Source organism: Cervus canadensis, chromosome 21, assembly GCF_019320065.1.
Source record: "Cervus canadensis isolate Bull #8, Minnesota chromosome 21, ASM1932006v1, whole genome shotgun sequence".
Lineage (NCBI taxonomy): Eukaryota > Metazoa > Chordata > Mammalia > Artiodactyla > Cervidae > Cervus > Cervus canadensis.
The window spans coordinates 821,900-892,269 of record NC_057406.1 but is presented as its reverse complement, the minus strand read 5'-3'; the positions used below and the strand labels follow the sequence as shown (position 1 = coordinate 892,269).

The 70,370-nt window shown below is 57.7% G+C and overlaps 1 protein-coding gene across 6 annotated transcripts; it reads right to left on the bottom strand.

The window, feature by feature from the left end:
- Positions 1 to 14,754: 14,754 nt before the first annotated feature.
- BRD1 (bromodomain containing 1) lies at positions 14,755 to 49,122 on the bottom strand. Of its 6 annotated transcripts, none has more exons than XM_043440662.1 (13): positions 48,992 to 49,121; positions 44,654 to 46,031; positions 34,863 to 35,019; positions 30,410 to 30,541; positions 29,935 to 30,063; positions 29,388 to 29,700; positions 27,732 to 27,992; positions 22,918 to 23,397; positions 18,062 to 18,203; positions 17,582 to 17,709; positions 17,217 to 17,326; positions 16,746 to 16,900; positions 14,755 to 16,145 (listed from the first exon to the last, which is right to left on the bottom strand). In XM_043440662.1, the coding sequence occupies exons 2-13, from the start codon at positions 46,015 to 46,017 to the stop codon at positions 15,962 to 15,964; spliced, it is 3,555 nt and encodes a 1,184-aa protein (XP_043296597.1). In that variant the 5' UTR covers positions 46,018 to 46,031; positions 48,992 to 49,121; the 3' UTR covers positions 14,755 to 15,961. The 6 variants fall into 6 exon arrangements, 5 of the variants coding, with proteins under 5 accessions (XP_043296597.1, XP_043296598.1, XP_043296599.1 ...); XM_043440663.1 differs by having other exon boundaries at positions 22,918 to 23,022; XM_043440664.1 differs by lacking the exon at positions 22,918 to 23,397.
- Positions 49,123 to 70,370: the final 21,248 nt, after the last annotated feature.

The window sequence follows — 70,370 nt, the reverse complement described above, 5'->3', positions numbered from 1 at the left end:
CCACTGTTTCCCCATCTATTTGCCATGAAGTGATGGGACTGGATGCCATGATCTTAGTTTTCCGAATGTTGAGTTTTAAGCCAACTTTTTGACTCTCCTCTTTCACCTTCATTAAGAGGGTCATTAGTTCTTCTTCACTTTCTGCCATAAGGGTGGTGTCATCTGCAGATCTGAGGTTCTCTTAGCACTCATTTTAATGTACTTGTGTCCTTTTCCACATGTGTTTGGAGTTTATCAAGCTTCTTAGATGTGTGGGTGGATAGATGGATGGATGAATGGATGGGTGGATAGATGGAAAAGTGGATGAGTGGATAGATAGATGGATGGATGGGTGGATAGATGGATGTGGATGGATCATTGGGTTGATGGCTAAGTGGATAGACAAATGGAGGGATGGATGGATGGATGGGTGGGTGATGGATGGATAGACGGATAAGTGAGTGGGTAGACGGATGGACAGATGAATGGATGGGTGGATAGATGGATGTGGATGGGTCGTCGGGTGGATGGGTAAGTGGATAAACAAACAGAAGGAGAGATGGGTGACCCCCAACATCACCAGAGAGTTCCCAGAGCTCACTGACCCTGCTCAGCCGTGAGCCTCCTCTCTCCTGGCAGGTGTGCCATGAGTACTCCCGGGCAGCTGATTAGCCACCTTTGAAGACTCAGTCCACAAGATCACCAGCTCCCTGAGACGCGGTTCCGCCCACCCACCCGTCACACACAGTCGCCTAGAGTGGAGACGGCAGTCCTGAGGACCGCGGTCAGTCACCGGCCTGGACTCCGCACGTGCCTCGTCATGGCCCCGCTCACACCCGCCCCACACCCGGGGACTGCACTCGCAATGTGGCCCCTCACTCAAATCCACCTCCTCTCTCCAAAAGCCCCTGAGGGGTGTTCTCACTGCAAAACTTACTCATCTCCTCTTGGGTTGTTTCGTCTGCCTTCAGCACACGTTTGCTCTGTGCAGCTCCTCTGCCCAGGCAGACGAGCAGCAGACACACGGACGGCAAGCTGAGACTGCCCAAGGACCCCAGAGAGGAGGTCCCTCACTCAGGAGAGGGAGGGAGCAGTCCAGAAGGCTGCCTGGAGGAGGTGCCTCCACCCATCCGTCAAAAATGAGCGGGAAAACATCTAGCTTCTCATCATTGAGTATGATGTTCCCTGTAGGTTTTTGTGGATGTACAAGCTGAGGAAGTTCCACTCAATCCCTATTTTGCTAAGAACTGTTATCAGGAAGGAGTATCATATTTTATCAAATGCTTTCTTTGTTTCTATTGATATAATTCTGTGAAACTTTTTCTCTAGCCTGTTGATGGATTACATTAATTGATCTTTAAATGCTGAAGCAAACTTGCATACCTGAAACAAATCTGACTTGTTTGTAGCCACAGTTCATTCTTTTTATACACTGTCGGATTCGATTTACTAATATTTTGTTGAGAGCTTTTGCATCCTACATTCGTGAGAAATACTAGCCTATGGTTTCCTTTTCTTGTAATTAATATCTTTGTCTTGGCACTAGAGCGATGGAGCTTAACAGAATGAGTTACGAGATAGTCCCTCCGCTGTTTCCTGGAACAGCTTGTAGAGAATTGGTATAACCGCCCCCTTAAATGTTTGGCAGAATTCACTGGTGAAGCCGTCTGGGCCGGGTGCCCTCTGTTTGGGAAGGTTGTTGTGTGCATGCTCAGCCACTCAGTCATGTCCGACTCTTGGCGACCCCATGGACTGTCCCCCACCAGGCTCCTCTGTCCATGGGACTTTTCAGGCAAGAATACTGGAGTGGGTGTCCATTTCCTCTTCCAGGGGATCTTCCCGACCCATGGTTTGAACCCATGTCTCTTGCATCTCTTGCATCGGTAGGCAGTTTCTTTACCACCAGTGCCATCTGGGAAGCCCCGCTTGGGAAGGTTACTGAAGATATGGGCCTATTCAGATCGCCTGTTCCTTGCATGAGCTTTGGCAGATTGTGTCCTTGAAGGAACTGGTCCATCTCACCTAGGTTATAAAATTGGTGGCATAGAGTTGCTCACAGTATCCTTTATTGCCCTTTCAGCATCCATGGGATCTATGGTGGTGGCCCACCTTTCTGATATTATTAATTTGTGTATTCTCTCTCTCTGTTTTTTTGGCCTAGATAGAGGTTTATCAATTTTATTGCTCTTTTCAATGAACCAGCTGTTAGCTTCAATGACCTTCAGTTTTGTTTCCCTGTTTCCCACTTCATTAACATCTACCGCTTTTTATTCCTCTTTTTCTTCTTCTTTCTTTGGATTCAAGCTGTCCTTCTTTCCCTAGTTGCCTAAAGTAAGAGCTTAATTATCAGTTCCAGATCTTTCTTCTTTTCTCATATATCCATTCTTCTGTAAATTTCTCTGTAAGCACTACTTTTGCTGCATCCAACCCATTTTGATAACAGTTTCATTTTCATTTAATTCATAATATTTTTCAGCTTCTCTTGAGCCTTTCCTTTGACCTTCGCGCTGCTTCTCCTGCAGAAAGTTGGAGGTTTTCCAGCCATCTCTCTCTCACGGATTTCCCGTGTAATTCCATTGTGTTCTGAGAGCCTGCTTTGTAAGATTACAAGGCTTTTGAACTTGTGAAGGTGCGTTTTACGGCCCAGAGTGCTGTGAGCCTGAGAAGAACGTGCGCGGCTGTGCTGCGGGAAGCCGTCAGTCACAGGCAGTCGGTGGGCGGTGCCATGAGCTCAGCTCCGCCTTAATGATCGTCCCTGCCCCTTACTAACAGGAGCCCAGGTCCACTGTCAGTGGATTTGGCATTTCTCCTCGCAGGTCTAGCGATCCTTACCCGCTATTCAGATGCTCTGTTGTCAGGGGCAGACACGTCTGCCTCTGCCAGGCGGTCGTGGGGGGCCAGGGATGAGGGGGAAGGGCAAAGGCACTGGGGGCTTGTCTGGGCAGGGAGGGGGGCCACACCAGGGGGAGGGAGCCAGGTCCAGGCCAGTTCAGGGAACCCAGCGAGGGGAGCCTAGACTCGCCTTCCCCAGAAAGCGTGTGCATCGGGTACCGGAGGCTCAGACCCCTGCATGCTAACACGGCAGACAGACACGGGGCGGTCCCAGGCCGCCCACGTCCTGGTGTCCACCCTGTATGTGGCCCCCATGAGTGTGGGCAGGACCCGTGACTTGCTTTTGAACAAGAGAGCACATCACGAGTGAAGGTGCCCAAGACCTCCTCACGTGGGAAGCGCCTCCGTGGATCGGGGCAAAGCAGCCACGTTAGGACAAACACACACCAGGATGGGGGTGCCTCTGGACAACGAACAGCAGCAGAAAGGGGAGCCTCAGTCCTACACCAAAGGAAGCTGGACTGGGCCAGCCGCCCGACTGAGTGTGAAGCACCACGGCCTGGGTCCACCCGCAGAAACCGCTGGTGCCCCGCGGCACCGGCCCACCCGCAGAAACCGCAGGCGACGCCCGTGTGAGGCCTGAGCTCCCGGCAGAGCTCGGCAGCACAGGGGCCGTCGCAGCTGTTTCCCAGGCCGGGCCCAGGAGCCCAGGGGACGTCACCAGCGGCCCCGCACCCACAGCGCTGAGAGCCGAGCTCAGTTCTGAGGCTGTGCAGGAAGGAAGCAGGGCAGAAAGTGGGGAGCAGACGCGGGTGGGCAGGGGGCCAGGGGGGCCCGAGAGGCTGAGGTGCACGGCCCCCCACCCCAGCCAGACCCCGCTCCGGGTCCTGGCTCCCGGCTCCCAGTCCAGTTCCCTGGGGACGGTCAGCGGAAGTGAGGAAGCTGATGGCATCCGTAACGAGTGTGATGCAGTGTTGACAGCGGACCTGGAGCCGTGTCGCGGGAGGGGCGGCGCCTGGCGGCCCAGTTTAATACATCATAATTCACACAGTTTGGGGAGAATTACCATATTTTTCAAATGCCTTCAAACTTATTTTCCTTCCACGGTCCCCAAGTTTCTCCAGCCCCATTGCTGATTAGTTCCAGCTAAATCTGCCTTTTCTCATCAAAAGAAAAGATCATGCATTTTATTTTCAATTAACTTGCAGGAATCCATCAGGAGTAATCCAGCCGAACCTCATCATTCACAATCCAATTTCTCAAACTGCCAGGAGCCCGGAGAGGCGAAGCAGGGTGGGCCTGGGGGTCACCCCAGGGGGGCACACGCACCCCCAAGTCTAGGTCGGGGCTGCGGCGTGCCCCGAAGAGTGGGAGGCAGGGCCCCCATCGCCAGAGCCACTCAGGGCGCCCATGAACCTCGCTGGCAGGACTTGGGCCCTGGCCGCCCACCCGGAGGGCGGCTCCCAGACCCCGGGGGGGCTGCCGGCAGGGGTCTGCCCCCCACCCCCCGGCCCCCCGGCAAGACTGGACGTAAAGTCGCCGCGAGGCTTCCCGTCCCCGTCCCGGGGGCGTCCAGTGGGGCCTGGGGGTGGGCTGTCTGCCCGCGTGGCCTGTCCTACTGTCTCTCTGGACGTGACCTCGCCTGCGTCCCGGGTCCCCTCTGACCGGGCACCTGTGCTCAGCAAGGCCGCAGAAGCCTGACCGGCCCTTTGAGGCCTCCGTGTCCACAGCCTGGGGAGCCCAGCCTAAAGGGGCGTGTCCCAGACGCAGGGGTGGGACGAGAGGGTGGGCCTGAGAGCAGGCAACCACCCCGCCCCAGCCCTGGCCCCGCCCTGGCCCCACCCCAGCCCGCCCCCGGCCCGCCCCCGGCCCCCCCCCGGGCCCCCCACCTCCCCCGTCCCCCACCGGGCCCCCCTCCTTGGCGGCTCCACCGGCCACTGGCATCGGCATCGAGACACCTCGCCAGGGCCCCAGGGGCCTCCGGCTCCCCTCCAACCCCCTCGGTCACCCTCCACCTTCTAGAAGCTTCTCCACGTGGTGTCCGGGACGCCTCCCTCCCTGGACCCTCCTGTCGCCCCTCCCTCTCCAGACCCCTCTGCTCTGAACACACCCACTCTCTGGGGACCCTCCTTCTTTCTGAGGAATTCCTTCCCCCGCTTCTCCAGCTCCCGAGGACTCCCCAGGACCCCCACCTCAGGGGTCAGCACGCTCAGGCGTTCCGCGGTTCCCCTGCCCGCAGACCCCACCATCAGCACGCCTGTCGCTGACCTGCAGGCCTCTCCGTCACCTTCCCGCAGTAGAGCCGCCCCGGGCAGCCCCAGGCCCCGCGCTCAGAGCCGCAGCCTCGAGGGCCCCACGTAGCTCGGATGGCGTCACCACCGGGCGACCCCACCAAGGAGCACAGCCCCCAGCCTCCGCCTCCACGTGGGCGCTGGCCTCGCGGCCCCTGCCATTCCCTTGCCCTCCGCCCAGGACCGGCCATGTAACGATGAGGAGAGCCTGCAGAGCACAAAGGCCCCGGCTCAGAACTGCCAGCCGGAGACCCCGCTCCCCCTGACACCTTGTGCTTCCGTGGTGTGTCCCCAGAGCCCCTCTGCCCAGAAACCCCCCGGGGGCGAGACTCTGTCCGCAGCCTCAGACCTGCCTCCTCCACAGCTCAGCCCAGCCACCTCACGACCTCCGCTTCACCCTTCAGCGTGCACAACTAGCGTGGTGGTACCCTAGCTAGCTAACCTGGTACCCCTGTCCAGGTGGTGGTCTTCCCCGCCTCCTGGGCTTCTCAGGGGTTCCTCCTTCCCAGCCCTCCCCCGCCCCCACCTTGAACTGATGCCTTCCTGCCGTGCACCCAGGAGCACCCCATCTGGAGCAACGCTGTGAGACGCCTCCTCCAGGCAACTCCACACTCGTTTTGGGCGCTGCCCAGCTCCTGCCTGGAAGGGGGCACTGGGCCCTCACCTATCTCTTGTTCTGACACAGAGCCTGACACACAGTAGGTCCCGGGAAACAGCTGTGGACCCAAGTGGACACATGCAGAAAGGTGGGGAGAACAGATGGGCCGGAGGAAGGAGGCTCAGTAACCAGGGGGCTCAAGGAAGAACCAGAGGAGGAGGCTGAAGGGAGAAGGGAGGCCAAGGAGGCCGGGCTGGGGGGCACGGCCCGAGGAGGGCCCTGCCAGGCTTGAAGCCCAGGAGACAAAGCCTTGAGGTCTGGAAAGGGGTGTGGGCTGCAGGGGGGCCGGGGAGAGGGGGTGGCTGGCAGGGGCAGACAGGGAGCTGGTGTGTGCCCAGCAGGGCTGCCCTCAGACCCAGATGTGCTGTGAGGGTTGTCTCTGGGCAGAGGACAGACACAGCCTGGGTCTGGTGGCAGCTCTGGGGGGAACCATGATGGGGCCCCAGCACACCCAAACCAGAGGCATCTCCCTCCCGGGAGGCCATCGGCTCCCCAGGGCCCCCCTCAGCAGCGCTGGCCGTGGAGTCCGGCCATCGTCCCCTGGGGACCAAGCCTCCTGCCTGGGCGCCCCTGCTGGCCGGGCGCTCACAGAGGCATGGGGAGTCCAGTGGGGGAGGCCTTGCTCGGGGCCACAGCACCGTGGGCCAGGGGCACATGGGGCTCCCAGGCCAGGGTGGGCGGCTGAGTGCAGGGAGCCAAGCTCCTGGGTCCACACCAGCCCGCAGCCCTGGGAAGCCCAGGTCCAACGGCCGCACCCACAGCTCTGAGCACCTTCTGGGCTCCAGACTGCTTAATATTCACAGAGGCCAGCAAGCAAGGCCACGATCCACTGGGTGCCCAGCAAGGTTGCAGCATCTGCTACGTATAAATTAAAACAAATCCGCTGGCTCTCTAAGGACACGCGGCCGTCACAGGCGCGGTCAGCACATGACACACGGTGATTTATGTGCAGAAAGTGCAGAATCACCAACACAACCAGGAAGCCATGCTGCGGGGGCCACGGGCCAGGCTGCCCCCCACCTGTAGCCCCACCCCAGGACCACCAGCCTCAACCCCGGCAGAGCAGAGCAGGATCGGCCTGTCCTCAGACCTTGGCACTCACCCACTGAGGCCCACCCCCACCAGGACAAGTCATAGAAGCCAGGCTCACAGAGGACGCAGAGGGGCAGAGGGAAGAGGAATGGACAGCGTCACTTTGCAACTCAGTTCAATTCAGTTAAGTCGTTCAGTCGTGTCCGACTCTCTGATCCCATGGACTGCAGCACGCCAGGCCTCCCTGTCCATAGCCAACTCGCGGAGTTTACTCAAACTCATGTCCATTGAGTTGGTGATGCCATCCAGCCATCTCATCCTCTGTTGTCCCCTTCTCCCATCTTTAATCTCTCCCAGCATCAGGGTCTTTTCAAATGAGTCAGATCTTCGCATCAGGTGGCCAAAGTATTGGAGTTGCAGCTTCAGCATCAGTCCTTCCAATGGACACCCAGGACTGATCTCCTTGAGGATGGACTGGTTGGATCTCCTTGCAGTCCAAGGGACTGTCAAGAGTCTTCTCCAATGCCACAGTTCAAAAGCATCAATTCTTCAGCGCTCAACTTTCTTTATAGTCCAACTCTCACATCCATACATGATCACTGGAAAAACCATAGCCTTCACTAGATGGACCTTTGTTGGCAAAGTAATGTCTCTGCTTTTTAATATGCTGTCTAGGTTGGTCATAGCTTTCCTTCCAAGAAGTAAGCATCTTTTAATTTCATGGCTGCAGTCACCATCTGCAGTGATTTTGGAACCCAAAAAGATAAAGTCAGCCACTGTTTCCCTATCTATTTGCCATGAAGTGGTAGGACCGGATGCCATGATCTTAGTTTTCTAAATGTTGAGCTTTAAGCCAAATTTTTCACTCTCTTCTTTCACTTTCATCAAGAGGCTCTTTAGCTCTTCACTTTCTGCCATAAGGGTAGTGTCATCTGCATATCTGAGGTTATTGATATTTCTCCCAGCAATCTTGATTCCAGCTTGTGCTTCATCCAGCCCAGCATTTCTCATGATGTACTCTGCATATAAGTTAAATAAACAGGGTGACAATATACAGCCTTGACGTATTCCTTTCCCAATTTGGAACCAGTCTGTTGTTCCATGTCCAGTTCTAACTGTTGCCTCCTGACCTGCATACAGATTTCTCAGGAGGCAGGTTAGGTTGTCTGATATTCCCATCTCTTGAAGAATTTTCCACAGATTGTTGTGATCCACACAAAGGCTTTGGCATAGTCAGTAAAATAGAAGTAGATGCTCTTTAGGAACTCTCTTGCTTTTTCAATGATCCAGCAGATGTCGGCAAATTGATCTCTGGTTCCTCTGCCTTTTCTTTTTTTTTTATTTTTCCTCTGCCTTTTCTAAATGCAGCTTGAACACCTGGAAGTTCACGGTTCACACACTGTTGAAGCCTGGCTTGGAGAATTTTGAGCATTACTTTACTAGCATGTGAAATGAGTGCAATTGTGCAGTAGTTTGAGCATTCTTTGGCATTGCCTTTCTTTGGGATTAGAACGAAAACTGACCTTTTCCAGTCCTGCGGCCACTGCTGAGTTTTCCAAATTTGCTGACATATTGAGTGCAGCACTTTCACAGCATCATCTTTTAGGATTTGAAATAGCTCAACTGGAATTCCATCACCTCCACTAGCTTTGTCTGTTGTGATGCTTCCTAAGGCCCATTTGACCTCACATTCCAGGATGTCTGGCTCTAGGTGAGTGTTCACACCATCATGGTTATCTGGGTCATGAAGATCTTTTTTTGTACAGTTCTTCTGTGTGTTCTTGCCCCCTCTTCTTAATATCTTCTGCTGGTTGCATGGCACTGGAGCGGCCGAGAGGAGATACCCCATGTCCAAGGTCAGAGAAGCCCCAGTAAGACAGTAGGCGCTGAGAGAGGGCATCAGAGGGCAGACAGACTGAAACCACAATCACAGAAAACTAACCAATCTAATCACATAGACCACAGCCTTGTCTAACTCAATGAAACTAAGCCATGCCGTGTAGGGCCTCCCAAGATGGTTGGGTCATGGTGGAGAGGTCTGACAGAATGTGGTCCACTGGATAAGGGAATGGCAAACCACTTCAGTATTCTTGCCTTGAGAACCCCATGAACAGCATGAAAAGGCAAAATGATAGGATACTGAAAGAGGAACTCCCCAGGTCAGTAGGTGCCCAATATGCTACTGGAGATCCGTGGAGAAATAACTCCAGAAAGAATGAAGGGATGGAGCCAAAGCAAAAACAATACCCAGTTGTGGATGTGACTGGTGATAGAAGCAAGATCCGATGCTGTAAAGAGCAATATTGCATAGGAACCTGGAATGTTAGATCCATGAATCAAGGCAAACTGGAAGTGGTCAAACAGGAGCTGGCAAGAGTGAACATCAACATTATAGGAATCAGTGAACTAAAATGGACTGGAATGGGTGAATTTAACTCAGATGACCATTAGATCTACTACTGTGAGCAGGAATCCCTTAGGAGAAATGGAGTAGCCATCATAGTCAACAAGAGTCTGAAATGCAGTACTTGGATACAATCTCAAAAACGACAGGATGATCTCTATTCATTTCCAAGGCAAACCATTCAATATCATGGTAATCCAAGTCTATGCCCCAACCAGTAACGCTGAAGAAGCTGAAGTTGAACGGTTCTGTGAAGACCTACAAGACCTTTTAGAACTAACACCCAAAAAAGATGTCCTTTTCATTATAGGGTACTGGAATGCCAAAGTAGGAAGTCAAGAAACACCTGGAGTAACAGGCAAATTTGGCCTTGGATACAGAATGAAGCAGGGCAAAGGCTAATAGAGTTTTGCCAAGAGAACGCACTGGTCATAGCAAACACCCTTTTCCAACAACACAAGAGAAGACTCTACACTTGGACATCACCAGATGGTCGACACCAAAATCAGATTGATTATATTCTTTGCAGCCAAAGATGGAGAAGCTCTATACAGTCAGCAAAAATAAGACTGGGAGCTGACTATGGCTCAGATCATGAATTCCTTATTGCCAAATTCAGACTTAAATTGAAGAAAGTAGGGAAAACCACTAGAGGTTCAAGGTATGACCTAAATCAAATCCCTTATGATTATACAGTGGGAGTGAGAAATAGATTTAAGGGACTAGATCTGATAGACAGAGTGCCTGATGAACTATGGATGGAGGTTTGTGACATTGTACAGGAGACAGGGATCAAGACCATCCCCAAGAAAAAGAAATGCAAAAAAGCAAAATGGCTGTCTGAGGAGGCCTTACAAAAACCTATGAAAAGAAGAGAAGCGAAAAGCAAAGGAGAAAAGGAAAGATATACCCATTTGAATGCAGAGTTCCAAAGAATAGCAAGGAGAGATAAGAAAGCCTTCCTCAGCGACCAATGCAAAGAAATAGAGGAAAACAATCATGGGAAAGACTAGAGATCTCTGCAAGAAAATCACGAGATACCAAGGGAACATTTCCAACTATGGCTGTTTTATCCGACTCGATGGACATGAGTTTGAATAAACTGCGGGAGTTGGTAAAGGACAGGGAGGCCTGGTGGGCTGCAGCCCATGGGGTTGCAAAGAATCGGACAGGCTGAGCTGAACTGGTTAACAGCAGCAGGAGGACCTAGGGCTCCTGCCCTCCCGACACCCCCTCCCAGCCCAGGTCCTGAGCACCAGGGCCACCCACCACCCCAGACACGACCACGGCCCTCAGACTCTCTGTGTCTCTGCCCTGGGGGCCTCTTCTGGTTGGGCAGGTGGAGGGACATGTGGGGTTCTGGAGGGTCTAGGCACCAGGGTGGGAGCTGGTACCACGAGAGACGCTTCTCATTTGCAACTGAAGAAGTACGTTAATGAGATAAGGCAACAGAACGCCATCAGATGGATTTCCCAAGGAGCCTCTGCCCTCCACGGTGTCTCCCCAAATCTGCAGCAAAGAGCCCGGGCCCCCCACTCCTAGCCACCTTGACAAATCACCCCCTTGTGTCTGGGTAGCCCGATGGAGTCTTGGAACACTGATGAATTTTTAATTTTCAATATCTTTGTGTATATCGCTTTTAAGACCAAATAAAATAAGTCCTCCGGGATAGCTGAGCATTTATTTTTAAACACAGTGTCATGTGTGAAGTGGGGTGATAACCATGGAACTGCGCCCACACCTAGCCTCCGCTCAGCAGTCAGCATGTGCTGTGACCACACACTGGGACTGTGCTTTTATCGACTGATGCTTTTTTTTTACGGATTTTGTTGTGGGTGCGTGTGTGTGTGTGTGTGTGTGTGTTTTAATTGGAGGATGTGTGTAAAACAGCCAGCCAGTGGAAGCTGCTGGAAGGGCGCTCTGTGACAAACTAGAGGTTGGAACGTGGGGTGGGGGGTAGGTTGGGACGGAGGGGACGTGTGTTCTTGCAGCTCATTCAGGTTCTTTATGGCAGAAGTCAACGCAACAGTGACATGAGGCATCTTAAAGTGAGAGTCTGCGTTATAAACAGCGGGGCCCCCAACGGGGGAGGAAGCACACGGAGCCCCGAGGGGCCCCCCCAGCCAGCCCAGTGTCCCCCGACCCGAGGCCGTTCCCGCAGCCCCTGTTGCCCGGCCGTGGAGCGGAGACCGACCGTCCGCTCCGCGTGCCCCACCTTTTATACGGGAACCAGGAGCGGCTGGACGCTCATTGGTCCTTGTCGGACCCCAGGCTGGACTCCCGCCCACCCGGTCTGGCCTGGAGGGAGCCCCTGGGCTGCCCGGCTCCGGGTCCGCTCCGGGGATCGGGTCTCTGCGCGTAGTCCCCGCAGATGCACGCGGGCGCCCCCTCTGACTAGCAGGGCACACAGCGTCCCCCTCCCGCGTCAGGGGGCGAGGCCGCGAGGACCCCCGTGCACTGCGTCTCCGTCCGCCCCGGCCCTCCCCTGCCGGCGGACGCCGAGGGCGCTGCCAACGGCGGCTCGTCCCAGATTCTGCCGCCTGACAGATCGCTTCTCGCGGTGGGCGCGGCTCTGCTCGGCGATCAGGCAGCGTCGGGGCCGGAAGGGCTCCGGCCAGATGACGGGCGTGGGGTCCGACCGGCTCGGCCTCGCGTCCTCCAGCCGCCAGGGGCGCTCGTCCCCGCGCCCCGTCTTGCTTCTCTGCCCTCCGACGGTTTAAAATCGCCTCTATGGCGCCACTGTAATTTGCATTTCTACTACTGTGCGTGAAATTCAGCATTTTTTCAACATGTGTAGAGCTAATTGTATTTACTTAACTGTGGAACGAGTCTAGTGTTTGCCCATTTTTTTCTGTCCTATTGGTGAACTATTGGGCTTCCCAGGTGGCGCTCGTGGTCAAGAATCCACCTGCAATGCAGGAGGAGAATACAGGGAACTCAGGTTCCATCCTTGGGTCGGGAAGATCCCCTGGAGAAGGAAATGTCAACCCACTCCAGTATTCTTGCCTGGAGAACCCCATGGACAGAGGGGCCTGGTGGGCTACAGTTGATGAGGGTGTCAAAGAATCAGACACAACTGAAGTGACTTACCACACACACATCACATAAAGTCTTCAGGGTTCATGGTGTTGATGAAAAATTAATCAGTCAAGCTACAAAAGAAATGGAACATTTTATTTGAGCCAAATTTGAGGATTATAACCCGGGAAGGATATGTCAGTAAGCTCTGAGAACTGTTCTGCCCAATATATGTCAAGGCACAGTGATACAAGGTTTTTGAGACCTTATATCTCAACCTTGAGGGTTGGACATCAAATGACTTATTGACAATTTACACAACCCAGATCTAAGTGTCATCATGGCCCCTCAGGAGATTAAGAAGGGATTTATCTTTAAGGAGTTGTCTTGCTGATGCTGGGAGAGTATCGGTTTTCATGGTTGAGCAGGTATTTCTGCCAGTGGGGAAAGTTTGGTTGATGCCTACTGCAGACACACCATACACAAGCACAGTAGGGGAAGAAAGGGCCCAAAGGGTAGAGAACATTTTTTGTACAAACTTTTGTCTTGCCATAAAATATGAATTGCATTTCACAACAGGAAAACTCTGTGCTTGCTCCATCAATCCTGTGGCTCTGCCGCTCTCCACATGACCCAGAATGGCTGCTCTGGCTCCAACCACCACATCCACATTCCAGCCAGCAAGAGGAAACTCCTCCCACCTGGAGGACATTTCCTGAAGTGGTGCTTCCAGTTACTTACCGTCTATCTGGTCCCCAGGCCTCACTGAGCTGCAAGGGAGCCTGGAGGTGTGGCCTTTATTTCAAGAGGCTTCATTACAACACACAAGCAGAGTGCAGTGGGGGAGGCTGGCTGGCATCTCAGCAGCAGATGCTGTAGCAGAGGCCACTCCCCACCCCACAGAACTGGGTTCTGGAAGCCTGGGGCTCAAGGACGAAGCTGGGGGCCTCAACTGCCCAGCGATGGTGTTCCCTGGGGGGTCCCAGGAGGGGCCGGGGTCTGAGTGAGGGTGGCAAGACCTGACCCCACAAGTTCTTGGGGTGTGGGGGGTGTGAACAGTCTCCCCAGCCTGGGGTCAGCCCATGGTTTGCAGGGAAGGGTTTGGGGGAGACTGCTGCTTCCTCCTCCGAGATGCCAGATGTACCTGGTCCAGGAGTGGGGCGTCCACCCTACCCACAGAGCAGGCCTGGAAGGGGGCCAGGAAGACACATCTGGGATGGAGGGCCCCACAGAGGGCGTGAAGGGGGGCGCAAGGATCCCTGCCCGCTTCTGTGCTGCCCACGGGACCGAGGGGGAGCCGCACCATCGGGGACCCTGTGAGGGGACAGGTCAGGAGCCCCAGCCCTGTAACGAGCACCGTCTACACTGCCTTGAACACAGAATGCCCCAGGACAGGCTGGGAGCTGGATGCCCGGGCCGCACTTGGGGGGCTCAGGCTCCACCACCTGGACCAGGAGACCCGTGTCCAGTCTCTGGCCCTGTGGCCTCAAGGTGGTGGGGCCAGGGCCCCAAGCAGGAACACACAGGGTTAACTGCAGGGCCCGAGACCAGTCCAAGGGCCCCCAGCCGCCCCTGCGGATCCCCACACGCCGGTCCCCCGAGACTCGGCCCCTCCCCACACAGCCCCTGGGAAAACCTGCTCCCCTCCACCAGCCCCCACACTGCCCACCCAAGGCCCTGTCTCCACCGGGCCCAGGACACCTCCACATGACCCAGGGCCGAGACCCCGAACACAGGTGGCCCCACTTTAAACCGCCCTGCAAAGGACAGAATTCAGAGTCTCTACGAGATGTTCCACCCTGCTAAGAGACGAAGAGCAGGACCCAGTGAGCAGCGTGCCCAAGCTGGCCAACACCCCCAGCGGGCACACACCACCCTGCACCCGCTCCAAGCTCTCATCCACCCGGCTCTGCACTCATGTCTGACACAGAGATGGGGAAGGAAGACGAGCTGGAAGCAGTGAGAGCGGCACAGCCTGGAGTCTGGCCCCCGAGACTGGACTTTGGACAAATCCTCCCAACTGTAACACATCTGCAGCCTGGAGCCCCAGGGCCCTCGGGGCGCGACCCAAGCTAAGGACACAGGTGCCCTCAGGCCCGGGCAGGGTCCGCCAGCAGCCCCACCCACCACGGCCCTGCCCAGGGTCGGGGGCCAGGCCGAGCTTCCGAGACGGGGGCTCCCTGGGGCTGCCCTCCATCAGAGGAGCCGGTGCCGGGCTGGGCACTCCTGGCAGGGTGAGGAGCGGCGATGCCAACGTCCGTGCCAATACCGAAAACCTGGGCAGATGGGCAGGCTGCACGCAGGCAGGGCCAAGCGGGCGGCCCCGGGAGGTGAGGGCCAGCCCCAGACGGGGCAGAGCAGGGGTGCGGGAGCCCCCCACCCCCCACAAGCACAGGCCCCGGGCGGGAGGGCTCTGTCCCTCTCGTCTGCCTCGGATCATGACCAAGGCCGCCCGGCGGCGAGGCAGTCCCAGCGGGCCATCCACAAGGACCCCGGATGCCAGCAGAGAGAAGGCGGCCGTCAGACACGGGACAGAGCTATCCAAGGAAGATGTTTTATTTTCAAGTTTCTATGGAAATGTTACAAACAATGGAAACTGAAAAGAAAAAAAACATTTAAAATTTCAAACTAACATTTTAAAATAAAGAATATGATTAGGTGAAATAATAAATAACGACACCCCAGAACACTATGAGGTGAAGGGGGGGCACGGGCCAAGGGCAGGCCTAGGCCGGGGGCACCCTCCCCGAGGGCTGCCGGCCCGTGCCCGCTCGGCGTTCTAGGGAGGCAGGAATGAGAGGGCCACACCATCCAAATCTTGACTTTATTTTTTTTAATATAAAAAATGCAATTTTGGAAACCCACCCTACCTTTTCCCCTAACATAATGCTTTTACTTCTTAAAAATAAAAATAAAGTACTAATTCTATATACATCACATGTACCATACAAAAATGTATCCAAAGTTTCTATTGCTACCAAAGTGTTCTAAATTAAAACAAGTTACAGAAAGCCCCTCATTGTAAACAAAAGATTACAAGTTACAAAATCAAAGCACACACAGCCAGAGTCATTTATACAATAACCAACATCCTGCTCCCAAAGCAAGTTGAATTTTTATGTGCCTGTATAAAAATGCATATCAATATACTTCTGCAAATTTATTTTTCATTATAAAGCAAATGAATACACTTTCTACAATAAATAATCCGCTGGGAGGCACACCGTGGGAGGCTGGCAGGTGGACAAGGCGGCGGGGGAGGCCCAGGGGGCCCGGCCCGGCCCTCACGGAGGCGGCGGAGTGTTTTTGGTGATTTGCGAGTGATGCACGCGGCATAAATTTATTCTCCACTTCTTTCCACAAAGTACCATTCAAAATAATGTCATTTTCTTTCTTAAAATACACATTTGTCATTGTAAATGTACATCCCGTCTATTAAATAAGTGGTACTCTGTGTAAAGAGTATGATTTACAAAATTATTAAACATTCAAAAGTCTTAAAAAAAAAAAAAAGAGCTAGAGATGGAAGAAAGGACGGCAGCAGCGCCCCCCGGCGCCCTGTGAGGGGCACGGAGCGGAGCGGCGCCCGGGACGCGCCCACGCCGTCAGGGCGCCCAGATGGGGATGGGTCATAGAAGACCGGGAAAGAAAACCTCGCCCTCCTTGGAGAAAGGACTCAACCACACCTAAGACGCAGAGTAAGTTACGTGGGGCTGTGAGCATGCGCACTGCGCACGGCGGCCGCACTCAGTCTATGTCGCTGAGGTCGCTGGCCGGCTCCCCGTGCACGCGGCTCAGGTGGCTCATGGCGCGGTCGAAGGCGACCCGCACGGCCTTGCGGATGCTCGAGTTCCTGCCCTCCATCATCTTCAGCTTGTCTATCGTCTCGTCGATACCCAGAGGGACCATCTTGGACTTCGGAAGCCACTGCCTTTAAGAAAGAAAATGGACTGTGAGGCCCGACCACGCCAACCTGCCCGCGCCGGCCCCACGCACACGCCCGGCCCCCGCCGGCCCCTCACACACCCGGCCCCCGCCGGCCACCCGGCCCCCGCCGGCCCCGCACACACCTGGCCCCGCACACACCCGGCCCCCGCCAACCCCGCACACACCCGGCCCCCGCCGGCCCCGCACACACCCGGCCCCCGCCGGCCCCTCACACACCCGGCCCCGCCGCCGCTGCCTGACCGCCAGGGGCCACCCACCGCCCCCGCCCGACCGCCAGGCACACGGCACACAACACCGCTCCCCAGCAGGCAGAGGAGGGCAGGGCTGCCCAGCGGAACCCAGCAGGGGCGGCGGCTGGGGGACGCAGGGTCAGCAGCACGCCGCCACCACCTGGGGACCGCTGGCCCCCGCGCACAGGGTGGTCTGGCCTCAGACGGGCCTCGGGGTGGGGGCTGCGGAGGAGCCTGGAGCCGGAAGGCCATGCGGCCTCGGCGGGAGCAGCCTCTGCAGAGACAGGGTCTGGGGGCCCCGCCCGCCGCAGTGGTGGCCCAGGGCCCCGCGCGCGCAGCGGGGCCGCGCTCACCAGCTCCGCTTGTTGTCGAAGAAGAGCACGAGGAAGAGCTTCTCGTCGGCCTTCGTCTGCATGTGCTCCCCGATCTTCAGCACGTCCAGCGGCGGGGCCGGGATGGTGACCCCGTTGTGGTGGCCGGGCACGCGCGGCATCTTAGGGTCGATGATCTGCAGAGGGAAGGCGCGAGGTCACGGCGCAGGCCGCAGACAGAGGAGCGCTGGGCGGGAAGGGACGCCAGCCACACCCCGACCCCGAGACCCCGACACCCCGATCCCAACTCTGAGACCCACACCCTGACTCCCTGAGGCCCCGACACCCCGACTCCCCAACAGTCTGAGACCCCGACTCTGACACCCCGACACCGCACGGGGTCTCCCGGGACACGTGTCCCAGAGGTGCTGGGGTGGCCCCAGGCCCGGCAACAGGGAGACACAGCCCCAAGGCTCAGCGCCTGCACACCGCAACCCGCCCACCCGCGCTCACCAGGGCCGGGTACGAGGGGTAGCCGCTGCACTTGGCCCACACGACCTTCAGGGGCTCGAGGACGGAGGCGGCCGCGTCGGTGGAAATCCACATGCTATTCTGACCGACCTCTGGGGAGAAAGGTGGGGAAGAGGGGAGTCACGGCAGGGCCCTCAGGACCCGCTGGGCTGCGCCTAAGATCCCCTGGGCACCAGGACCGGCCCAGCTTGAGGGCTCAGGAGCCCAGGGGACATGGATGGCCCGGGGCGGTGTCTGGATGGCGGGGGGCCTCTGCAGCTGCGCCCCTTCCCCGCTCCGCAGCCCCACCCAGGCCTCTGGGTTCCGGCACCTCCCCCTCCGCGCGGGGCTGGCAGGCGCGGACTCACCAGCGGCGATGCGCGCCGCCTTGGCATAGTTCCCGTTCTCGATGCAGGAGATCAGCTCGCTGCGGCCCTCCAGCGTGTGCCTGCGCACCAGGGCCGGCTTGCCGCGGCCGCACTTCGGAGCACTGAAGCTTCGGGGGAAGCGGACAGACTGTCAGCACCCAGAGCATGGGGGTGCAGGGCGTGGGGGTGTTTAGGGGAGGCAGTGTGGGCTATAGCCACTTTTTTTTGGCTCCACCACGTGGGATCTCAGTTTCCGAACCAAGGACCAGCCCGGGCCAGGCAGTGAGAGTGCCAGGTCCTAACCACGGGACCAGCAGGGACTCCCCGCCATCACCGTGACCGACCAGGACTGGGGGAAGAGGCCCCGCACAGACGTGGCCGATACGTTCGCAAGCTGCGCTCAACTCTCACGCCATGTCTTCCCCACGTGTGAGCTCCACAGCGCAGGTGGCGGGGAGCAGGCACACCCCGGGGGCCCACCTGGCGTCGCAGAGCGGGCTGCTGCTGGAGGAGATGCTGGACTCGGAGGCGCAGCGGCGGCGGGGCGCGGCGGTCCTCCCTGGAGCGCCGCCCAGCTCCGGCTCCTGCTCGCCCCGCGCGGCCCCAAAGCCATTGGTGAGACCTGGAAAACAGGCGTGCACGTGGCCCTGAGCTCACCAGCTCTCTAAATTGGGACAACGCAGACAAACATGCCCTGCAACCCACACCCAGCGCGCCCGGTATGTGGAGACAGACAGACGCACGGAAGAGGGGAAACCGAGTGGAAACACAGATCCCACAAAGGCAAAGAGAGACACCGGCTATTCCTTCCTGGTCGCTCCAGCCACACCAACCAAGGCCCTGAGCCTGCGAGGGGACGGCGGAGGCTTCCAGGGGATCTGCACATCCCCAGCGAAGGAAAACCTTCTTCCAAAACAAAGCACAAGCAGGGTCCCCAGCCCTTCAGAGCCTCTGAGACTCAAGATGAGCATCTGGTCCATGTGGGACCCTTGTGTCCGGAAGCCACTGAAACCGACCCTTCCACAGTACACAGGAGGCCAGGAGGCCCAACAGCAAGTGGTCCACAAGCCCACAGCATCACGCAGTAGGTCGAGGAGGCCCTGGAAGCCAACCTCAGATCCTGCCCCAGAAGTCCACGCCAGCAGGAGGGAGGGAGGGCACTGAGCCCCACCTGCTGGGTCACGACGGGCCAGGAGCCTGAGGGTGCCTGGCGCTGCCCGGCCCGGCCCAGACCCTCTGGGCGACGGCTGCAAGGGGGACGTGACTCGTCCCCCAGAAGAATCCCACTCCTCACACTTCGAAAACTTAAAAATCCATTTCTTTAAAAATGTTTTGAAGGAGTTGGCTGATTACCAGTTTTTTCATCTGCTGTACATACTTCTCTGTAAATAAAGGGAGATGAGGAGACCCTTTACCAGACAGCAGCAAAGATGCAGAAGCAGAGCACGCTTTCCACTCCCAACAGAATGAAGGCCCGCCCGCAGTGACCCAGTCAGACGGCCTGCCCCTCTGCCGGACTTACACCAAGCCTAGCACGTTCTCTTTTCAACCCAAGTCTTATTTATAAGTAGTAACCGCAAGGAGACAAGGGTGTTACACTCATTTTTGGAACCTGGACCAAACCACCCTGAGAAAGCGAGCATTCGTCTCAGCTCAGGGGCCAGGTCCCTGGGCGCAAGCTGTGCAGCGGGGGCTCCAAGACCCCACCCGCACCCCGGGAGGCCCCCGGACGGCCCCTGACGCAGGGCCAGGCCAGGGTCAAGGGTGCTCAGCCGTGGAGCTGCTGAAGCGGAGCCAGGGGGCCGCCTCCCCCCGCCCCCCGAGCTGCTCAGCTGCCTTTCCTGGCAGACAGGAGGAGGACCCCAAGTGGGTGACGGGCAGCCTCACCACCTGACAGGCACCCGGCCCCTGGGAAGGGCTTGGCAAGGGGTGAGTGGGGCCTGCCGTCCACAGCCCCAGCGCACAGCGGGAGACAGCAGCCAGGAAGGCCAGGTCTCCCGAGGGCGGGAAAGCGGGGAGACGGACCCAGCCCCAGGACACCGAGCACATCCCGGGGAGACGGCGCTGACCGCCCTGCCCGCGTGCATGCGGTGACAAGTGACACCAGAGGGGGCGGCCCCGCTGGGAGGCACGGGCACATGCACGCCTCCCCCGCCCAGGGCAGCGAGCAAGCCACACCGTCTTCCACACGCTGCCCGCTGAGCGGCAGACAAGCCCAAGGGCACGAGGCCGCGTGGCTGGAGCAGGGCCAGGCTCCGCAGGCTGCCCCACGCGGTCCAGAGACCTCGCGGGGGCGGAAGTGACACGGCAGGCGCCCACACAGGGTCCCTCTGAGACACCAGCAGTCAGGTCAGGGCCCAGTCAGAGGTGGCTTCGGGGACAGGCCAAAGCCCCCAGGGTCCCTGGGAATCAGAGCCAATGCCCCAGATGACAGGCACCCAGGATCTCAAACCCCCTTCTCCGCCCCAAAAACGGACAGGCCGAGTGGGGAGCCCTGGCCCAACTGGAGACGCCGGTCAGCGGGGGCACAGCGACCATCCTGAACCCTCGCTCCATGGGAACAGGAGGCCTCCAGGTGCTCCAGCAGGCGTGCTGGGCGCCAAGCTCCACCTGCCACGCCCGCTGCCCACACGCAGGGCGCCCCGGGCACGGGGCCGCAGCCAGCCTCTCGGAGCAGCGGTGTCAAGTGCTGGGTATTTTGGTTACAAGTTTTTATTTTTAGTGTTGGCAATGGAATTGCATTTTGGGGGTTTCTCCACCTTTCAATGAAAACACAGATGCACAGCAAGTCGGATCCTGATGCCCTGCTCGTGCCCAGACCGGCTCCAAGAAGACGCAGCAGCAGGAAGGCCGGCGGGCCCCGGCAGGGGATGCCCCCAGGCCCGGGGACAGGCCGTCCGCTCCCGGCAGCAGGCACTCGGCGTGGTGACAGAGACAGAGTCGTACCACCTGGAGACCGGGGGCTGAGCAAGGAGCCGGAGGAGAAGCAAGGGGGCAGCAGAAGCCAGGAGGCCAGCGCTAACAGCAGACAGCCAGGGCGGACGGTGCCGGCGCACGTGGGCCAGGGCGGGGTGGCCGCGCGGTCCTTCCCGAGCCCAGCCCCAGCTCCGCCCCGGTCCTCTCAGCCGGTCCGGTGCCGGCCGAGGGCAGGCCAGGTCTCTGTCCACGGCAGTCGTCTGTGGAGGCAGCGGCTCCGCGGGCACCTCGGCCCGAGCGTCTGCACAGGCAGCCCGTGCGCAGGGAGGCCACGCGACGTCCCAGCCAGCTTGAGCGCCTGCGGGCGGGCAGGGCGGGCGGCCCGGCTCCTCCAGGGCCGCGTGTGGGTTTTGTGTGGCGCTTCCAAAGCCATCCACAAGGACTGGGCGACATGCAAGGATGCGGGGTCCTTCCGCCTTCTCCAGTCCAAGGTGAGCAAGAGAGAACAACTAGGGTCCAAAGAGTGAACTACCCCGCATGTTAGTAGTTAAAATGAGAACCTGGAAGACAGCGAAAAAGCCGTTTAGTCTGACTGAAGGCCCCGCACACCAGACTCTGCCCTGAGCAGCGCGCACGCCGGGAGCCACGCAGCAGGTGTCGCGAGAGGCCGGGCGGCAACACGGAGCCCGGCCCGGGCCAAGACTCGGCGGGCAGACAGCGCGGGCCCCGGAGATGCGGCTCCGGGAGCAACAGCCAGCGCGATGACCCCCAGGGGCACCTCCAACAAGAGGCCCACATGCCCGGAAGAAGGGAGGCCTTGCCACACGCAGTGGACACCGAGGACTTCCTACGAGGCACACAGATGGCTCTCTGGGAAAAGCAGAAGGCTGGGAATGCCCACGTCCCGAGACCATGAAGTCTGTGGCTTGGGGCCACGGAGCCCGCCAGACGCCCGGGCAAGGCCACGCCGGGGCCGGGGGCCATGCCCGTCGGTGCCAAACCGCGCATGGAAGACAGAAAACGCCGCTGTCTGGAGAGGAAGAAAGGGCTCTGCCTGAGCCAGGCCGCATGGCGGGCACCTCTGACGTGCCCAGCCCACTCGCAAGGCCTCCGGAACCACCTTCCAGAGTTGCCACCACCCCTGAAAACCTACAGCATCCTTGGCTCAGGGCTGGCAGCAAAGGAGCGACGTGGTTTCTACAGAGACCTCTGCGGAGGGAGCCCAGAGGCCCCAAAAGTCCAGCAGCCAGAGACCCACAAGGTCACAGGTCCGAGGCTCGGACGCTTAGGGCACTCAGGACCTGGCAGTCCCGCCCCCAGCTTCGCCAGGGCCCCAACCACAGGGCGCTGTCTGACTCGCCTCCCGGCAGCGGGGGAACTGCAAGGAGAAGCCCAGCAACATAACACCAAGCTGAGAGTCTCCCACTAAGCCTAGCTGAGAAAGGCCCCTGCCATGAAGGGACCCATCTGAACCTGTATCCTGGACACTCACGCAGCCCACAGAACTCTAACAAGTTACCAAAAATTACCAACTTGATATCAACCCATCAAAATAAAACCACTGTACTTACTGGAAAGTGTATTATCTAATAAAACTAGTTAACGTGCACAAGTTCACTCTGGCAACAAGAAGACTGGTCTGTCCGTCAAGGTGCAGGAGACACACCTCCGTGAAAGCCGAGCGCTCGCCCACCCCGCGGACCCGCGACTCAAATCCAAGCAGCAGAGGGGAGGACGCACTTCTCCGCGTGGCTGTGACCGACGCACCGACAGCTCACGCCACGGCTCCGATCCACGGCCAGCACGCCTCCAGAGACCCCCACAGCACAGCCACCGTGGAGGGGACGCGAGGGTGACCGACGGCTAATTCACCAACACGGAAGCCCCGCGCCCCCGCCGGGAGGGCCGCAAACAGGCTGAGCGCAGGAGAGCCCAGGCGCCCGGTGTAAACACAGCCTGGGGGACCCCTGAGGAGTGCAGGCACGCGGATGTGAGTCCATCAGACAGACCTCGGCCCTGAGACCTTCGTGGTAGCCAGCAGCACGTCAGGCTGTCTCAGCAGCAGACAGCTCAGCACACGGGAATCAACCACGCCACGCAGCACAGTGACAGCAGGCGGACGGCACGCCGCGTCCACCCGGGCCCGCAGGCTTCAGAAGCGGGGCCCGCCGCCCGCACCCACACACCCACCAGTCGGGGGCCTCCCGGGAAGGGACCAGCAGGGCCCCCAGGCCAAGCCAACCCCGGCCCTCGGCCACCCTGATATGGCACCACCTCAGGCCTGCAACTGGGCGCTTTTCAAAGAGAAACAGCGTCTGTCTCCTCACGTGGACCACAAAGGCCGCACACCGGCCCTGGAGGCACCCACCCCCCCGCCCGACTCTGCCCGAGACTGGGAGCACACGGGCAGCGTGATTTACCTGTGTCCAGGCGCTTTCCCGGGGACCCCTCCTCCACCTCAGAGTCGCCGCAGGTGCTTCGCGACCTTTTTCTTGGCTGCAGAAGAGTCTCCAACCTCGGAAGGACTACAGACAAAAAGGTTTTGGTCCCTAGCTGAGGAGAAGTTGGCTGGGTTTCAGTGTTCTTGGCAGACTTTGGGGGGCTTACACTTTTCGATTTGCAGAAGAGAACAGAGGTGCGTCTGTTTACATCGCTCGATGGCTCCGCCCCCGGCGCAGCGCCACTACGGGCGAGGGTGGGCTCTGGAGAGTGTCCGCTTAGCAGCGCGCTGTGAGTGCAAGTGCTATGTGACTCATTACCAAATGTGACTCTTTTGGGCAGTTTACTCTGCTCTGGGTGGAGTTCTACTGGGTTGAGGGTTGGTGGTTCTGAGTTAGGCTCCGAGTTTGAAGGAAGAGGTAATGCATCTGATGGTTCAAGTTTAGGGGGAGATTTATCTCCTGAAAAAATTATAAATAAAGTGATTTTTGAAAGCTGATAATTATCAAAGCTATCATAAAACTTACTGTAATTGTGAAGTCCACCAAAATACTAATTCAATCAAGGAAACACAGCATCACACATAACTGTCTACAAGCAGCCGCGCTCACACTGCGCGCGTCCCTGACGCCCGGCCGGCGCCTGCACCCAGGGCCCAGAGGCTCCCTGAGACCTCCGCACATGCGCCAGCCCAAGACATCATTCGAGTTCATGACAGTCGCTGCAATCGACATTCACTTACCTTGAGGAAGAAAAATATGCCAGGTAACTAAGGGGGTCTAAGCGGGCATCCCCACAGTCCTGACCTGGTCCACAAGGTTAGCAGACAGAAGGAAACAAGCGTGTGAATCTGGTTTCTGACCAGGGCATTCTACGTCAACGTCAAGAACAGGGAGCGGTGAGTGGCTGAGAACGCTCCAGAAAACCCCCCATCGGTTCTCAGACCGTGCCACCTTCAGAAACATTATAATCCAAGTTCGTCATTTTAAATTTGACTTGAAAGATAAAAACACAATCTTTGGACAAAGACTATCTTAGCCTCGTTAGAGACACTTTTACAAATTACAAAAAAACAAGAAGCCTGAGAGCCAGTGCATTAGCCCTGGGCCCTGGGGAGCTGGAGAGACCCGTCCTTGGAGGACGGGGTGGGCACATCCTCTGGGATGAGCCACTGAGGTTTCCCTCCATCAAGGCCGAGGCTGGCGGCAAGACATGCGACACCTAACAAGTGACTAAGCAGCATGTCCGCTCACACAGCCGTCTCTGCTGGACGAGCCTGCAAACCTCCCCAGAGCTGTCTGAAACAATGCAAGGTTAACGTTTCAAACTCAAAGTCACTTGGAAAGTGAAAAACTACACAACTTCTGAGGTTCACTTATGTCTCCAAGCACATTTTGTGACTTCTCCCCACTAATGGTGAGATAGGCTAGCCAGGCTTGGCCCCAGGAGGGCGGCCGCGGTCAGGCTCCGCCCAGAGCTTTCAGACGCCACTCAAGCCTGTGAAGGCTTGTGACACGGCTCAGAAAACGAGGAGACCGCCTTTCCTTGACCAAAGCAAACGCCAGAGCAAACACGCGTGCACGTGGGAAACACGTGTGCGGCTGGCAGGGCTCACGCCCTGCTGACGGCGGGCGGCTGGCGACGGAGCGCCCACCCGCTGCCACGCGGAGCACTGACCCGTGGGGGAGCTGGGGGCAGGCAGAGTGAGCGCGGGCCACTCCCCGGAAGCGGGCCCCCCTCCTTCCCTGGAGAGGCCTCCTCGCCCCCCGACCCGGGGCCCCACAGGGGTTCTCGCGCTGACCTGACACGCGAGCTGCCACCAGCATCCCGGCATCTGCCTCGGCAGGGGACCGCGCTGCCCCGGAGCTGCCCTTCGTGAGGATGCCCCTCCCGGGCCCCACTCAGCAGCGGGCCAAGACGGCGGCCCCATCCCAGGCCTGATGCGCGCCTGCCAGGGCAGCTGCCCCCGGCACACAGGCAGTGAACCCCGTGGCCCACGGCCCTCACTGTGCCCACCCTCTGCCCGCACCAGCCACGCAGTGGGCTCGTCAGAGGGGCGCCTCACTACTCCTCCCGAAGATGACGCTACGGCTCAGGGCTCTGCATCTGCCAGGGCGGCTCACAGATGTGTCCCAGCTTCCACAGCCTCACGGATGGCAGGGGTCACAGCAGAAGGTGCTCAGGTGACCCAGTGCAAACCACCCCCCGCCACCAGCTGCAGGCCTCTCATGGGCCGCGGACTCCAAGCCTCAGTATTCTCATCCGTCAAACGGGAACAGACAGGACAGTGCCCGCCATCCAGTGGCCCACAGAGCAGGTGCCAGCCAGGGCTCCTGGGGTCTGCCCTCGGGGTGCACACACTAGACCCACAACCCCACGGTCACTGGCTCTGGGGTCTGCCCTCGGGGTCCACACATTAGACTGACCATCCCCATGGTTACTGGCTCTGGGGTCTGCCCTCGGGGACCACACACTAGACCCACATCCCCACGGTCACTGGCTCTGGGGTCTGCCCTCCGGGTCCACACGTTAGACTGACCATCCCCGCGGTCACTGGTTGCTAACACACCACCCAGCTCCTCGGGAGAAATGCTCCAGGAACGTCTGAAGTGAATGATGTGTTCGCAGCATAGACGAACGCAGAGCCTCAGGACTTGTCAGCGTGAACCCTGGCATCTGGAGTCCCACTCAAGGGAACTCACAACGCGCAGATCAGCATGGGCCCTGCCCAGACCACCCCGCACCACCACCCACGCCCCGGGCCCTGACCTCCCATGAGACGCTTCCAAACCAAAGCTACACATGGACCAGGGACCCAGCCTGGTGCCTCACTGGACACGGTGCCACCATCTCTCCGGAGTCGGGGCACCCCCCGCCCCCAACTCAGGCGTGACCTCATCATCCAGCCTCAGCTGTGCTGCGCCCGGCATCCCCTCCCCTCTGGGGAAGGAGAGGGCCCAGTCCTGAGCAGTGAAGACAGAGCCTCAACCTGAGACTGGACCGAAGTGCGGCCGCGGGAGGCAGACACCCCTCCGGACTCTCAGGCCCACAGCCACACCCTCCTGACTGTTCGGGCCCCCACTGCTCAAGGAAACCAACCTGGAAACTGAAGCCCTGCCTGCAAGGCTCACCTCTGACCACGGGGAGGTCACAGCCGCTGCCCCTCCAGCCTGCCCCGAGTCTCCTCCTCGTCAGGGTTTCCAGTGGAAACCCCGTTGAGCGTCAAATCACAACTAAGATGCTTAGAAACACTGCCCTTCAGGAGTGCTGACGACATTGCTCTCTGCCCCAAGACCACATCCCCACGCACGTTCCTGCCCTCCTCCACACACGGCCGTCTCCGCGGGCTGCACCAACCACTGTTCCCACAGACGCCCCCCAGCGCTGCCGTCTGTGGCCTCACAGGGGGCACCCCCACCCACGCTGCCGGCCAGCCACCTCCACCACACCGCTCCTCCCAAAACATCCTTCCAGCCCGCCCCGCTCAGACCACTGCGCCAGCTTCCTCTAACGTGGGCCCAGCCCCAGAAGCAGCATGAGGGGCCCGCGGGAACTCCCGCACAGCGGGAGAGCTCAGAGAAGCTGCTCTGCCGATGGAAAACCAAGCTGGTGCCCCGTTCTCCCCTCACTCACTCTTGCAAAAGGAGGGAGACACACGTCCTCACCCCAAGGGGCAGTGAGGGCAGCAGGAGTGGCTGGGAGGAGACCGTCCCCACGGGGCCCCCGCTCCAGGTCCTAATGACCAGGGCCACCCTGTGTCCTGAGAACCCCGAGGGCACAGAAGAGCAGAGCCGGGGAGCCCAGCAGGACCCAGCTGCCAAAGGTCCCCGAGAGCAAGGGCTGCTCGGAACCAAACCCACAGGCCGGGCCAGTGTGGTGATGGCGGAGGCCCCGGACTCTACAGGCCAAGCGTGAGTCCCGTCCCCGAGGAAAGACGCTCAAGCCTGCAGCGGAGCGCACGGCCACCCAGGCGAGGGCATCACGAGGGGACCCACCCCACCACACAGTCACCTACGAGCAGAGAAAGCTTGAGGATCCAGGTCCTACCCGCTGCTCCTCAGGCAGCTGGACCGCAGGACACCACGGGCCCAGCGCGGCCCACCCGCTCACGGCCACCACCGAGAGAGACGTGGCATCGCTGCCAGGACACGGCAGGCCCGCAAAGCCAGCTCTCACCCGCAGAGACCACGGTTCTGTTCAAAGGGTGAGCTGTAGAACAGCTTTCTATGTCCTTTGATTAACCGCTTTGTCGTTCTTATTGAGGGAAAGTGGTAAAAAACCAGAAAGACCACACAGCTGCCAAGAGCCGTGCAGGGAGAGCGCCTGACCCCACAGCCTGTACTGCTGCCTCTCAAGTGAGGCGAGAAGGGCAGGGACCCTCCACCCGCCCGAAGGGCACCCGAAGGGCACCTCCAGGAGCCCAGGCTGAGCCCGTGGCTGTCCCCGGGGAAGGGCCCTCACAGCACGCGTCCCACCCACAGGAGCACGGGGCCGTCGGAGGGCCCTGCCGCCGTGTACACCCTGGGAGAGGAGCTGAGACAGTCCTCCCCTGCGCAGCCTCGCCAGGTCACTGGGAACCTGCTGGGAGACTCCGCTCCACGTTTCTGCCCCGGCACACGGCCGTGCCTCCCGGCACACCAGCCCCTCACTCTCCTACCGCCCTGCAAGGCTATGGATAACCTGAACCGTGCTTGAGAAACAGATCTCACTTTACCCCCAGCGTTTTTAAGTGGCCAAATGCGGCGCAGACAGGACGACACCCCGGCCTCGGCCCGGAGCACCTCCAAGCGCTTACCTTCCTCCGCAGCCTCCTGCCCCCGCGGAGCACCGTCCTCTTCCGGGCCTGCAGTACCTGACTCCGCGGCTGGGGGCTGGCTGTGCTGCTGGCTCAGCTTGCTCCGCAGGACGGCGATCTCCTTCTTCAGCAGCTTGGCCCGCTTGCTCCGCGACCCGCTGGACTTCATGGCGCACGTGAGGTCCAGCATGTCCAGCAGCTCCCTCAGCTGCTCCTCTAGGACCATGTGGGCCCTGTTGGCCGGGTTCAGCAACCTGTCCACTGGAGACAGAGACACGGCCATCAGCCGCCACACGGGCACCGCCAACCTGAGACCACCTCACCAGGGACCCCAGGGCCCCCCCTCGCGTGGCGCCTGCTGGCCGGCCGCCGCTGGCAGACATGAGAGCCGGGGCCACGCCGAGGCCACTGAGCCCTCCCGCCGAGACCAGGCGCCCAGGCGAAGACAGGGCTGCAAGGAGGTCCTGACGCTCAGGGCCACGTGCGTCTGAGCCGGAGTCCCAGTCCCAGGTTGTTATGTGGCTCTTTTAAAACTGGACTAGAAAGTTCACAGGTAATTCACAGTTTGGAGTATATTTACAAAAAAATCCTTAACAAAATTTCAATTTCAGCCAAACAACAAAATGTATAAAGTAGACTACCTTCAATCAGTGAGGCAGCTAAGGAACTAAACGAGTCCACAGAACCCCCACAGGCTGAGCTGGGACACAAACTCGGCAGCAGGCCAGGCAAGGAGACGCCCCTCGCTCCGCAGGCAAACCTCCTCCTAAAGCACCCGCCTCATCACGAGAACAAGATGCCAGCACCGGGAATCAAGTGAGAATGCCTCCTAACAGAGGCACAGATAGGAAGGTTCACAGCAAGAAACCTCGTCTCTGAAAGCCTCGCAGTATCTGGCCTGCCCTCAGGCAGAGGACACCGCGGGGAGGGGCCGGGGGCCCCCAAACGCAGAGGGGACACAAGTGCACTTCTCACCCCAAGTCCAGGCTTCGTGAAAACCTGGGTATGGAAATGGATGCAGAGACTCATGGTGACTCGCCAGGCCATTTCCTGCAAGGCCAGCGCCCCTTCCCAACCCAGAGCACTCAGGTGGGGGAGGGGGTAAGTCCGCATCCAAGGACCCGGGAGAGCCAGCGGACAAAGGGCGTCCCTCCCGAGGCCGCCTCGTGAGGTGGGCAAACCTCAGCAGGGAGGGCCTGCCTGTTCCCTGCTCCCTTGCCAGGGGCTTCCTCCACCACAGGACGTCCTCACAGGTGCCCCCCAAGGCCCACCGGCACACACAGCCCAAGCAACACTGCTCCCCGGTCTGTATCAGGGCGACCTGGCTGTCCCACTCAGGGCCACGGCTCACGTGTCTCTCGGTGGACAGCTGAAACGTGGCTGCTCTGAGCAGAAATGTGCTGAGTGTAAGATCCACGCTACGTGGCAAACAGAGGAGAAGCCAGTGAAGGCAATCCTGTCTGCAATTCCTGTGTCACTTACACATTAAAACCACAACACTCAGGTGTACTGGGTTACAGACACGAGGCGAACACGAGTCCTCACGAGGCTACTAGGGAACCTCAAGCCAGCGTGCGGCTCGCATCCCGCCTCCCGAGCCTGCACTCCAGCGTCAGGGAAAGTGCCCCCCAGCTGCTCCCACATGGCCGTGCTCACCCTCATCCCAGGAGAAAGGCCGCCGGGGGGCCGGGGGCGGCCGCTCGGGCAGGTGCATCCCCGAGGCTTCGTCGAAGCCAACACTGTCTGCCTGGCGCCGGGCCTGCCTGAGCACCACGCCGCCCTGGTCGCGCAGCCGCACGGCGGCCCGGTAGAACACCGTGTCCTTGGCGTTGTACTTCATGCAGTTGTCCACGATGAGGTCAAAGTCCTCTTCCAGCTCCCTGAGTGTCCGGTACCCCTGTGCTTCCAGCCGCTTCCGCATTGTGGCAAAGTCCATGGGGCGTTTGATGTGATCCAGATAATCCGGGACCTGATTTCAGGGAACAAAGCAACCGTTTACAGACACAACCAGAGTCTTGCACTCCACGTAACCAGGACACGCGTCATGTACATACAGACACACACAGGCGCACTCCATGCTCACGCAGGACCACGGGGTAGCCCAGGTCCTCTGTCGGGGACACACGCACTGGGAGGGGTCCTTCCACATCCCTGGGTCACCACAGGCCCGAAGGAGGCCGGCACAGGAGGCAAGGACACCTACCTCCTTCAGGCTCACCGGCTGGGCGAATATGCGGGCCGGGTCCTTCTCCTGCAGCTGGTCCAGCACGGAGCGCAGCAGCACGGTCAGCGGCGTCAGCCGCAGCTCCAAGGCCATCTGCTCCACCTTCACCTGGGGGCCAGCGCACCAGGGCTCAGCGCCCGAGGGCACGCTCCCTGTGAGGAGCCACCTCCCACCTCGAGGGTGCAGCACCGTCCAGGGGCAGATGGAGGTCCACATTAAAGGCAAACGTGGTAGGCTCCTGCTCACCTCCTGGGACCCGGTGGACACCACAAAGACCCCACCCCAGCCAGTCTCCTTCACAGCAGAGATCAACGTCAGCCCCTAAATCCACCAGCACCCCTCACCGGAGAGGACTGCTCAGAGGAAGCAGGGGCAAGGACTGCGGGGCCCAGGGCAAGCTGCCCCTTCCCCGGACGCCCCGCCCTCCCCAGACGCCCCGCCCCCGCAGCCTCACCTGTTCCCGCTTGAGCTTCTCGCGCTTGCGCAGAAGCTCTATAAGAAGGCGCGCGCGCTCCAGGTCGTGCCGCAGCCGCTGCCAGTACTTGAGCTTCTCTTTGGCGGCCTGAATCTCCTCATCGTTCTCTCTCTGAGAAGAAGAATGGGATCGGCCTTGTCCCCCACACAGACACGCTCGGGGAGGGCTCAACGCTCAGCCCCTCGCCTCCTCCCCAGGGAGCCTCCTCCTGGCACAAGCGCACCCGCGCTGCCGGCTCACCTCCAGGCCAGCGCTGCGGCGGGGCTGGGGCCGGGCAGGGGGAGCGCAGGGCCAGGACGCCCTTACCGCAGAGGCCTGCCGCCGGGCGCAGCCTCGCCAAGGGCGCCCCCTCACCAGCCGGCCACCCAGCGCTTCCGCCTGCACCCCGCCGCCAGTGCCCGCATCCTGGCCTCGCTCCCCCAGCTCTGCCCAGGGCCTGGGGTCCTCAGCGCGCGCCTCCCGGAGGGGCTCAGGCCTGCCCGCCGCCAGCTCCAGGGGCCCACCCCCCACCGCCACCTCACAGCCCACCTGAAGGCTGTCCCGCCACAGCTCCTCCCACACTTCCCACCAGGGCTCCAGGCTGGAGTCTGGGGCCCTCCTGGTCAAGGCACCCGGAAGCTGAGTCCGACCTCACGCCCGAGGCTCCCCCTTCCCAGCCGCCGCCGCCGCAGTAGGCCTGCTCTGGCTGCGGGCACCGGCACTGCTTTCAAGAAGGCTCGGCACAAGCCTCAGGCCCTCTTCTCTCCTCAGCCTCCTCTGCCGCTTGGGGCCCACTCCCATCCAGAGCGAGCTGTAACAGTGCAGCCTTCTGGCAGAGTCCGCGGCCCCCAACCCCTATCCCAGTGCAAACCCTGCACCCTAGCAGCAGGGAGCACTGCGCTCTGAGAGGATCGACCCTGACTAAGGCTGACGCTGCGTTCCAGGACCTCAGGGTCTGAAGGCAAACAACCCGTGGCCAGAGGAACAAGGCCCTTCTCGCTCTACTGGGAAAGGCAGCAGAAGGGCCCGCCCAGGAGGCCGGGCGCAGGGCCTGAGCCTCCGCTCCGCCAGCACCCTCCAGCCCTACCGGATTCCAATCACCAGCTTGTTTTCATGTTATTTGAAATTCTCAGGCATCAAACAGGAATTAACAGTAACATCAACTGTATAAACAAGGCCAGTAAATACATTAAATGGTGGGCTCAGAAAACCAAATTCCCCAAGAGCATCTGAAATCATCTTGTTCGTCAGTTTGAAACAGACATGGAAAATATCAGCTCCAAGAACGTATAGCCTGGTGGCCGACATGAGACAGAGAAAAGCAGTAAGTCCCCAGAAACCCCTGATGCCCACCTGCTGTGCCCGCCACTGGCTGCAGGACCACAGGCCCTGCCCCCGACACAGCGCCCCCGCCAAGCAGGAACCTGCAGGGAGGACCTGACCCAGCCCCACGCCTCTTGTGTACAGACGGGCCTGGCTTTCATACTCTGCATGAGCAGTCTTAATTCCTATATGAAACCAATCCTGGAAGGTTCCACACACTGGGGGAGTACTACAGGCATTTCTGGTTTCAAACAGCTATCAAGAGAGCTCTGAGAAGACTGTCTGCAGCCCAGCCGTCATCCACCCACAGACGGAGGAGAGCACACGCAGTGCCTAGAAGTGAGACGGACAGAACCCCCCACCCCACAAGGTCAACACCAACGGGGTCAGACCAGCACTCCAGCTGGGGATAGGGCAGGCCAGCTCTGCAGCGTGAGGACCCCGTACATCAGGCCGACTCCCAGGACACAAGCAAGGGTGGGAGACCCTGAGGGACAGCCGTCTTTCCCACCACGACGCCAGCAGCAGCAGCGGTATGGACAGCAAGAGGCCCTGCCCCAGCTCAGCAGGACAACCAGCTGTCCAAAAACCCCCAGAAAGCGAATGGGGGTGCCCTCCCACCACAGGCACGTCAGGGGGAGCTGGCGGACATGAGCAATCAAGGGCAGGTGGAACAGAAGCCGCCCCCCACCCCCCAGCACACACCCGCAAGCCCCCACCCCAATCTGCAGGACGGAACCACCACGGGGACCTACACTGAGGCCAGGGCTCCATGGGCCCAGGACAGACCATCGAGGAGGCAGGGGCCAGGAGCGCCCAGCAACTGAAGCGCCTCATCCTGTCCAGCCCAGCTCATCCCATCTATCTGTCCGTCCCTGCCTGGAAGATCTGCCATGGGAAAGAAGGGCTGCACCTACCCTCTCCCAGGGCCCAGCTCAGGGCAGACGCCCAGACATTCAGACTAGTGAGTCAGGTTAAACTCTAAATACCAAGCATTTTTAAAGTTTCAGAAATCATCAAAATCACACCAAGCCTTCGACATGAACAGGTCGCCCCCAAAAGCCAACCTCCGCTAAGATGGGGTGGGAAGCAAGAGGCAGTGCCGCGTCGCACCCACCCCATGATGGGGAGCTCCCGGCCATTCCAAGGTGGCGGGGGGCAGGCAGACCCCTACCCATGGCCCTGCCCACACAGGCTGCACCACTGAGCTCACTACAACCAAGTCAGGACGGACCCCAGTCAAGGCCGGGTGCGCCTCAGTCTAAACCTCTGGTTCCTGCCAATTCCTTCGGCCAAGAGAACTGACCCTGCTGCTTCCCGTGCGTGAGTTCTCCTGTCATAACCAATTTCCCTCAAGTGTGGCAGGACGTGAGGAGAACACGACTGCTCTCAAACCCACATGCTGACCCAGGGAACACGTGCTCCCCTCAGGTGCGGGCAGGCCCCTCACACACCCCAACCTCGGCCCAGGTCCCGCTCTCCACGTGACTCCCCCTGCCAGCCCAGCCCGGAGACCAGACTCCCAGCTCTGCACTCTCTGCACCTCCCTTTGCTCCGCTGTCACCGGGCTGAGGACAAAGCCCCCATCCGGCCTCCCTGCTCCCATCTCGAGATGCCCTCTGCCTAACTCGCCACCCCTAAGGCCCAGCACCCAAAGGCCTTGCAGGCTCTGCCCTGCCCCCCTTCCTGGAGCTCCCGAGGCAGCACCAAGCCAGCCAGCCAGCCACCCTCAGTCCCCATGATTCCAGCGCTGCAGCCCCCTGGACGTTCCCCCACCCTGTGGCCAACCCTCACAGCCCACAGGCCTAGGTCCTGACACAGGCCTCACGGAGACAGAGCCCCTGTGTCCAGCGGGGGTGAGGGTGGAGCACAGGGCATCGCCAAGAAGGGCCCAGGAGGGGCGGAAGGTTTAGGATGAGCGTCCCCACCCCAGGGTGAGCAGCAGGACTGGACACAGCCGTCAGCAGTCCTCACGCTGGACAGAGCAGGCAGGAGGCTGGGAGCCGGGCTGACCCCGCCAGCCCCTCTGCACATGTCCAAGGCGGCTCCGGCCTGGTGCGCGGGGTCAGCCTCCCAAGACGGGGGCGGTGGTGAGCCTGCACAGCTGTGCCCACCTCGGGGGAGGGGACTCAGACGGCACCGCAGGCAGGAGGACCACCAGGTGGGGGGGACCTGACCCGCCCATCACAACCCAGGAGCGGCAGGTCCAAGGAGAAGCCCCGCAGCGTGTGGTGCCTCCTTCCCCGGAGACAGAGGAGGGTCAGAGGCACGGCCCACCCCACAGTCGCCCAGAAACGTCACACTGCTCTGCATTTCAAAAAGCGTTACCAAGATACCAGAATCCAAGCTTCTCTTTTTAAACAAGCATTTGCGTGTGTGCGCGATGCTAGATGACCTGCCGTCAGCGCCGCAGGCCTGAGGAGGCAAAGAGGCAGAGCTCCATTCAGGCCGGGGCGGCACGCGGCCCGGGACTCGCACGGGAACCTCGGGGAAGAAGGGACACAGAGCGGGAAAGCAGCAGCTTTCAGGAGAACGCGAGGGAACCAGCGCCGCGTCACTCCACGTGGGACCAGCGATGGGAGCCTCCGGCAGCCAGGCAGGCCTGCCCCGACCAGAACTCAGCGGGGGGCTCCCCACGCCAGGTAACCCCTGCCAGATGCAGGGCCTGGGCCCCCGTCCAGGGGCACCACGTCCCCTGGACTCACTTGGGCATCGTGGCTCACGGAGCCTTCCGGACGACGGGAACCGGCAGAAGCGGCCCACAAACAGCAACGGGAACCGGCAGAGGCGGCACTGCTGAGCACGGGCAGCAGCAGCTGACCCCCGTTTGTCTGTGACAGCTCAGGAAGCCAGCTTCTCCCTTCCCAAACCCGCCTTTCAGAAAAGCGCTCTGAACGTCAGCTGGCCTGTGAACCCGCGTCAGCTACCGAGAGGAAGGCACCCATCTCGCCCCGGCCACCCCTCCTGTGCAGGGGTCCCCGCCCCGAGGCCCCCGCACGCCCGCCCCGCAGTCAGCTGGCAGAGGCTTCCCCGCGCGCCACCAGCGGGCAGGGCCAGGAAAGGCCAGAACACCACGGGGCTGGGGCACCTCGGACGGAGGCTCCGCCTGCCACCCCAGCGGGCCGCGTACCTGCTGCGAGCTCCTGTGGGACTGCAGGCTGGACTGGAGTCTGCGCAGCAGCGGGGCTCCGTTCCTGGACAGCCGCTTGAGGAGCCAGTAGCTGTGGGCGCGCTCGACAAACTGCTTCTTCCGCTGAATGGCCACCTGATTCGCAATCCTATTTAATCTAGAACACGGAAAAACTCACAGTTTAGCTATGAAGCAGGACATGGACACATTTTTACGGAGACTAGAAATGACAGCGTTACTGTTCACAAACCGTGTGCGCCCCCCGCCGCCACCTGCCTCCCGGCTCCGCCTGCCTGTGGGCCGCGTGTCCACCACTGCCACTCAGGTCACGCGTCCAAGGACCCCGGGTGTCCCCCCCTCTCTGAGCCCTCGGGTCACGCGTCCAAGGACCCCGGGTGTCCCCCCCTCTCTGAGCCCTCGGGTCACGCGTCCAAGGACCCCGGGTGTCCCCCCTCTGAGCCGCACACGCTCACACACCGACCTCTCCAGGGGTGAGTGGCCCTGCAGGATGGCTCCTCTCAGGGGCCCCGGTCCCCACAAGACAAAAAGCAATGGCACGGCTGGAGGCAGCAGCTGCTGGGGGTGGGGTCAGCTCCTTGTCACAAAAACGAGCAAGAGGCCTCCTGGCAAGACCATCGTTTCAGAGACTGTAAAACTCGAAGGATTTGTAAGAACACACGAGGGGACACCAAGGGCTCACAGCCTCCAGGCCGGCTTCTGGCCCCTGCCATCGCCCCTCTTGGGAACCATGCCTCGGAAGACAACAAATGCAGGCTGAGGGCCAGGGGGCTTCCTCCCGGTACGCCGGACACCAGTGTTTCCGGGCGGAAATTAAGGAATTTTAAAAGGACGTCTCTTGAGGAGTGCGAGTCCCAAATCACTCATAACTGTCCTGACACCCTCGGCTCCGCCATGTCCAGACCCGCAACACTTCTTCTCACTAAGGCAGTGGCCGCATGCCACTCAGGGGGGCCCCACCCAGGGCCTCTTCCAGCGGCCGAGGAGCCGCTCCACCCAGGCCCGTAGCCCGGGCCGACACGGAGCCCCAGCCCAGCGTGTGCACAGGCCCGCCCGGTCACATGGTGCTGGCTCCAGTGGCAGCCAGAGCATCCCCACGGCCTCTCGATGGCTCCAGCAGAAGGCGCTGGGGCCCCTGGGCCCCTCATCTGCAGAGGGCTGTGTTCGTCCTGGGCACCTAGCAGGTGCCCGTCTGCTGGGGTCTGTCTTCACCCCGTGACCGCCACCTGACTCAGGGGCGGCAAAGAGCAGGCATCTTAACACGTGGCGCGCACGCAGACGTGCTCACACACGCTCAGTTCCTGCAGTGGTGAGGGGCAGCGCCGATAAAAGGCGGACTCAGCGTGCTCATGGCGACTGCAGACGTCAGGAAGGGAGGCGAGACGGGCCCGAGCCCGGGCAGGGCGGGCAGCAGCGTGGAGAGCCTCCCCACGGCCTTTCCTGCCCCCCGTCCAAGGCAACATGGACGATGGCGTATCACGCGCCAACTAAATCTCCATAAACTGGCGGAGAGGAGGAACAAGGAGCAAAACACAATGAAACAGGAAACAAGAACACGCAGGAAAACCTCAACAAAACCAGAGTGTGTTAGCTGAAGACTAGCCAAGAAACACATGGGAACAGAAACCAGCTGAAAGCGAGTCTCACGCCTTTGAAGCAGCACTATTCCCACAGCCAAGACGCAGAGATGACCTGAACGCCCCTCGCAGAGGATCGGACAGAGAAGTCGGGGTGGGGGGGGCGGTGAGTGACAGAGGGAGCTGGAATATTGCTGCTGCTAAGTCGCCTCAGTCGTGTCCGACTCTGCGACTCCACGGACGGCAGCCCACCAGGCTCCCCCGTCCCTGGGATTCTCCAGGCAAGAACACTGGAGTGGGTTGCCATTTCCTTCTCCAGCGCGTGAAAGTGAAGTCGCTCAGTCGTGTCCGACTCCTTGCGACCCCATGGACTGCAGCCTACCAGGCTCCTCCATCCATGGGATTTTCCAGGCAAGAGCACTGGAGTGGGGAGCCACTGCCTTCTCCGAGATGGAATATTACTCAGCTATAAAAAAGAAAGAAAGAACGACACAGTAGCAACACCGATGGCCTGGAGACTGTCGTGCTGAGTGAACTAAACCAAAGATAACACCATACCACTTACATGTGGAATCCAAACGACACAGGTCAACTTATTTACAAAACAGAAAGAGGCTCACAGGCTGAGACCAGACTTACAGTGACCGAAGGGGACAGGCTTGGGGAGAGATGAATTTGGAGTTTGGGATTAATATATATACAGGACTGTATGCAAAACAGATAAATAACTAGTGGCTACTATACAGCACAGGGAATTATATTCAACATCCCATAATAAATCATAACGGAAAAGAATATGAAAAAACACCGTGTACCTTTGTCACCCTGCAACACACCAGAAATTTGCCACTGTTCAGTCGCTAAGTCACGTCCAACTCTGTGCAACCCCATGAACTTGCTGCAGCAAGCCAGAACTCCCTGTCCTTCACTGCCTCCCGGCGTTTGCTCACACTCACGTCCACTGAGTCGGTGATGCCATCCAACCATCTCGTCCTGGCACCCCCTTCTCCTCCCGCCTTCAATCTTTCATAGCATCAGGGTCTTTTCCAATGAGTCAGCTCTTCGCATCAGGTGGCCAAGGTATTGAAGCTTCAGCAGGAGTCCTTCCAATGAAGCAGAAACTAACACTTTCTAAATCAATCAACCATACTTCAATTAAAAAAAAAAAAAAAAGTTATCCTGAAAACTGAGATGCAAAACAAACCTGTAGAAAAATGTAACTGGCCAAATCTGAATTATGGAAAAAAAAAAAAAGAAAACTGAAATATATTCCTTTAACAATTACTCTAGAAACTAAATGAACTGTTTAAAAGTTTTCTTACCACCCTCCAAAAAATTAAAAGGAACAAGTTTTTCAGAGGAGGTTCACTGTCAGAAAGAACGTCAGGTCAGCCCAGCCCTGCGCTGATTGCGGGGAGGCGAGGACACGTGTCCAGTCCTGGGTGAGTGTCCCGACGAGGCGGGGAGGGTGAGGTCAGGCCAGATGCCAAGTACACAGAGACACCTCAGGGCCTGGGGTCCACAAGCACATGCAGGGGCTCAGTGGTCAAGAGAGCAAAGTCCCATAAATACCACTCACACAGCCAGGAACAGACTGCAGACTGCGATCCCCACAAAAGACCAGAAAAGGGGCCCTCGCACCCTGCGACTCGCTCCTGGCTCGCTGGGAGCTGCCCCTCGAGAGCAGCCCCCTCCCAGGACCCCTGCCAGGGCTGCGCTCACCACACAAGCGGGCCCACCAACCCCAAAAGGAGACGGTCACAAGACACTCTCGAGGGACAGGAAGGCCAGAAGTGGAGACACCCCATGATAATGTCAGTGAGGAGGACAAAAAGGACACGCAGGTCACCTCCAAACTGACCCGAAATTCCAAGAGCCTGACGGACGACTGGGGGGAGCGCAGGAGGCTGGCCGCACAGACGCCCCCCAGGGCTGGGTGGGTGTGTGTCTCGGGGGGGAGGTGCTCCGTGGACAAAGCAGGCAAACGGCTCCACGGACGCCGGTGTGTGCGCGTGAGGGACGGCCCAGGAGGCCAGCAGTCCAGGCGCCAGAGGTCCCGTCAGTGCCAAGGCCGCGGGGCAGGGGGCAGGGGCGGAGGGATCGCTGCAAAGCTTTCAGAAGAAAACCTCAAGGCCCTCAGGGAGTGAACGGTTAAGCAAGACGTGACAAGTACAAGCCATAAAATAGAGCAAAAACACACATTAAAAGCAGGAGGCGATCCCTGTGACATGTGAGCCGAGGCGGGGCTGCCCGCTCTCACCCGTCAAACCCACTCGGGCTAGCGGAAAAAAGACAGGAAAACCCGAAGGATGGAAAAGCCCGCCCAAACCGTAACTTCACAGATGACGTCCAGAGAAAACCTAAGGGAACCTGCAATGCGTGACATCAACGTACAAAACCCTGGCTCTATACAAACACCCAAACATGCCAATTTGAGAAAACACTGTTTGTAATACTAAGTTTTTCATGGACATTTTTACAGAGAAAACTGTGAACTTTCAACAAACACTGGAGAGGTCGTAGTGAACACGAAGTGGGTCATGCCCAGGTCAGGCTGAAGGCTGGCAAGGAGCCGGGCTTCCAGGAGAAGACACACATCTAGGGGGTGGGGGCGCCCACAGAGCAGTCTCCAGGTCGGGGGTGCAGGAACAGGTCAGTGACGGCCCTGCCCACCAGCAGGAAAGACAAGTGTGTGAGCTGCAGGACCACAGGGTCAGACGCCGCGTCCTCAGACCAGACAGACACATGCTGTTCAGACACACCCACTCCAGGGCCGCAGGGCACAGCCCGGGCATGGCCAGGCTCTGAAGCGTGCTGTCTGTTATCTGCGCTGCCCAGGCCCCGGGGGAAGTCACGGGGCTGGGGTGTGCTTCCAAGTGACCCAAAGGAAGGAGCGGGTGAGGCGGACAGCCCAGTGCTGCCGAAGCTGGGGTACGGGGATGGCGCTTCCGACCTCACAAACATCCAGACTTTTTACAAGGTCTTTTAAAGACAGTTAAGAGCAGGGACGCCGAGGGGCAGACACTCAATGAGCAGAGCCAACTCCCTGCCACCACAAGCCAAGCCGGGGAGAGACCCAGTCCCCGGACACGGAGCCCAGCCCCAGGCGACAAGGGGCCAGACCGCGCCGTGGCCTGCGGTCAAGGCCTGCCCACACCCGCAGCAGGCGAGCAGCCGCCACGGCAGGAAGAACGAAAAAGCAGGCCTGAGAGGGACCCAGCCGTGTCCGCTACAAGGGGCTGATGGGCCTGGAGGGGTCTCAGGAACAAGTGTCAGTCAACGTTTTTTGCTACATTGGATAAATCCCTGTTAGTGTCTCTTTTCTTTTTTTTTAAACTTTCTATATTAAAGTCATGACAAACAGGGATAAAACAGCATTAAAACCATCCCCTGGGACTTCCCGGCAGTCCAGTGGCTGAGACTCCACACGCAGAGGCCGAGGTCAGGGACCGCTCAGGCCACAACCACCACGAGCCTGCAAGGCCAGATAAAACGCCACCCCTGCTCACACACACAGACGCGGGAGCAGGGCCGGGCCGCCCCAGGGAGCGGGGCCACCTTCCCCTCCAGCCGGCTGTAACTCCGAAACAGGCCCCGCGCTTTCAGAACAGCTGAGGTGGAGGTCAGGGGACACGAGAAGCCACCCTCCAGACCCAAAAAGCCCAGAGTCAGCCTCTGGAGGGGCGCAGTTCTGGGCCTTGCTGGTTCCTAGGGCGCCCCCCTGCCCGACTGCGCAGACCACGGCCGGGGAGCCCGGGGGGCCTGTGCGCACCTCCCAGCCGGACCACCCCCCGAGCCAGGCAGCTGCCTGCACCGGGCGCCGCCCCTCGGAGCCCAAGCAGGCGAGTGACAGCCAGCCGGTCCGAGCCCCCTTTCCTGAGAAACCCCACCAGCACTGACCCCCCAGATGCCCACCTCAGCACCCAGGCCTGCAGGGCCAACCCTCTGAAAACCACACCTCCCTCCACAGCACTGAGGAGAAGAGAACCCCAGGGGGTGGGCACGCCCTTCAGCCTCATGGGGAGGCACAGGTGGTCTAAGGGTGACCCCAATCCAAGGAGGCCAGGCGGGACTCCCAGCCGCAGGCAGGAAGGCGCCCGGGGAGGCTGGCCCCCCTCGGAAGGTGCATAGGGGCACATGGACCGCCCCTGGGAGGGCACACGGGTGAGCCGTGAGCGAGGGGGCCTCGGGGTCAGGGGGTGACGGGGAGATTTCCCTCCCCCTACTTCTGCGACGTTTTATAAATCTGAAGTTATTTCAGAACAAAAAACTGAAACTGATAAAAGGACAAGGCATGACAGGATGCCAAGGCCGGTCTCCACAGGCACCAGGCCCATCCCACGACCCACTGCAGGCAGCGACCTGAAGCGCAAGACAAAGAAAAACGTCCACGTGTCTGCCCCTCTCTGCAGAAGCAGACGCGGGGACCGTGAGCCAGCACGGCCAGACCCCAGGCCGGCTGCACAGACACCCCAGGGGCCGGGCCCACTCTGCGCCCCCAGGATGCCCCGGCCTGCCAGGCGTCCGCACACCCGAGGGACACGGGACGCCGCCCGTGGCTCCCCGCTCGGCGCTGGCTTCAGCCCGACACGCGGGAGTCCCTGGGGGAGGTGCTCAGAAGTGCCCGCGACGCAGCACAGCCACGGTGAGGCGCCAGGCTCCCCCGCTGGGCTGCACTGACTCAGTGCCCACGGGCCGGCCCGTGCCCAGGCCCCACCCCACCCCTGGAGGCCCTCGGGGCAGAGTCTGGAGCTGGCCGCCAGCCCTGTGCCCTGCCCCCACCCCAAACTCACGTACAGGGAGCCCAGCGAGGTCAGGGGAGGGTCAGCATGGACGCGTGGCGGCCACGTGGCGCAGGCCCCGGCGCGTGCTCCCCCGGCGGGGCAGGGGCGGGCTCGCAGCCAGCTCCCCACATCACGGCCACAGTCCAGCCCACACCCCCGACCCGGGCTCTGTCAACAGCCCCATGGGGCACCTAGAGCCGGGCTCCCACCTGTGGGGGCCAAGAGGCTTCCCCGTGTCCCCAGGCCGCAGCCCATCAGAACTTTAGAAATCATGGTAAAACTAGCTGCCAGAAACATGAAAAGCAGACAAACGAGACTCAGGCCCAGACTCCTCACTGCTACATTCAACCGAGCATTAACCGAGTGAGCCCAGCAACCCCTGAGCCCCCGCCATCCGGCCAGCCTCCCCTGGGGTTTCGGCTGCATCCTCGAAGGGAGAGAGCTGAGACGCCGTGCCCCTATCCTTGTGAGGGCCCCGTCAGAGCTTGTGAGGCAGCGTCCACAGTGAGCAGCGGCACATGAGCCGTCTAGGCGACAGGACAGCCCCTCCCCGAGGCCCCCCTCCCCACGTCCAGAGCTGCGCCCACAGCGCAGACAGCCTACAGCTTCGCAGGAGCTTCACGCAGCTAATGACCCCAGAGACCCAGAGGCTCCAACTCCACACACCCCTTCTCCGGGCCTGTGCCGTCCCGCGCCTGCCTCCACCACGCTCTGCCCTCACCCAAGAGGCAGACAAAGCGGCTGAGGAAACAGGCTCCAAGGAGAACAGCAGCCACTGAGAAAAAGGGACGCTTCACCAGGAGGAGGGCCGCACCAGCTCAGGCTGGAGCGGAGGGCGAGTGACCGCGCTCTCTCCTTCCGCCCTGACTTTGCTGACCCAACTTTAAATGCGCTGCTTCTACGTCGGGGAAAGTCACTCTTACTGAAGAACAGAGGAGGGAGGGGAGCGGCAGACAGATGTGCACGGCTCCCGGCCACCAGACAACCTCTCGGGAGCAGCCCAAGCTCGCTGAAGGCTGTGCCCTCACGGCAACAGGGCCAGGAGGCCACGAGGACCCCATCCAACCCACCCTCCCACCCAGGACAGAGCATGGCGTTCCCCAAAGTGCCAATGGCACGCCTGGCCACACGCGGAGCAGCCCGCAGGGCCGAGACCACACAGCCGGCTGGCCTGGGGCCCTCAGACAGGAGTGGGCAGAGGCTCACAGCATCCACACCTCTGTTCTGGGGTCTATTAGCAGATACAAAAAAAAGCAACCTTTGTAGCGTAAACACGCGGCAAGATTCGCAAAACTAAACCAACTATCTGCCTCTTGCTGAGAGCAGATGGCGATCTCAAGATCAGTCGGTCTGAACTACCGTCTTCAGCTGGAGACAACGTTTCAAACTACGCAAACCACAGAAGCCCTCACAGTCCCTGCCTTCTCACAGCCGACCCGTCCCTCGGCCAAGGGAGGGGGCCCCTCCTCCTCTGAGATTTCAGAGCCCCTTGTGCAGCCGGCGCCCGAGCCAGCTCCAAACACCGTACTGGCAGCGGCTCTGTCCTGCGCCAGCAGCTGTGCGGGGTTATAGCCCCACTGACCCGCACTGGGGCCTGGATCCTAAGGCCACCCTGTGGACCACAGCCTCAAGAAGAGAGCAGTGGTCGTGAGCTTGGGCCTCCCAGCCGCCCCAGCACCCCACACGCTGGTCTGATGTCAGGGTCTCCGGAGACGCTGGGCAGCACCAACGGCAAGGCCCAGGTCCGCGCGCTCTGGCCCAGGTGCACCGCTGACCTCCGCTCTGAGCAGGGAGGGCACGACGAGGGCCTGTCGCGCCTCCGTTCGGCCGCCGGGGCAGCTTCCCCATCAGGCAGCACCTCCGACCCCAGAAGCCCGCGCTTCCCAGCCGCGTGCCTGCTCCTCGGGCAGACGGGTGGATGGATGGGCGGACGGGCAACGGGCACATGGGACTGGACAGAGGGCAGCACCTTGGACTCCTGGATTCTCAATTTATAAAGTCACAACTTTTATTTACTTCAATTTTAGTAAACCTAAAAACCCTGGGGTCTTAAACAAAACCTCTTGATACAAATCCTGTACTTTCCAACCCTCAGGCAGAAATGCAAGTGAAGTCGCTCAGTCATCTCCTACTCTCTGCGACCCCATGGACTCTAGCACACCAGGCTCCTCCTTCCATTGGATTTTCCAGGCAAGGGTACTGGAGTGGGTTGCCATTTCCTTCTCCAAACGCAAGTGAAACTGTCTTTTAAAAGTCAGACCGACTTATTTGCAAAGAAACGCTGTTGGTTTTACCAGAAGTCTTCTCCAGGTGAGAGGAATGATGAGTGCTTTCTAGTCACTGTCTGAACTTACTGATCCTATGTACTTTTTTCCTCTTGGACACTTCTAACTTGTAACAAACACCCAGGAATTGCCTGCTCCTCTAGCACAAGGCGGGATCTTCAGTGGCCATGCCCACCACACCTGACACCCTGACGCATCCCCCTGAAGCGCTCTCCCTGCCTTTCCCGGGGCCCCGGGCCGGCAGCAGGCACGCCCTCAACACTCAAGCTGTGTTTTAAGTCTTCCCAAACCACATGGCACTCACAGGTCTGGTAAGAAATTCACCAAGCCACTTACTTACTTGGTATTCCCAACAAGAGCATTTTTAAATCCAATGAAATAAAGACAGAAAGTCAGTAGCAAGAGAGACAAGCAGAAGGGGAAACAGTCCAGAGACGGGGGTAGCCGGTGGGATCCTGACCCACCACCGTGGACCACTCTAGAAAGAGAACCGCACGCCGACCAGGCAACGCTCGTCTGAGAGAAACTGCTGGGAAACCAGACAGCCAGAGCCCCGAAAGGAAGGAAGCCAGTTTCCCGCCAGGGTCCCCGTCAGCCCCACTCTCGTCTCCACCATGTCGGCCTCACCCGGCCACACTGCCTAAGTCTAGCAAATTAAACATCCCACGAGGGGACTCCTTGCTGATCCGGCGGGGGATAGTCCACCTCCCAGTGCAGGGAACATGGGTTCAGTCGCTGGTCGGGGACCTGGGCCCCGATATGCTGCAGGGCAACAGAGCCCGCGTGCTCGGAGCCACACGCCACAGAGGATCCCGTGCACCGCAGTTAAGATCTGACGCAGCCAAATAAATGAATGCGTTTTTTAACATCCCACGACACCCCGAAACGTTGGTGTGAGCACAGCGAGGAAGGGCAAAGAGGGCAACGACTCCTGGGACACCTGAGTCGGGACTGCGGCCAGGGCAGGCTCGGCCCCAGGCCCCGAGGAAACCAGACACACACACGCCTCCGTCTCAGACTCGAGTCTCTGACAACATCCGTGCTCCCGCCAAGTGGAGCGGGAACAAGGCCCGGCAGACGGCACGCAGCAGGCCCGCACAGACCCTGCGCCCCCTTGCAGCGCTCACCTCTGCGGGGGGATGTAAGGCGCGCACACAGGCGGCAGGGCCGTGCAGGGCTCCCGGGGCGTCTTCTTAGCCTTCTTGGCTTTCTTCCTGACCTTGGACGTGGACCTGACCGCTTTGACCGAAGTCTCCTTCCGACAGACGCCGTTCTTCATCTCCACGTCCCCGTAAATGTTCAGAGGCCTGCGGGTGCAGCCGGGGGGCGTGTGGACGTCACAGTAAGCGGTCTTCCTGACGGAGAAGGTGGCGGCGCCGCCGGCCAGCTCCTTCACGGGCTCCATCTTCATATAGAGGCCAGCCCGCTGGGCGCACGTCACGTGGAAGGCGGTGTAGCAGTTGGCTTTGTGGCACTGGATGCAGGCGCCCACGCCCTTCTGCTTGCAGAGGTAGCACGTCAGCTTCCAGCGCGCGGGGGGGATGTTCCGCACGCCGTCGATGGGCTCGATGAAGACGGTGTTGGCGAAGCCCACCTCGGGGATCCACAGGGCGCACACCACGTGGCCCCAGCGGCCGTCGTCCGTCTTCTTGAAGGCGCCGCCCTTGTTGGGGCAGAGCACGCAGTCGGCCGGCCGGGCCCGGGACTGCAGGCAGTGGCGGCACAGCCACTGGCCCTCGGGGATGTAGGGCACGCCGTAGCACTCCTGGTGCACGGCCAGGTTGCACATGTCGCAGAAGAGGATGGCGTTGCTGTTCTGGCACTCGCCGTCCATGCACACGCAGCACACGGCGTCCTCGTCGATCAGGCACTGCTGCTCCCCCTGCTTCTGCTTCTCGCAGTGCGAGGCCTTCTCGAAGCGGTCCATGAGGAACTCGAACACGCTCTGCGACACGGCCGAGACGCAGTCGGCCCTGCGCCTCTCGTTGACGATCTCCAGCCAGGCGTAGTCCTCCTCGTCCATGTCGTACTCCACCTCCTTGTCCAGCTCCTCGGCCGACTTCTCCACGAACTTGTAGTACACCGGCGGCCGCCGCGGCGCCGACGGCGGGCTGTACTCCACCAGCCGCACCTTGGGCTCGGGCAGGGCGCTGGCGGAGGCGGGCGCGCCGTGCGTGCTGGGCGGGGCGTCGCCCTTCTTCCGGACCCGGTTGTTCTTGTGCCGCTTAGTTCTCAGGCACACGGGCGGCCGCTCGCTGTTCTCCTTGTTGCTGTTGCACTCGCTCATCTCCTGCGCGGTGAGGTCATCCTCTAGGATGATCTCCAGCGGGTCGAAGATGCTGATCCTGTGCAGGCGCCCCTCGATCTCGATCTCCACCATCCTCTGGGCTTGCGCGTAGGTCAGGGTCTCTCGCGTCGGGGAGGGCTTGGTGCTGCCGGGGGAGGAAGGGTGCCTCGCTGCAGCGCGATGACCGCGGCCTTTCCTCCTCATTTGGCACTGACTCCCTGAAACAGACAGAGAACACGTGAGCACCACACAGAAGGCGTGAGAGGCGAAAACCAGCAACACACGTGGGCAGAACTAACCAACTTGCACTAAATCAAAACAGAACTCCCAGCCAGCCTGCCTCTGAGGTTTCCAAAATCACTCATCCTGGACTCACGAAGATATCTCAACAACCATCAACGACCATTGCCACCAGGCCACTGCCCCCCCAGGGACTCCCAGGACCAGAGGAGAAGGCAGATGGTCAGGAGGGCCCCCAGAGGCACATGCAGGAACAAGTCCTCCAGAATGCTGACACCTACTGCTTACTGATCACCTTGGACCCACACCCCTCACAAGTCGGGGTCGTAGTCCCAAGCCCAGAATAGTACGTGCACAGACCTGCACTCCTGGAGGCTCTGGCCACTGCTACCCAGGAGAGAGCCCTCAGCCCGTCACTGTCTCCACGAACACACCCTCCACCACCATGTGGAGGCACAGGCCACCCAGCCGCACCCGGACCCAAGAGGGCAGCCCCATGCTGGCCTGGGCAGGCTTCACCCCTAGGAGACCCCACCCAGCCTCTCCAGGGCCTCAGAAGTGGCCACCGCACGTCCGCCACCTGCCCTGCCCCTCGGGGGCCTTCTCAGCTGCTGGCTTGACCACAGTGCTGGGCCGTAATCCTGCCACAGCGAGGGCAACCCGGAGACTCGCCACCCACAGAGTGCTCCTCCTCTGTACCAGGCGCAGCACACGCTCAGGCGCCTTAAGCCTCCGCCAAGGAGACTTTCGGGCATTTGCTCTTGTCAGACGTCTGCCATCGACCACCAGCAAGTTCTATTTCTAGTCTCCCTCTCCTGACAGTCCCTGACTCTGGTCCACCACCCGCCAATCAGAATGACACCTTAAGAACTGATGACAATGCCCTCTCCTCCCTCCAAACAACCACACACCACTGCCAGGAAGCAGAGTGATGTTGACAAGACTGGCTGACACACAAGCCAGGTGGAGCCCAAGGCCCACCGCTGGACAAGGCCCTGGGGAGTTGACCCAGGAAAAGCCGTCATACGGTGGCCTACGCTGTCACACCTGAAAGGAAATCGCAGCAGACCCGAAATGCACTCCTTAAGACAAGTCCTTCTGACTGTGGTTTTCCTTCTCTTTTGTCAAACAGAAATGTTTATCTGAAATCTGACAAGAATGCCCTACAAAAGGGAGCATGAGAGCCACCATGGGCAAACCAACCCTAACCCACCTGCATCTCCGCGTCCCAGGGGCCCACACAGCCCTGGATTCCTGGAGTGCAGTCAGCCAAGCTGCCCCCCGGCTGGCCCTGGCCCTACCATCCCTTCTGGGGGAGAGGAGGACAGTCCCCCTGCTGTCAGCACCACAGCCTGCAGGAAGGCCCCCAGTGCAGCCGGGACACAGCCGCGCGCAGCCTCAGGGGTCCTTCAGGGTGGGGCAGAAGCCACAGTTGGTTACTCAGCAGATGAAAGGCAAACGTGTAATTTTCTCCTCCAGAGCACAGTACCAACAGCACTAACCATAACCAGCTCTTCAAAACCCATATGCTCCTGAAGGGACTGAGGCTTTGTATCTGGCCACTTGCTACAAGAAGGACAGCACTTACTGGTCACGGCAGCTCTGCAATCTGAAAGCTCCACGGTGACAGGGACAGAAGGTGCTGGTCACTCTGTAGACCACCTCACCAGCCCACCATTCCCCTACACCCCAGGCTCCAAACCTTCAACCTCCCTCCACCTGGAGCTTCCGTGCAGGACAAAGGTTCCCACGTGGAGACCATCGGCAGCCCCTCCAGACCCTTTTGATAAATGCCCTTTGAAAAGCCATGCGACCACGAGAGAGGATACGCGGCACCCAGGGCCGGTTCACCTTCCCCATCACCGCCTTTCCCGCCTGGCCCTGGGACAGCCACGAACACCCTCGCGCATGGGCGGCACACGGCGCCTACCCCCGCGACCCTTCCCGGGCGGTGGGCGGCTCCTCCAGCGGGGCCCGGCCGCAGCGCGTGCCCCGTAAATTACAACCAGGTCACTTCTTCCTGGGGGCCCGGAGGCCGCCCGCTGCGGGCGCGGGAGGGGGCGGCCGCCCGAGTCCGCGCGGCCCTGGAACAGGAAGTTTCCCGTCCAGGCTCAACAAGCCCAGCGCGTCCGTTACATAACGCGACCCTCGGGCAAACGCTCGGCCGCGGAAGCCGAAACCCCGAGCCGCCCCCATCTCGCAGGGCGGCCGGGCGGGAGGCGCGGCGGGCAGGGCGGCCCCGCCGCCTCCACAGCCCGGCCTCCCTCCCCGTCCAACCTCCTGCCCGCCGGCCTCGCCTCCCTCCCTGTCGAGCTCCCAAGCCGCCCGGGCTCCCTCCCCAGCCCGACCTCCCCCCCAGGCCTCCCCGCCTCGCCAGGCCGGCCTCCCGACCGGACCTCCTGGCCTCCCCGCCTCGCCAAGGCCGGCCTCCCGACCGGACCTCCGGGCCTCCCCGTCGGCCGGCCTCCCTCCCTGCCGCCCGCTCAGCCTCTCCAACCGGCCCGCCCTCCCTCCCCGGCCTTACAGCATCCCGACCGGACCCCCAGGCCTCCCCGCCTCGCCAGGCCGTCCTCTCCGGCGGCCGGCCTCCCTCCCCGCCGGCCCCTCGGCCTCTCAACCCGGCCGGCGTTCCTCCCCGTCCAGCCTCCCGCCCGCCGGCCTCGCCTCCCTCCCTGTCGAACTCCCAAGCCACCCGGCCTCCCGACCGGGCCTCCGGGCCGCCCTCCCCGGCCTGCCGCCCGCCGGCCCCGGCCTCCCCGCCGCCGCCCCCACACCGCGGCCTCCCCCGGCCCCACCGCCCGCGGACAATGCGTCGCCGCGGCGGCCCCAAACATGGCGGCGGCCCCAGCACCGAGAGGCCGGCGGCGGCGGCGGCCCGCGGGCGAGGCGGGCGAGGCGGCGGCCCCGGCCCCAGTCCCGGCCCGCCCGGCGCACTCACCTTCGGGGCCGCGGCCGCGGGAGCCGGGCGGCGGGCGCGGGGGCCGGCGCGGCCGAGGCGGCGCTAATGGCGCCCGCGGCTCCTCCGCCAACGGCCGCGCAGGCCCGGCCCGCCGCCGCTCTGGGCGCGGGCTCCTGGCGGCGGCGGCCCGGCCCGGCTCGGCGCGGCGGCCGCGGGCTCGCGGGCGGCGGCTCGCGCGGGCGGCGGGGCCGAGCAGAGGCCCGGCGCGGGAGCCCGGCCGGCGGGCGGCGGGCGGCGGCGGCGGCAGCGGCGGCGGCGCGACGGGGCGCTGGCGCGGGGCTGCTCGGACGCCAGGGCCGGCTCGCTCGCCCGCTCGCTCCCCAGCGAAGCAAACAATGCGGCGAGCGCTCCGCCCGGCGCGCTGCGTGCAAGACGCGCCCCGCCCGCCGCCGCCATGACGCGCGACCGCCGCCGGGGGAGGGGACGGAGGGCAGGGCCGCGCGCCGACGCTCGGGCCGGGGGCATCTGAGGGGCGCGGGCTTCAGTGGAGGGGCCGTCGGGCGGGCGACGGGGACCGCACACGGGTCGGGGGCATCTGAGGGGCGCGGGCTTCAGGAGAGGGGCCGTCGGGCGGGCGACGGGGACCGCACACGGGCCGGGGGCATCTGAGGGGCGCGGGCTTCAGGAGAGGGGCCGTCGGGCGGGCGACGGGACCGCACACGGGTCGGGGGCATCTGAGGGGCGTGGGCTTCAGGAGAGGGGCCGTCGGGCCGCTGTGGGGCACCCGACATTCCCTCTGGAGGCCATCTGAGGGGCGCGGGTTTCAAGGGAGGGGGGGCGCGGACACCGGGCCTGGGGGCATCTGAGGGGGTGCTGGGTGGGGGAGCCTGGGAGGGGAGTGGGAAGGGGATGAAGGGGGCCGATCCAGGAGTCGGGAGCACTGGATGGGGTGGCCCCGCTGTGTGTTGGGGGAACCTTGGGGGGTGCCTGACGGGGGGGCCACAGGACGGAGGGAACCCAGAGTGAGCGCCCGATGGACACGGGCCCAGAGCTGCAGGCAGCCGGGAGGGCCCTGCGCTGGACGGCCGGGCCTCGGTGGAGACCAGGGGCCACGGGTACTGGCAGGGGCAAGCAGCGGGGGAGCCCTGAGGAACTGGGGTGCGGGTGTGGGGGGCCTGGGATGGGAACACCCTCCGCGGGATCCAGGTAGGACAGAAGGGGCCTGAGCAGCGCTAGTTCAGAGGCCTGAGGGTTAGCCAGTTAGTCCCCACTGGCAGCTTCCACTGTGGCCTTGGCTTGAACTCCAAAATTCAGTGGTTTCATGATAGTTTTCATCTCCAGAATGAGTCCCCAAGTGTTTGGGGAGGGGGAAGAGGCCTGGCTGTTTCCCTGAGGATTTGGCCATGAAGGAGCCCAGCCCTGCCAGGGGGTCAAGCAGCCAATAGCCCCCAGTCTGTGGCAGCCAGGGAGGCCCCTGTGTAAGAGAAGAAACATGCTCCCAGGGCAGAGCCTGGGTTCTTCAAAGCCCCAGGAGACCTTCTTCCACGTGGGCAGGCAGGGCAGGGACCACTGCTTAGGTTCTTCCGGCAAACACTTTATTGGGAGTAGGCTGGCCCTGTCCACCCACGTGTGCTGGTGGGGGCCTTTTGCTGACCAGAATTTGTGCATCCAGTGTACAGATTGAACAGTGAAAGCTTGGTGGGTGGCTAAGGACTGCAGGCAATGTCACCCAGTGATTAAGTTCCTAAGCAAACTCCAACCTCCAGACACATCCTTGGGCCAAGGTGAGGCAGACCCAGCAGTGGGCCCCCGATCACATTTGCACCAGATGCAGGAGCCGCACCCACGTCCTCCTCTCTTAGAAATGTCCGCTGTCTGGGTCCAGATGTGTGGGAGCAGCAGAGGAGAATAAGCACCCTTGTCCACCCTGGACAAGCCAGGTGCCAACAGGAAGCTGGAGACAATCTTGTGAAAGAACAGACAGGAAACAGAGAGCCCGGGAGGACGGCTTCTCCACCACCAGAGTGACGCCAGGAGTGAAGGCATGTCCTAGTGGCCTTCTGGAGTTCCAAGGATGAAGAGACTAGCTCAAAAGCCTTCAGTGGGGAAGGGTCTTCTTTAATCAGGTGGAACCTGATTGTCAGTTGGCAAAGGGGTGAACCTGTCAACATTCTCAGAGAACTGAACCTAAAATTCCGTACACAGTGAAACTAGCATTCAAGAGAGACAGCAAAATAAAGGTGTCTTCACACCTATAAGCATCCACACACCAGGTCTCTCAAAAAGGACTGAAAGATATGCCCTAGAAAATAAAAACTGAAACCAAGGGTAAGACCTTGATGCCACAAAGAAACCAGCTTAGACTGTTCAGAGAGACTCAAACAACGACTTGAGAGAAAGTCCCACGTGAGACCGGGACTATGGAAAGAGGAGGGAGGAGCAGGAAGGAAGCCCACCCGACTGCTCTTGTATCACAGCCCTGAGTGCCCACTGGAAGGACTGATGCTGAAGCTGAAGCTCTGATACTTCGGCCACCTGATTCGAAGAGGGACTCATTGGAAAAGACCCTGATGCTGGGAAAGAATGAGGGCAAAAGGATAAGGGGGTGACAGATGGTTGAAGGGCATCACTGACTCAATGGACATGAGTTTAAGCAAACTCCAGGAGACAGTGAAGGACAGGGAAGCCTGGCATGCTGCAGTCCATGGGACCAAAAACAGTCAGACATGACTTAGCAACTGAACAATAAACAACAAGAAAATTTTAGAATCAAAAGGAAAAAAGTCTAAAATTCCAAAGTTTCCATGAGAAAAATGGAAATAGGACTTGCAGATTTCAAAACAGCCAGGAGAAAACTGAAGTGAAGAAAAATTGTGCCAACAAAAAGCCGAAAAGAGAAAAAAGATGATAAATGAGGAACACAAAATTAGATGACAGGAATAAACTCAAACATCTGAGTAATCAGAGACATGATGGAATTAAAATCATCTATTAAAACACAGAGACTCTCTAATTAGAATGTTGACACAGTTAAATACTAATTATGAGAAACACACCCCAAAAACGTCACCTAGATTGAAAATAAAAGGGTGGAAAACATGTATCATGCAACTTTTGTTCCTCAGAAGACCATAAGGAGAATGAAGAACTGAAAACTAGAAGATATTTGTGACACAAACACCTTGCAAATGATTCATATCCACAATAAAGAACCCTCCAAATCCATTAGAAAAGACAAGCCAAAAGAATGATGGGCACGTCTATCATCAGTCTCAGAGAAGATCATGGAAAAACCTCCCTGGCGATTTTGGAAATACAAACTAAAACCACACCAAATGAACACAAACCCTGCTGGCCAGAACTCCAGGTGACACAATTATCTTGTAAACGATGTGGCATTCTTCAAAGAAACTGGGTGTGTGCGTCAGCAAGCCATTGCCGCATAACAAACCACCCCCAAACTAGGAAGCTTCAAACAACAACAATCACTCCTTTCACTCAGGAATCTGCTACTTGTGAGAGATTTCAGCAGCACTGCTCCTTGCTGCACCCCTGGTGCCTCCTGGAACACCCAGCACCTGTGTGCCGGACAAGCTGGCTCCCGCTGTGGGCTGCCGGCCTGGGGGAACGCCCTCAGGGGAGGGTGGCCAGGTTCCAAGAGCAAGAGTCCCGAGAGAACCAGGGGGCCCCGTATCACTTTTCAGACGTCACGTAGCATCCCTTCACAAAGCTGACCCGGTTCGGTAGATAGGGGGACAACGACCCCTACTTCCTGTGAAAATCAGTATCAGGGTCACATTTTAAGCAGAGCACGTGGCAGAGAGAAGTGACTGTGGCATTTGGGGAAATGCAAGCTGCCAGGGTGTGCACACCTGTTCCCAGCGCTAGGGTTCAGTCAACAGATACTCCTAGGGACGTCCCGTGCCTGGCCGCATGCCAGAGAAACCTGCACCAACCCATCAGGAGACCAGGCAACATTTTCAAAGCAGCACTAGTTTTAAGAGCAAAAATACTGCAAAGTGAAAGTGTTAGTCGCTCAGTCGTGTCCAGCTCCTTGCCACTCCATGGACTGTAGCCCATCAGGCTCCTCTGTCCATGAAATTCTCCAGGCAAGAGTACTGGAGTGGGTTGCCATTCTCTTCTCCAGGGGGTCTTCCCAACCCAGGGATCGAACCCAGGTCTCCTGTGTCTCCTGCATTGCAGGCACATTCCTTGCTGCTGAGCCACCACGAAAGCCCAAGCCATCAGGGAAGCTCCCCAGTAGACGCATCAAGCTCGGCTCAGCTCTGGGTACATCCCTGACCCTCCCGCTCCACAGCCCTCGCTCCCCACCCCACCCCATTCTATCTTTGCTGAAAGCTTAGGCCTGACAAAGGCAAGGAGATGGTATCCGTGTTACTCTGTAATGTTCTATCGACACTTTTTGGCAGGAGTAAGATTAAAATCCTTCTTCTTGATCTACCTCTAACCTTTCATTTAGTAGACTGTGCTTTTGCAAACAATATCCTTTAAATGATATTTTCTTACTTTGGAATTCAGGGAAAATCATTTTTACCCACAATTAAATTCTAAGAGAAATCTAGTTATTTGCATAGGTTCCATAGAAATCAGTTCTCTTTTTTACCAGGATGTAATTAGACAAATAGAGAAGGAAATGGCAACCACTCCAATGTTCTTGCCTGGAGAATCCCATGGACGGAGGAGCCTGGCGGGCTGCAGGCCATGGGGTCTCGAAGAGTCGGACCCGCCTGAGCGACCGACGCTAATTAGACAAAAGGACTGTGCCGCCATGGCCTGACACGGGTGTCACATTTGAGAACACGTCTCCTGTGATTCGGGATGACCTGTCCATCTCTGGAACCAGGGTTGTAGCCTCTGCGATGAACCAGTGCCCACAGGCCCACAGCAGGGCCTGAACGATGGTGTGCCTGGGTTCCGCTTCGGATGCAGTCAGGCAGACGGGAACTGTGCCCAACCCCTATGTCCTTGTGAAGAAAGAAACTCACCCACATACATGCACAGGTGTTGCAGGCAAGAGAAATTTGAATCTCAGGTGTACTAGAGACTCAACCCCACATTTCTGGTGAGGACATCTCCAGACAGAAGTGGATTTTCCAGCCTTGGTTGTTAGGTAACCCCGTGTGGCTTAGCTGTGCCAGCCCAGCAAGGAGGTGCAGATGTGTTAATTACCAGTCCTTTCAGCACCTGTGTAGGTGAGTCAGGTCCAAACACAAAAAGACTGGCTTTCTGTGGAGAACCACCTTTGGAGAAGATGTATCCTCATGGCGGGGGGACTACTTAAAAATTTCCAAAACATGAATGAGCGAGAGGACGGCCGTGGGTCCTTTTGGTGGGAGGCTGAGTGTGTTCCAGCAGACCCGCCAGGGTACTTTTTGATTCTCTAGGGTGTGTATCTGTTTTACTTGCTGTTTACTATTGATTATGATTTTTAATAACTCAGAAAAGGTAGATTTTAACTGGCAGAAAATGGATGGGTAGGTATTGAGATTCTTGTCTGATAGCAATGCAAATGAATTTTCCCAGCGGTGATAGAATTTATTTCTGCAGAAAAGGTTAGTTGGAAGAGGTTGCAGTTTTACAGCCCCGTAGAACATTAACCAGGTTTTAATCTAAATCAGCGTGCTTACTCAAGCAAGCTTTTTTCCAGCCACTCACTACACATCCTTCTCTCCCTCCAGGGTTTTGAACCAGCCTCAGCATCACGCTGGTCTCCTCATTAACGAGGTAACTAAATCTTGGACACACCCTCACGTCAGAGCCGGGGAGTTGTATTCTTAACTTTCGAAAGTCAGAGTTGGGCAGCTGCGTATCTCTTTGCGTCCTCGGCGTCTCCAATAAGACACGTAACAGATGCCCCTAACCAAACACGCCTGACGCCCGGCTCCTGGCCTCCGTCCCCAAACTGCTGCCCTGGTGTCCCCCCATCTGTTACGGGTTGAATTGTGTCCCCCCCACAGAGATAGACTGGCACCCTCACGCTCAGTACCTGTGGACGTGACCTTTCTTGGAAATAGGGTCCCTGCAGGCGATCGAGGCCACTGGGGGGCCCTGAGCCCATGAGTGGTGTCCCCACAAGCAGAGGGAACTGTGGACGCAGACTCCAGGGGCGAAGGCCACGAGACCACAGAGGCAGAGGCTGGAGGGATGCGGCTGCCCACCCAGGAACGCCAGGAGTGACCCCCCCCAGACAGGAAGAGGCAGGAAGGATGCTCCCGACGGGCTTCGGGGGGAGGCAGCCCCGACGTCTGACCTCAGACATCCCGCCTGCAGGGCTGGAAGACGACGCGTCTCTGGGGTCGAAGCCTCAGGGCCGCCGGGTCTGTGGCGCTTTGTCAGGGCGCCTGGCACGCTAATGCAGCTTCTCAGGTGGTGGTGACTCCACGCCTCCTGAGAGGCGCTCCTGCTGCTCACGTCTGTTGTTGTCCAGCTGCCAAGCAGTGTCTGACTCTGTGACCCCATGGACTGCAGCATGCCAGGCCTCCTGAGCCATCCCCGAATCCCGCGAGCTGCCCTCGGAGGCATCCGGAACCAGCCCAGTGTCTCCGCCCCTGCTGCGACCCGGCGCCAGGCTTTCCTCTCTCCCCTGCCATCCAGGCGTCCTGCCGGGGCTCTCCGCCGCCCCAGCATCGCTGTAGCTCTTCTCTGCACAGAGCCCACGTGATGCTATCACCCCTGCGCTTGGAACCTCCCAGTGGCTCCGCAGTCTCTCTCAGAATAAAAGCCAAAGTCCTCAACTCGACAACCAAAAAATAACCAGATGAAAGAATGGACAAACGAACTGAATAAACACTTGCCTGGAGAAGCCCTGCAAATGGCCAATGAGCAGACGAGAAGATGCCCAGCGTCCCTGGCTGCCATGGAAAGCAGACCAGATCCACAGGGAGGAGCCCTCCGCTTGTGCAGGGGTGGGGCAAGCTTCCAGTGAGGGGGCACGGGCTCCATCGCTGGTCCCGGAATATTTCACATGCCCCGCACCGCTCCCGTGCCCACGCACCTCGATCCTATGCTCACAAGAGAAGCCACGGGAGTGAGAAGCCCGTGGCCACAGTGAGGAGCAGCCCCAACTCGCCCCAACTAGAGAAAGCCCGCATGCAACAACCCAGACCCAGCACAGCCAAAGGAACAAAGTGATTAATCTGAAAAAGACGCAATGAGATACCCCCTCACACCCTCTAGGGTGCCCAGAATCAAAAAATTAGGGGACTCCCCTCACAGCCCAGTGGTTAGGACCCCAACCTTCCAGTGCTGGGGCCGGGGTTCAGTCCCTGATTGGGGAACTAGGATCCTGCAAGCCATGTGGCCAAAAAAAAAAAAAATCAGATAATAACAAGTATTGGTGAGGATGTTGGAACCCTCTTGCATTGCTGATGGGAGTGAAAAATGCTACAGCTACTTTGGAAAACAGCTGGGCAGTACCTCAGTAATTCCGCTCCTAGGTATGTGCCCAAGAAAGAGGAAGGAAAACACAGGTACACACAGAACATGTACACATACATTCACAGCAGTGTTGCTCATAATAGCCAAGAGGTGAAACAAACCAAGTGTCCATCAGGGGATCAATGTATAAATGTGTCCCCATGCATGTTGCTGCTGTTGTTCACTCAGTCGTGTCCGACTCCTTGTGACCTCGTGGACTGCAGCACGCCAGGCCTGTCCTTCACCATCTCCTGGAGCTGGCTCAGACTCCACTGAGTAGGTGATGTCATCCAACCATCTCCTCCTCTGTCATCCCCTTCTCCTGCCTTCAATCTTTCCCAGCATCAGGGTCTTTTCCAATGAGTCAGTTCTTTGCATCAGGTGGCCAAACTATTGGAGCTTCAGCTTCAGCATCAGTCCTTCCAATGAATACTCAGGACTGATCTCCTTTAGGATGGACTGGGTGGATTACCTTGCAGTCCAAGGGACTCTCAAGAGTCTTCTCCAACACCACAGTTCAAAAGCATCAATTCTTCGGCACTCAGCTTTCTTTATGGTCCAACTCACATCCATACATGACTACTGGAAAAATCATAGCTTTGACTAGACGGACCTTTGTTGGCAAAGTAATGTCTCTGCTTTTTAATATGCTATCTAGGTTTGTTGTAGCTTTTCTTCTAAGGAATAAGTGTCTTTTAATTTCATGGCTGCAGTCACCGTCCACAGTGATTTTGGAGCCCAAAAAAATAAAGTCTCTCACTGTTTCCATTATTTCCCCATCTATTTGCCATGAAGTGATGGGACTGGATGCCATCTTATTTTCTTGAATGTGGAGTTTTGAGTTTTAAGTCAGTTTTTTCACTCTTCTCTTTCACCTTCATCAAGAGGCTCTTTAGTTACTCTTCACTTTCTGCCATAAGGAGGGTGTAGTGTGCATGTCTGAGGTTATTGATATTTCTCCCAGCAGTGTTGATTCCAGCTTGTGCTTCATCCAGCTTGGCGTACATGGAGTATTAGCTTATAGTGCTCAGTTACTGAGTTGTCTCCAACTCTTTGCAACCCCATGGACTGTACCACGCAAGGCTCCTCTGTCCATGGTAGTTTTTCAAGCAGGAAATACTTGAGTGGGTTGCCATTTCCTCCTGGAGGAACCAGGGATCAAATCCACATCTCCTGCATTGGCAGGCAGGTTCTGTACCACTGAGCCCCCAGGGAAGCCTGAATGGCGTCCTCTTCAGCAATAAAAAGGAATGAGGTACTGAAATGGGCCCCAACAGGGATGGACCTTTAATAACGTTCTGCAAAGTGGAAGAGACAAAACGTCACAGATCACATGACTCCATTCACATGAAATGTCCAGAACAGTCAAACTCATGGAAACAGAGGGCAGATTAGTTGTTGCCAGGGCCTGGGTCAGGCCACGGGTGTGGGGTTTCTTGGGGGAAAGAAGTTTCTTCTAAAACTGACCGTGGTGAGGGTTGCACAACTTTGTGCATAAACTAAATACTCTTGTGTTTCACTTTTTTACCGCACCGTGTGGCTTGGAGGGTCGTAATTCCCCAGCCAGGGATGGGGCCTGGGCACAGCAGGGAAGGCACCGAGTCCCAGGCACCAGACCGCCAGGAAACGCCCTTGAACTGTACGTTTCAAATGAGTGAACTGTGGGGCATGTGAATTACATCTCAGTAAGGCTGTCTTCCCTGATGGCTCAGATGGTTAAGCATCCGTTTACAATGCAGGAGACTTGGGTTCGATCCCTGGGTCGGGAAGATCCCCTGGAGAAGGAAATGGCAACCCACTCCAGTACTCTTGCCTGGAAAATCCCATGGGTGGAGGAGCCTGGCAGGCTACAGTCCATGGGGTCACAAAGAGTCAAACACAACTGAGCAACTTCACTTTCACTTTTTTCACTTTCTTTCAAAGCTGTCTTAAAATACACTGAATAATCACATAAATTAAAAATCCTAACACTAGACAGTAGATGATGAAGACTTGTCTCTTCCTGCTCCTGAACTAAATATAACTTTAAAAATTGGGAAAAGGGCTTCCCGGGTGATTCACTGGTAAAGAATCTGTCTGCCAGTGCAGGAAACAGGTTCAATCCCCAATCCGGGAAGATCCCGCATGCCACAGTGGACTAAGTCCCCGCGCCATGACTCCTGAGCCTGTGCTCCAGAGCCTGGGAACTGAAACTACTGAGGCCCCACGCCCTAGAGCCTGTGCCCTGCAAGCGAAGCCGCCGCGGTGAGACGCCTGCGCACCACAGCGAGAGAGTGGCCCCTGCTCGCCGCAGCCAGAGGAAAGCCCAGCACAGCCAAAATAAATAAATAAAAAGATTAAACATTAAAAAAGAAAGAACTTACAGGAGAGGAAAACGATCAACAGACACCAACAGTGAAATGAATCAGATGTTGTGATCATCTGACAGAGATTGTAAAGCAGCTGCCACAAAATGCCTCTATAACCGATTACAAATTATCTTGAAACAAGTCGAAAAATGGAAAATCTTCTTGCATAGAAACAAGCTATTAAAAAGTCAAATGGAATCACAGAACTGAAAAATACACCAAAATTTAAAACTCACTGAATGGGCTCAATAACACAATGAATATGACAGTTGAGTCTATGAACTAGAGAACAGAAGAGTAGAAATTACCCAATCTGAACAACCAAAAGAAAACAGGCTGAAGGAAAACAAACAAACAAAAATAAAAATAAAAACACAACCAAAAGCCTCTTGCAAGCAAACAGAAATGATACACTGCCTATAAGGGAAGAACAACTGGAATAACATTGGCTTTTTTTATCAGCAACCACAGAGGCCAGAAGGAAGTGCCACATTTTTCAAATGCTGAAAGGAAAGGACTGTCAACCACGAATTGCATATCTCGCGAAAAGAACGAAGTGGGGCTTCCCTGGTGGCTCAGCGGTGAAGCGTCTGCCTGCGAACGCTGGAGACGCCGGTTCAGCCGCCGCTGCCGGAGACCCCACCGGCCGAAGAGCGGCCACAGTCCTTGAGCCGGTGCTCTGGAGTCATCCACAGCTGCGGAGCCGTCGGGCCCCCGAGCCCGCGCACGCGGAGCCGCTGCGGTGCGAAGCCCGCGCCCCGCAGCTGCAGCACAGCCCCGCCCACAGCGGCTGGAAAGAGCCCCCGCGGCAGCCAAGACCCAGCACAGCCAGGCAAGGAACACAGAGCGCCAAAGCCTCAGCTGGCGGAGAGGAGGAAGTTACACAAACGAACAGAAGGAAGCAGAGGGACCTGACTGGCTGCCCAGCGGGGAGGCTTTGCACTTCACTGCCAGGGGCCCAGGTTTGATCCCTGGTCGGGGACCTGGGACCTCCCTGCCACACAGCACAGCCAAAAAGAGATGGAAGGGGAGACAAAGGCATCCACAGACAAGGAAAACGAAGGGAGCTTGTCACTGGCGGGACACCCCGAAAGCATCGCTAAAGGAAGTTCTTCAAACAGAGATGAGGCCACAAGGCTCAGACCCTCAGGAAGGTGAGGAAAACCACAGAACGGGTGACACAGAGGGACGTGTAGTAACTATTCTCATCATGACCCTCTTATGTCGCGCTGCGTGGCTGAAGCAACACTTGTAACACTGTCGGGTGTGGCGCTAGGTGTACATGTAAGAAAGACTTGGGCACGTCGAGCTTTAAATGGGAATAGTAATGGGAGTTAAGTGTAAGGTTTCCACACATCACTCAAAGGGCTGAGATTATATTCGCAGACTCTGATAACTTGTGTTTGTGTCCTGTAATACCCAGAGAGTTGAGGAAAACTGTACAAAATGTTATACTCAAAAACACTCTTAAAAAACCAAAATGGAATTCTAAACAGTGTTCAGTATCCCACGAGAAGGCAAGAAAAGCGAAAGAGAGGAATGATTAGAGAGGAAGCAAATAGGAAACAAATGATAAAATGGCAGAGTTCAGCCTTAATATATCAAAATTTTATACAAAAATGCTTTAAATACACTGAATAAAACACACAGATTGTTGGAGTGAATTAAAAAAACCCACAACCTGACTCTATGCTGCCTACAGGACAGCAAATATAACTACATAGTGGGATAAAAATAAAAGAATGTAAAGAGTATTAATTCAAATATTAGCCAAAAATGTTGGGGTGACCACAGTATATTATTTATTACATATTAATGCATTATTTATCATGTTATCATTTATTATATATTAAAATCACATAAAGTAGACTGCAGAGCAAAGAAAATTTCTAGAAACAAAGAGGAATACCACATAATGATAAAAGGATCAATCCAGTTGGAAGACATAATGATTGTAAGTACACACCAAACAACAGAGTTAAAAACATATAAAGTGGGACTTCCCTGGTGGTCCAGTGGTTAAGACTTTTCCCTTCTAACGCAGGGGGTGTGGGTTCGATTCCTGGGTGGACAACTAAGATACCATTTGCAACATGGTGTGGCCAAAAAAAATACATATATACATATGTGTGTGTGTGTGTGTGTGTGTGTGTGCGCGTGTGTAGCAAAATATAATAGAGCTGAAAGAAGAAATAGCCAAATCTAAAATTATAGCTTTTACTTAGGGACCTCCACACTCCACTGTCAGCAAATGATGGAATGTCTACACAAAGTCAGCGAAGATTTAGAAGAAGGCAGAACCGTCACCAAGCAACAGGGCCTAAAGGGCGTTTACAGAGCTGTCCATCAAACAGCAGCAGAATAAACACCCTTTTCAGGCATCCAGGGAGCACTGACCAAGACAGACCACATCCTGGGTCACAGAACAGACTTCAACACACTTGAGAGGATTGAAATCACGCACAATATGTTGTTGGATCACGCGTGCGTGTGCTGCCACTCAGCTGAGTCTGACTGTTTGCGACCCCGTGGACTGTAGCCCGCAGGCTCCTCTGTCCATGAGATTTCCAAGGCGAGAATACTGGAGTGGGTTGCCATTCCCTTCTCCAGGGGATCTTCCCGCCCCAGGGATTGAACCAGAGTCACCTGTATCTTTTGCATTGGCAGGCGGATTTGTTACCACTGAGCCACCTGGAAAGCCCCTGTCCAGTCAGTAGAAGACCAAACAGAACAAAGGCTGACCTCCTCCATGCACGAGTAACTTTTCCAGAAGACTGTCTTCTGGTTTCATCTGCAGCATCAGCCCCTCCTGATTCCATGGCAGACTCTCTTTGGACTTGAACTTTGACTCTTTCCTGAGTCTCCAGCCACTCTGATCAGATCTTGGACCCACCAAGCCTCTGCAATCTCATGAGCCAATTGCTTAAAATAAACACACACACACACATTATTTGTTGTTTCTCTGGAGAACCCTCATATAAAACAGAAGGAAAAAAAGAAAGATAAATTAATAATATTAGGAAGAAAATAGGGGTGTTGCTACAAGCCCCACAGGCAGTAAAAGGATAACAAGCAAATATTACGAGCAACTCTGGGTCTTCCCTGGTGGCTCAGTGCTACAGAGTCTGCCTGCTGACACAGGAGACTCGGGTTCAGTCCCTGGTTGGGAAGATCCCCTGGAGGAGGAAATGGCAACCCACTCCAGTGTTCTTGCCTGGAGAATCCCATGGACAGAGGAGCCTGGCGGGCTACAGAGTCAGGAATGACTTAGTAGCTAAAAAACATGAGTAACTCTACAGACAAAATTTGACAACTGAGATGAAATGAACTAATCTCTTAAAAAACACAAACTACCACTATTCACTCAAAATAAAACAGATGACTTAAAGAATCATATAACTATTAATGAAGTTGAATTCATAATTTAAAACTCAAACAAGGACAGAAATCTCCAAACTTTCTGTGAAATCCCCATGGTTTCAGTGAAGACTTTTCCCAAATATTTAAACAAGAATTAAAACCAATTCTGCACAATCTCTTCCAGAAAATAGAAAAGAGGCACATCTCCAAATTCATTTTATGAAGCTAGAATCATCTAATACCAAAACCAAATAAAGACAGTATCAAAAAGAGCACTACAGACCAAAGTCCTTCATGAACATAGACACAAAAATCCTCAACAAAGTAATAGAATTCAGCAGTGTTTAAAAAGAAAAATTATACACCATGGCCAAGTGGGATTTATTCCAAGGCTGCAAGGATGGTTCAATATTCAAAAGTAATGTGATCCACCATATTAACAGTCTAGAGTAGAAAAATTACATAATTATCATTCAATTCAGAAAAGGCAGTATTCAACATCCATACATGATAAAAAAAAAAAAAACTCTCAGAAAATCAGTAGTAGAGGGGAATGATCTCAACTATAACTAACATATTTCATGGTGAAAGACTGAATGCGTTCTCCTGAGATCGGGAACAAGGGAAGCACGCTGCCCTCACCACCTTCACTCAGTCACGTTCAGGCTGGAAGCGTCAGCCAATGCAGTAACCCAAGAAGGGCCGTCTCTGGTGCTCCTGTGGTTAGAGTCTGCCTGCCAATGCAGGGGACACGGGTCCCGCCCCTGATGCAAGAAGACCCACACGCCTTGGGGCAACCATTTTTTTTAAATAAGATAAGAAAAGGGAAAAAATGCATTTATCTCTGAAATGAGGAAATAAAACCACCTGCATTTTATTTGCAGATGACATGATTATCTACGAGAAGATCCCAAGGAATCTATCAATAAAATTCCTAGAAATAATAAGTGAGTTCAGGCAGGTCTCAGAATACAATATAAGCAGTTTTTTAAAAAAAATCAGTTGTATTTCTACATATTAGCAATGAACACAAGGACACTGGAATTAAAAACATAACACTATTTACAATGTTTCAGAATGAAGTTAAAACTGTGTAAATAATATACTGCTGATTGAAAAACTCACAGATCTAAATAAATAGCGAGCCATACCATTTTCATGGTTAGAAGACTAAAAATAGTGAAAATGCTAATTCTCTCCAAATGGATATACAAGATAAAACAAATCCTATCAAAATTCCAGCAAGGTTTTTTTGTAGATACAGACAAGATTATCCTCAGATGTGTGCGGAATGGCAAAGCACTATAATAGCCGAAACAATGTTGAAAAGGAGCATAAAGTGGGGGACTCAGCCAGCCCAACGCTGACACCTGTGTGCTATGCCCGTGGACAACAGCCCCCCAGGCTCCTCTGCCCGTGGGATTCTCCAGGCACGAATACTGGAGTGGGTTGTCATGCCCTCTTCTAAGGGATCTTCCGAATCCAGGGCTCAAACCCAGGTCTCCCACATTGCAGGCGGATTCTTTACCATCTGAGCCACCAGGGAAGCCCAAGAATACTGGAGTGGGGAGCCTATCCCTTCTCCAGGGGATCTTCCCAACCCGGGAATCGAACCCTGGTCTCCTTCAATTGCAGGCAGACTCTTTCCCAGCTGAGCTACCAGGGAAGCTATGGTAATCAAGACTGCGGTGTTGGTGGAGGGAATAGACGCCCAGATCAACAGAACAAAACAGAAAACCCAGAAACAGGCCCATACAAATGTGTCCAAGTGATTTTTGACAAACGTGTAAAAGCATCTTGATGAAGGAAAGACAGACAGTCTTTTCAACCAGTTGTGCTGGAGCAATTAGATGTGCCTGGGCTTCCCAGGTGGCGAAGTGGTGAAGAATCCGCCTGGCAATGCAGGGGCTGCCGGATGTGGGTTCAGTCCCTGGGTCAGGAAGGTCCCCTGGAGGAGGGCACGGCAACCCACTCCAGTGTTCTTGCAGGAAAAATCCCATGGACAGAGGAGCCTGGAGAGCTATAATCCATGGGGTCACAAAAGAGTGGGAACAACAACAATTAGACATGCGCGGGTGGGGTAGGGGAAGGGAGGGGAGGGGAGGTGGGGGAGGGAGGAAGAAGGGAAGGAAACCCAAGGGTTTCACAATTCACACAAAACTCAGAATGGATCATGAGCTTTAACATAAAGCTAGAAAACATTTTGGAAAAGTGCAGTAGAAGATCTTTGGGATCTAGGGCAAGGCACAAAATTCTTAACTTGACACCAAAGGCAAAAACACAAAAAAGAAAGCATTGATAAAGTAGATCTCATCGAAATTTGAAACTTGCTCTGTAGGAGGAAAAGACAAGCTGCAGACTGGGAGAAAATATTTGCAAGCCGTCCATCTGACAGAGGACTAGCATACAGAACGTATAAAACCCTAAAAACTCAGCAGTAAAAAAATAAGTCATCCAACTTTAAAAATCAGCAAGAGATATGAAGAGACATTTTAAGGAAAACATACACAGATGTCAATTAAGCATCTGTAGGGGCTTCCCTGGCGGTCTCCCAGTGGTTAGGACTCCGAGCTTTCACTGCAGAGGGCAAGGGTTCAATCCCTGGTTGGGGGACCAAGATCTCGCATTAGCCTCTAAAGCACAGTGAGATATCACCCCCTATTACAGTGACAGAGGAAAAAGTTAGGACCACAGCTGATGCCGGCCAGGACGTGGAGAGAGATCACTGATGCCTGCTAGCGGGACGTGAAAAGGTAGAACTTGGCGGTTTCCTCAGAATCCAAACATGCAGGCCCATGTGACCCAGAAGGGACCCTCCGGGCATTTACCCCAGAGAACCGAAGACTTCTGTCCACACCCAAACACATACACAAACATTCCTAGGATCTTTATTTGGAACAGACCCAAACAGGAATTAACACAGATGTCCTTCAGCTGGAGATGGCTGAGCCAACCGTGGATGCCAGAACAAAGAGTGGTCCATCCACCCCAGGGAACACTGCTGAGCAACACGGGAGATGGGCAGTGACACTCAGACCCGGCGCATGAGTCTCCAGGGAATTATCATGCTAAAGTCACTTCAGCGGTGTCAGACTCTTTGCGACCCCTGTGGACTGTGTCCCACCAGGCTCCTCTGTCCGTGGAATTCCCAGACAAGAATATAGGAGGATGCCCTCCTCCAGGGGATCTTCCAGACCCGGGGATTGAACCTGTGTCTCTTACATCTCCTGCGCTGGCAGGCAGGTTCTTTACCACTAGAACCACCTCAGAAATCCCATGCTGAGCAAAACAGCCAATCCCAAAATGTTCCTCACCCTGGATTCCAACTTTGTTGTTGTTGCTCAGTCATTAAGTTGTGTCTGACTCTTTGCAACCCCATGGACTGTAGCATGCCAGGCCTCCCTGTCTATCATTATCTCCCAGAGTTTTCTCAGACTCATGCCCATTGAGTCGGTGATGCCATCCAACCATCTCATCCTCTGTCATCCCCTTTTACTCCTGCCTTCAATCTTTCCCAGCATCAGGGTCTTTTCCAATGAGTCAGTTCTTCACATCAGGTGGCCAAAGTATTGGAGTTTCAGCCTCAGCATCAGTCCTTCCAATGAATATTCAGGACTGATTTCCTTTAGGATGGACTGGTTGGATCTCCTTGCAGTCCAAGGGACTCTCAAGAGTCTTCTCCAACACCACAGTTCAAAAGCATCAGTTCTTCGGCACTCAGCTTTCTTTATGGTCCAACTCACATCCATACACGACTACTGGAAAAAACATAGCTTTGACTAGATGGACCTTTGTTGGCAAAGTAATGTCTCTGCTTTTTAATATGCTGTTAGGGTGGTCATAGCTTTTCTTCCAAGGAGCAAGCATCTTTTAATTTCATGGCTACAGTCACCATCTGCAATGATTTTGGAGCCCAAGAAAATTAAGTCTGTCACTGTTTCCATTGTTTCCCCATCTATTTGCCATGAAGTGATGGGACCGGCTACCATGATCTTAGTTTTCTGAATGTTGAGTTTTAAGCCAGCTTTTTCACCCTCCTGTTTCACCTTCATCAAGAGACTCTTTAGTTCTTTGCTTTCTGCCAGAAGGGTGGTGTCATCTGCATGTCTGAGGTTGTTATTTCTCCCAGTCATCTTGATTCCAGCTTGTGCTTCATCCAGCCTGCATTTCTCATGATGTACTCTGCATATAAGTTAAATAAGAAGGGTGACAATATATAGCCTTGATGTATTCTTTTCCCAAATTGGAATCAGTCCATTGCTCCATGTCTGGTTTAACTGTTGCTGCTTTACCTGAATACAGGTTTCTCAGGAGGCAGGTGAGGTGATCTGGTATTCTTATCTCTTTAAGAATTTTCCACAGTTTGTTGTGATCCACAGTCAAAGGTTTTAGCGTAGTCAATGAAGCAGAAGTAGATGTTCTTCTGGAATTCTCTTTCTTTTTTGATGATCCAACAGATGTTGGCAGTTTGATCTAAGGAACACTAAAATGACAAGATTTTGGAAGGGAGTTCAGATCAGCAGTTGCCTTTCCTGGGTTTTGGGACGAGGTGGGGCAGTGTGGTTATGAAAGGACAAAAGAACAATCATCGGTGGGACTCTTCAGTGTCTTGATGGAGATTTCTCAAACCAACCTGGCTGATAAAACTGTATAGAATTTACCACACACACACACACACACACACACACACAAGTAAAACAAAACTAGGGAAACCGGAACACCATCACACACACACACACACACACACACATACACACACACACACACGTAAAACAAAACTAGGGAAACCGGAACACCATCAGTGGCTGTACCAGCACCACCATCCCAGATGGGATCTTCACTTTCAGTTTATAAATGTTGCTTACTACTGGGGAGTCCTGGCTACGGCGTCCCAGGGCACCCCTGTATCATTTGTCAGAACTGCAAGTGGACCTCTAGTTATCTCAGTAACATTTTCATAAAAAATAAAACAAAACCCATTGCTAGCACTGTTTTCTGAAGAAATGACCAAAAGGCAAACAGCGTGAGCACCCCATGCTCCTCAGAGAACTCTTGCCGCCCGGGGTCAGGACGGCTGGCCTCCTCCCACACCACGCTCAGCATTAACGTGACCTGCGCAGCGATCATCCATGTGTCCATGTGGAAGAAGCTGTTCTGTTAAGTGAAAACAGTAGACTTGAGAAGAGTACATATAGTCGTAAAATTTTAATCAATAGCCTTGTATGTAAAACCTGGGCCAGATATCTGTCTAATTGTTTTCAAAGTCATCCTTTGGAGGGGGTGTGATCATACACAGTTCTCCATTTTCCTTTCAGTGTTGGCTGGGCTGTTAACAGGGACGGCCCTCCTGTTAAGATTGGGCTTCTAGATGAAATACAGTTCACCCAGTTACATTTTAAATCAGATAAACACACCTTTTTAGATCTGCTAAATCTAGAAATCCTAGTTACCCACATAAACCCCGAATTGTTTCTGCCCTGGAAAATAAAACAGAGCCAGTCATCATGGACAGGTGCCTGACGTCTGGGGCCGGTGCCTGAGCCCACCCGAACCCTCCGCCCAGTCAGGGCCTGCTCCCACCTGGGCATGCCTCCCCAGGCCCCCCGTCCCACACACTCCCACCGAGGACGCCTGCTGGGATCGCCACAGCTCTAAAACCACAGCCTCTCCACGGGGCCTCTTCCTTCCTGGCCCGTGCCCACAGCCCCAGGGCCTTTGCACCTGAACTCCCCGCGTGCCCACCCCAGCCCACTGTTGCTTTTTCCTGACTGCGGCACTTACTGCCGCTATGTTTCCCTGCCCCCTCCCCACAAAAAAGGTAAGTCCAGTTCTGTTCCCCCCCGCACTCCAGTCTCAGCGTGGTCACCACCACCTGCGAGGAGCCCCACCTGCAGCTGCTCTCCAAGCCCTTCCTGAGTCCTGCCTCTCTCTCTCCTAAAGCCCTCGGGGCGCCTCCTGTAGAGGCCAGGGTCCCCTCACTGACTGCCCCGCACCCCGAGTGGTCTTGCTAACACAGCCATCCCAGCCCTTCAAGCCCCCTCTTCTGCAGCCCAGGAAGCGGCCAAACCCCAGTGGAGAGCCCCAGGAGCCCCTGCGCCTCAGCGGTGCGCCCTCGCCCTCACCTTCTCAGGAGCTGGGTGGTCCTACCCTTGGGCCCCCACCTGCGTGGGCCCCCACGGCCTTCGAGGCAGGAGTGCAGGACTGGGGGGGCACGTGGCAGACACGGCTCCCCACCCCCCCACACCTCTGGGTCCCTCTCCGCCCCGTCCAGGGAAGCTGGCGCTGCCGTCACTCGGGAAGGGCAGCCAGGCCCCTGGCGATGCCGGCTCAGGGTGGGACGGGCCTCGGGCTGTCCCGCTGTCAGTGAGGCCTCGGGGTCAGCGTTCCCGGTGCAACCGCCCTGCGCTCAGGCCCCTGGACCACTCACTTCTGGCCGTCACTCCCCAGGCTGGCGGACCCACGACAGCAGCACGGCCTCCTGCGCAGAGTCAAGGACCACCCGGGGTCCCTGTAAGGTCCCGGGGGTTTGGCGCAGGCCCCGGAAGCTCCTCAGCACCAAAGGAGGACGGCCTCGCCCTGCCCTGGGCCCCCTCCGCCCAGAAGAAAACCACGGGAAGCCACCGACAGCAGGGCGCGAAGTGACGATGAAAAACGCCGAGGCGTGGAGAAGTGGAAGCCGCAGAGGCGCTTCCTTTCAGTCCCACTCCCGGCCTCGCCCACCCCAGGAGGCCACGGGGGTCCTGGGGGGGTACCTGGATGCTGGTTACCTGCGTGGGGGTGGTACCGGGACTTACCCCCTCCCCCTGGCTTCCTGGGGCGTGGAGCCTGGAGCAGGCGCGAGCCTGTGGGAAGGCAGGTAGGCGGGCTCCGGGCGGTGGGCATTAGACTCAGGTCTGCAGCCTTGACGGGCCTCCCACCCGTCTCGGTCCCTCGGCAGCCCAGACCCAAGCCTGGGGGCTCACTCTACCCCCCACCCCTCTTCCACCCCCCAGTTCCCACTGCCTCCCTTGCATCCCCCCCAAAACCCTGACAACATCACCCCCACTGGAACAGGCGACCACAAAAACCTCCCCACCCCAGGCTGCCCATTGCCCCCTGGCCCTCCAGTGCCCCCGCGCCCCTCCTCCCAAACTGCAAACGCGCCAACTCCTGGGGGGCTGGGGCGGGCGCAGGGTGGGGAGGGCCAAGGCCCCCCAGGTGAGGAGTGGGGTCAGTGTGCAGAGTGACTCCAGGGTCCAGTTCAGAAGAGCCATGTGGGGCCCCCAGGTGACCCGCTGATGCCTGCCTGGAGAGGGTGGTCCTCGGAGGGATGCCCAAGCCCCCGCCCACCCGGGCCCAGAGCAAATCCTGAGACCTGGACAAACTCCCCAGCGCCCTCCTGTCCGGGCCACTGTGTCCAGCAGCCCTGATCCACCTCTGACATGGGGGGCCGATGCTCAGCTCCCAGATCTTGTGTGACCCTGCTGTGCCCTGCCGGCTCCGCCCCCTCGGGGACGCCCCGCCTCCAGCTCCAGTCCTCCTCCCCAGAGGAGCAAGGATGTCACTGTCTGCCTGGGGTGGGGGTGGTGCTCCCAGGGACAATGGGGACAACGCGGACAACGCGGTGAGGGTCTGGTGGGTGCTCAGCACCCAGAGCCGCCTCCTGCAGCCGGACGGCTGCCCTTCCCCCTGGGCCCACCTGGGGTCTCCTCACCTGACGTGCTGGCAGTTTTCCCCTCCTGCACACACACACACACACTCACACTCACACACACACAGCATTCCTACTGCCCCAAAGGGAAGGCAGGGACATGTGCTGAGGACAACGGAGGGGGCCCATTTTCAAGGTCCCAGAGCCACAAAGACCCGCACCCCAGGAAGAGGGAACCGTGGACTCTGGGACTCAGCCGGAGACAGGCGGGTGTCTGCCCCAAACCCCTATGCAGATGGGGCTCCACGGCATAGCTGCCCTCACTTCAGGCCCAGCCATCAGGACCCTTGATGTGGTCACCAGGGCCGGGCACCCAGCAGCTTCCACACGTGACACCATCAACCTCCTGTCCCCTGAGCTGGGCTTGGAATCAGCGTGGGGTGAACCCCTTCCAAGGACCACAGTGCAGCCCGTGTGGGCAGAGAACCACCAGGGCGCCGCAGGCCAGCCCGTCCTCGGCCTCGCTGGCCTCAGAGCGGGTGGCTGGGCGCTCTTTATTCCACACGTTGCCTAAGCGTGGACTGCACACCGCGGCCAGCACCGGGCAGGAAACGTAACCCTCCCTCTTTCCTGGGGCTTCAAG

Excerpts from the sequence above, each read along its gene's own strand:
- BRD1 (XM_043440662.1), bottom strand. The coding sequence starts at position 46,017 with ATGAGGAGGAAAGGCCGCGGTCATCGCGCTGCAGCGAGGCACCCTTCC. Across the intron at positions 18,204-22,917 it reads GGGAAAGCGCCTGGACACAG|GTCTCACCAATGGCTTTGGG; the intron begins GTAAATCACGCT and ends CCTGTTTTCCAG. Across the intron at positions 16,146-16,745 it reads TTCGACAACAAGCGGAGCTG|GCAGTGGCTTCCGAAGTCCA; the intron begins GTGAGCGCGGCC and ends TCTTTCTTAAAG.